The following is a 72,089-nucleotide window of genomic DNA, read 5'->3' as shown; positions in this document are numbered from 1 at the left end:
TAACAATCAGAGAGTTTATCTAGGACACCTCCTGGAATCTTGTTGACAGCCTGAACCATTTGCTAGTTACTGTGCATGAACTCCATAATTTCAAGATGATGTGGTAGGGTTGTTCTGTGGCTTACTTTCCTATATTTGGGAAGTTAAATACATCATTTAACCATGGTGTCAACTCAAACACCAATTCAGGTTTACTACATGCATTTATTTGGAACATACAGTGGGTCTAACAGTGTCTAACAATAAGACCCTAGAGCTTGATGGGATTCATAATTCTCATAAACCAATTTCCTTAGTCTCTCACAGACAGTATTGTCCAGTAACGTGAACCTATTCTTGTCCTTTGAACAAGTCATTTTGCTGTTTAGTGACATAATTTGTGTGTGTAAAAAGGAGGCATCTCCACTTGCCACCAACCTCACAGTATTATTAGAATTTATGAATAATTTCCCAGACAATTCCTATCAAGAGAATTCCATCCAAGAATAACATGCTGTGAGCTATGTTAACAACCCTCTTGTGAGAGGCTCAAAACTAATGGGGAGAATGATGGTCAGTGTCTGAATAGTTGCTCAGTGACTTACTAGTGAGTGAACTTGGAAGAGTCCTTTAACCTTTCTGATCTCTTTTTCCTGGCGATCACCCTACCTGCTTCTTAGAAGTGCAGTGAGGTTCAGAAGATAGACTATATGTGAATGAACTTGAAATATGTGAACTGATTCACTAAGGTGTGCTGTGTATCACTATGAAATGATAAATTTCTACATTCTGTACATATACCACTAGCACCTGACTTCCCACAGCATTGACCCCAGTGCTCTGTATGGGTGTGAGAAAAGGTATTCAGGGCTCTAGATATTGGTGTCGGAATGATAAATTCCATACTAGCACCTTTTACTAGTCTGCTCCAAAAGCTGAAAAAAAGAGAGAGAGAGAGAATTCTGGTGCATATATAATTGGACCTATGGTTCATATTTGTCTCTTCTGGAATAAAAGACTGAAGTAATTTCACAGTTATTAAGTGAATGTTATGAAAAAGTCCCTCAGCTAACAGCTAATAGTCTTGTTTTCCCCCAAAGCCACTCATTTATGCTTATTTTCTACTCTGATCCCTCAACCAAATCATTGTTTCAGAGAAGAGATCAAAAGGACAATGAGAAATGCTAATTAAAATTTAATGTAAAGCCAGTAGGATCTAGGAGCTGTTTTAAAAATACTGTCTTGGACAAAATAAGGATGCAAGTATCAAAAAACATAAAGGAATAAGAATAACAAGAAAAATGATGAGCAATTTCTAAAACAAATGTAAAAGAGGCACAAAAAGAGCTGTGTTGAATGAAATAAGGGATGGGCAAGAATTCGGGGATGAAACTTGACAGTATTCCTGTGGTACATCATGAAAAAACAAGGACAGATTGTAATTTTATTAAATTATGCTTTGGTTAGATTGAATATCTTTGATCACAGCATCACTTGAATATTCCCCTAGCAAATCACATTCCTTGAAACAAAATGATACCACCGTTAAAAACCTGGTGGCTCAATTCTATCATGAAGTGGAAAATTCTTGATATTTTATCTCTTTCCTTATATTAGTGTGGTAAACACGTGTCAGAGTTTGAATTAAGTTTAAAGGGATAGGATGATGGGATTCTTACATTCTGATTCTCAGCTTTATTACTGATGTTCACAAAAGTGAACTCAATCTTTTCTAAAAAACAGAAAAAAATAGTGCACTTTCAAGTGATCATCTTTCACATTAACTAAAAATCAGCAGGCAACTCAGGATTTTAAAATATGAACATGCATATATCTCAGAAAGCTTATGGAACTCATGTTATTAGTTTTTCAGGATTGTGGCAGAAAATCCAGGGGTTATAACAAGCCACACACTGACTATGAATTTCAATGTGTTACTTTAAAATAAAAGAAGTAAGAAAGATATACAATTTGTTCATTTAAATATTCTTTAAGACTTAGGGTACTACGTGTTTTGTCTATTGAGAGTCTTACAACTTAGACATACATGTAGAAAATTGATTAAAAGCCCAAGGGAAAAATACAATGAAAACAATCAAAGGATTAGAAGACAGGCCCTTTAAATAAATATTTAAGGAGTTGTGGTTATTTAACTTGGATACAAAAAGACTGTTTTCATTTATTTTAATGAAGAAGAATGACAGTGGGTTCCATTTCCTCCAGGCCTGCGAAAGAGGAAATAAGGAAGAAAGAAGGTTGGTTATGAAGAACTATCTGCATATAAATGTTTTAAACACCACTAAGATTGCCACAGGAAGGTGTGGGCTAGCTTTACCAAGGACCTTTACTTTCAGGAAGGAAACCATCTATCAGGGAGTTTATCATATAAAGCCAGGCCATGGTTTTCCTGAAATCTTTTTCCAACTGTATCTAGCCTTGAGAGAAATACTTCTCTTTCATAGGAAAATGTTATGTACCTTGCTTCTCCCACTCTTTAACAGCACTCCCAATGAGCTACTTTATGTCCAAGTAATTTGTGTAACACAGTATGATTAAAGTTTCATTAGTCACTAAATAGTCTTAATATTCTCCTCACTCAGGGATGAATAGTCAAAGAAACATAAGTACTTAGGAATGAATCAGAGTTAAACTGTTCTTGGAAGGATACTCAATACATGCAATCATTCATTCCTAATGCATAGAGTGAGGCTTCAATTTCCATTTCTAAAATTGAGTTGTTACTAGGAAACTGTCTTGTCTCTTCAATAAACTTTACCAAGGTAGACTTTTCAAAGGATACAGGAGTAAGTTCAAGAGAAGAAAGGTTGGTAGCATAACTCTAGCTGTCTTCAAGGCCACAACCTGTTATTTAGGATTCTGAATGCCAGCTTGGTATGACAGTGTGCTCCACCCACTCTTGCCATATCAGCCTCCATGTCAATGCTGAACATATGGTCTTTCAGAGGAAGCTGCCTGCTCCAGCCTCAAAGCTTCCTATGTCTCCAAAGAACATTATGTTCTTAGGGAAAAAAGAAAATCATGTTAAAGTTGTAGTACCCAAAACCATTTGGGCTTTGTTTACAAGCTTAACACCAGAACCATTTAAAAACTAATCCAGAACCAATTTTTGGTCAGCTGCGGTCTACTTCTGTGGCGTAATAACTAGCAGCTACACAGAATATCATTCTCTCCAAATATGTCACTGGTTCCAAGGATGATGTATAATTGGGTTGCCCAAGAATCAAGAATATTATTCAGAATGATTTTAGAATTAATATATTTCTCTCTGTGTGCGTGTAGATACTAAGAATTCAGGTAATTAAAAATGAATTGTAGGGGCTAGCACAGCATGAGGCCAATAGGAAGTTTGTTTGAATAAGAGCTTACATACTGAGTGAGAGATGAGAATTTGTCTTTAAGCAGTTGGAGAACAAATGTCAACTCTTAATCTCCCAGAGAGAATATTGGAGGAAACGGATGTACACTCTAGTTATAGAGAATCAAGAACCAGAAATTTGCCCAACACTCATTGCTGGTAGACTAGAGAAACCAGGAGGTAGGGATGGTTAGGAGAATTAGCAAGGAGAAATTACTTTGAGTGCAGTAATATGGGTTGTCAGTCAACTGATAATTTGATCCTAGCCCCCAGTAGGGAACTGATTGATATGAACTAAAAAAGTCTAATATACAGAGGGCTGGACTTCTAAGGGTGAGGTTAAAAACTAAGGGTAGGTGAGAAGCTGTCGTGAAAGATCTATTACTAGTAATAGATTATGACTTCAGTGAAGTATTTGCTAGAAAGAGGCTAAAGAGCCTTGCCTCTGTATGACAGGAATAAGTGTCATGGGGACAAGGACAAAAATCGTAAATGTGGTAAGCTTTGATGGCCTGGATGAGTTAGCTATGGCCTTTTGGAGCACACATGTCATATTCCTGAAGTCTCTTTCTCTGGAAAAGGGAAAATTATTTGACTTGTAAACATTTCAAATGTATACAAGATATGAAAAAATTATATATGTATGAACTTCCATGTACCAATGGTGAAGCTTCAAAAATCCTCCACTCATGACCAAACTTGTGGTATCTGTAATTCCCATCTACCAACTCATCCTGAATTTTGACACAAATCCCATATATCTTACCATTTAATCTATAAATACTTCAGTATCTCCAAAAATAGGGTATCTTCTTTAAAACTTAAAAATATTAACACAATATCACACTTAAAAATGTTAGCAAAAAATCAAATAAAAAAATTTTGAGGTAAGTAAAACTGAGGTTCCAGCAAATTCCCTAGAAAGTACTGAGCCAGACTACTGAATGTAACCAGTAATATAATCTTCTGGTATCCTTGGTTGATGGATCCTGGAAGTGGGAATATGGGGAGACTTAGGAAGAGGACTCAAGTGTTTGCTTTAAAACCCTATTCTGAGAATGTTTTAGCAGTAATGGAATGAATTTATCTTAAGTGAAGAAGAGATAACATCCTTTGGTTTTCTATATTTAAAGGGAAACCAATTTCAGTTTTGCTTTAGTAAGAAACTTTTCCTTGGGCCCAGTGAGAAATAGAAACTGAAATATAAGCAAAGAATAAGCAAAGATTGTATTATTGTTAATTAAAAAATAATAGGTGAATCCTCTCTAATAAGCTGAGTATAAAGTCTTTGAGAAAGTGCCTCACCAAGAACACTTAGCTGTGTACATGTACATGGTACAGAATCTGTCATATTTAGTAAGCCTGCAACCCACTTCAGGCAGAATGCAATAAACACCAGACCAGCAAGAGGTCAACCAAGATGAATTCATCTGCTCAGGCTGCTACACAAAGTGCCAGATTGGTGGTCTCAAACAACATAAATTTATTTTCTTAAAACTCTGGAGACTGGAAGTTAAAGATTATGATGCTGGTAGGATGAGTTTCTGGTGAGGCCTCTCTTCTTTGCCTGCAGACAGCCACCTTCTTGATGTGCCTTCACATGGCCTTTTCTCTGTGTGTGTGTACTCCTGGTGTCTCTTCCGCTTCTATAAGGCCATCGATCCTGTTGGATTAGAGCTCCACTTTTATGACTTCATTTAAGCTTGATCACCTCCTTAAAAAAAAGTCTAATCTCCAAATACAGCCACACTGGGAGCTGGGGCTTCAACGTATGAATTTTGCAGGGACACAGTTCAGTCCATAATACCATCTCAATCTAAAGCCCTAGAGTCAACCTGCAAAGAAAGCTGGTATAAGAACATGGTTTGTCAGCTTCCCTGTCTTTAAAATGTGTATTAGAAAATGTTGCAAGAATGAAGTAATTAGTAGAGAAGCTCAAGCTATAAGGGCATGCAGGGAGTAGAGACACAAGTTTTTGAGAAATCCCATTTTTACTAACTTATTGAAACTTTTAAAACTCTTCTAGAATTTAGTGGGGAAATGATATTATTTTATAGATGATACAAAACAAGGCTCAAAGAATTTATTAGTTACCCAAAAGCTATATCTAATATGCAATACTGTATATAAACAGTCATGTCTCCAAGCATGTGTCAAAGCATGCACCATTGGAAGGGCTTCAGAACATCAGCAGATGGGCCTGCTCTAAATAGGACCCTGATTTAAGCAGTGAGGTAATCTTAGACAAACTCTTTCCTTTCCTCTGGTTCTGTTTTGGAGTCAGTCGGCAACATGCAACACATCAGTGTGATGGCCACTTATCTTCTCCAGGGTTACCATCCCCATTTTTCCTGCTTATTAACCACTTTTGAAAATATTTTAATTAGTTCCACTCTCCTGTTTCCAATCGCAGATGTGCTGCCCTAGAGACAGACTGATTAAAAGGCTACTAGGTTCTCAATGTTCCAACTAAAGGACTAACCTAATTCAAACAATTCTAAACAGTTCTTTTTTTTCATGCAATCCTATTTCTAACCCATAATAGAAGCAAACCAATTTTAAACCAATTGACTCATGAATGTCTCTTATTCCTATTTCCCAAATAATTTAAAATAGTTTCTGCTATGTCTGTTTTTCAAATCATTTAAAAGTTTTGTTGTTTTTATTCCCATTATAAAAGGGAATATTTTCTCTGTAATAAATTATCACTAGGGTTATTATTCTATATTTTTTAAAAGTTGAACTAAATATCTTTGGTCCATTAATCCAAGTTAAGTGAATCAAACTTTTACCAGAACTTAAAAATTAATACCTGTCCTTTTCAACCATTTATTGCTATAACTGCTCTGATATAGTATGCATACCCTGGCTTCCTAAGAAAATATTTCAGGATTGCAGTGGTAATTGTACCTTTAAAATTTATTATAATTTTTCCATTTGACCTCAGAATAATTTCACAAGTGTATAGGTTGGTATTAATTTACATAGCTCTATGAACTTCTTTTAAGTGTTTATGCTGGAAAATTAGGAATAATTAAAAGCATTATCCCCAAGAAAGAGAGTTTCCACTTCATTTGTTTAAAATATGTTTACAGTTCCCGGGAATTGCAGAAATGCAATATATTTCACACTTGAGTTTGTAAATTTGACTAAGCTATTCATCTCATCAGTGTGACACTTGTCACCGAAACGCCAATTCAAACACCACCACCCTGGGCAATTTTTTGGAACTTGGTGCAGATCAATATGAAAATTTAATTAATTGGCTGCCAGTACGACCTGCACTGTTGAATCAAACGTGTTTCTGGGATAATCAACTTCTATACGATGAATTAATGCCAAATCCAGTATCAACTCTAGCCAACATGTTTGCCTTGGGCATTTCTTTCTCATTAAGGCTTAGAAAAATGACATAATTTTTTTTTTGAGACGGAGTTTCGCTCTTGTTACCCAGGCTGAAGTGCAATGGCGCGATCTCGGCTCACCGCAACCTCCGCCTCCTGGGTTCAGGCAATTCTCCTGCCTCAGCCTCCTGAGTTGCTGGGATTACAGGCACGCGCCACTATGCCCAGCTAATTTTCTGTATTTTTAGTAGAGACGGGGTTTCACCGTGTTGACCAGGATGGTCTCGATTTCTTGACCTCGTGATCCACCCGCCTCGGCCTCCCAAAGGGCTGGGATTACAGGCGTGAGCCGCCGCTCCCAGCCCCGACATAATTTTTTAAAATGCAAATTAATTAGGAAGCTAAAAGACCGATATTGAAATATCTGAATACAACTTTACAGAAGTGTCAGAAACCACATAACAAATATAATCTTACTTAGAGTGAAATGGAAAATCATATTTTCAGAATGCTAAGAGAGAACTGAATCATTTTGTAAACATGACCATCTACCTAAGAGTCTCTCTTTAAAAATGCTGCAAACAGCAAGCTGTTTAATTATTAACATGAACTATCAGCAAGTAGAAACACTTTATTTCCAAGGGTATTATTACTTTGATGAAGCAGAACCAACTCCCAAGCTGAAATAATTTATTTAGAAAATATGTTCTTTGGCTCATACTTCACAATCCTATTTGCTGGAAGAACTTAGCAAAGTAATTGACAGAAAATTGGCTTCTTCCTTAATCAGTACCTGACAACAAGGATCTTCAAACCTGAGACTACATCTTATCTATGTGCTAATAGTTCCTTTGGTGCGCTCTTAAAACCCAGAAGTTAGGTTAATCATGAAAATGCTCAGGGACACATTTGCCATTTTCACTAACGATGGAAGCAGTTACTTTTTGAGGAGAAACCATGAAGAGATGCAAACGGTTTTACATTTCTATACCTGGGCTTATATTTATTTGTCCTTCACTGAGCCTTTTGATAATTGTGCTTGAGCTTAAGGGTCCAATCTAACATATGAGATAACTACATTTAAATTAAAATGGAAGACTCCTGGCCTAGTGGAATATGTGACAGCCTTCACGTAGCCCCCTTTCTCCTCTGCAACAACTCTGTCCTTGGCACCAAGGGACTAACAGCTAGAGTATGTCATGCACTTGACATACCTTGATAACATTGTCACAAGTTCAAGGTTAAAGGAGAAATTGAAGGTGATATAGTAAGTTTTCATTGAAGGTAAGCAACCTCTTTACTCCTCACTAAATCTTTGTATGCAAAATATTTCTTCTCTTTTTGAAATGATACATTATTTGTATTACAGCATCTTTGCTTTGCAAAAGTAGAATGCAGAAGCCCTCACAGGAAGCTCTGGAATGAATATTGTCCAGTAAAATTATCTCACATTGGACTAAAATGCCTGGATCTTTATGTCTGCTTCCCTTAGACACCAGATGTGGGGTTGTCATTTGATAGATGTTACCTGCAGTGCAGATTTCTGTAGGTGAAACAGACCCTGAAGGAGCTGACAGCTAGATGCTGTCTGCTGACTGCATCCCCATAGCTGGGCACTGAGTCCTTCCCTGAACAGGGATCAAAGCAGTCCTAATCTGTTGCTATCACAGTTCACTCTTTATGCCACACAAGTTCCTTTCTTCATATGTATTCAGGCAACAGCTCCTCCAGGATTCCTGGGGGTCTTCCTTCTCAAGGAAAAACAAGTGAGGGGTTAATAGGATGAATTTCAGCCACTGCAGCTGGCATTGAGCTACAGTTGTTACTCATTGTTTCTTTCTGCCGCAATTGCATCCAAATTTCTTTTATTCTCAGCTACCAGGTCTGCTGTAGCATGACCCAGATCCTCATCACCAGGGGGTCCCTGCTTCTGGTTACCATGCTTTTGCAGGCCAGAGTTGCTGTATTTTCCATTTACAGTCACAGTTGAGCAAGGAAGTATGTAGAGAGACCAAGTACATCCCTTGTATGACAAACATATTCTTCCCTGACCCCATTTTGTAATTAATTACAGCCTGCAGCTTCCTGATGATCAAGGTCAATCATCCCTAGCAAGGGATGATTTGCTGGTTCCTGGAAACAAGAAGCCCACAGTTTTCAGGGAGATACTGTAGCTTATAGCATAAAGAAGGTCTTTCTGTGTCCCCTGGTGAAAGTATACCCCTTTTGAAAACCAGGACCTCCAGCCCAGAGTTGCATGGGGAAAAGCCAAAGTCCCTCAGTGGGCCATGGGAAGAGATGCAAGTGGAGCCATTCCTGCTTCCACCCTTTTATAGTTTCCTTTTGAGGACAGACTCCCATACAAAGTCTTTGCCTCCATATTGATATGCATCTTTTGAAGGATGATGCTCCATCCTTGCAAAGCAAAGCTGGCCCTTCAGCCATGTCTTTGGCAGTCTATTCCAATTACCACCAGATCATACATTGCACCACCCCAAACCAGAAGCTGTGGTTGATCTAACCAGTGTATAATCTGACCAGTGAATGCCTTGGTGATGATTCCATTTCTGCATTTCTCTTGCTACAAAGTGGGTTCTTTGGTCCAACATGATATTATATGGAATCCTGGACTGATGGGCCAAATGTTCTATAAGCCCTATCTTGTAAGTCTCTTTCTGTAAAAACAAACTGTTGGACTTTCTAAAGCAGAAGGGGCCCAATGTATTCACCTTGCCATCAGGAGACCAGCTGGCCTCCTTGAGAAATGGTGTGATTATATGTTTTCAGCATTGGTTTCTGTTGCCAGCAAGTTGAACAGTCAATGGTGGCACCAGCTAGGTTAGTCTAGGTGAGTGGGAATATCCAGCCTCCATCTCCACCATCATGGCCACATTGTTGATATGCCCATCATACCAGCACTGAGTTGGCCAATGAGAGACTGACTTATGCCAACTGGACAAGGTATTTTGTCTACTTGTTCATTCAATGTCTCTTCCATTGTCTGTACTCTTTAGTGAATGTTAAGATCTTCACACTTTGTGCCCCCTGCCAAATGTCCAAGCACATGCCTCACCCCAGAATTTCTTGTCCCTAATCTTCCAATCCTCTTTTTTTCCAGGCCTTTTACCAGCTAGTCAGGCCATCTACCACCGCCCATGAATTGGTATATATCCTAATACCAGGCTACTTTTTCTTAACACAAAGGGGATGACCTGCCCTTTCAGGGGATTTTCCCTCACTGCTGTTTTTCAAGGCTATCCCTAGGTGAAGCTTGATATAGATGGCATCAACTTACAGCTAACCTGTGTCTAGGCCACCTCAAATGTATCCTTCTTGTTCAGTGTACCCACTGAAGAGATACTACTTTTGTACCACTGCTGTTGTGCAGTGAGTCCACTGGGCCCACCCAAATTTGTAACTGGGTGGGGCTCACAGAACAGCATGATGAGCAGTTTTGGACTCATAGTCATTCAGGGTCTCATGTTTAGGAGTTTTATCTCAACCAGGGGCTGATCAAAATTGTTTTTTAAAAGCTCTATACTTATTTTTCTGGAGGTGAACTCCAGGAGTCTACATCGTGGTTCATATTGAAGATAACTCTGGGAAACACCAGCAGATATATAGAGGGGTGAAACAAGGAAGAAAAAAAATGAGTGAGAAAACATTTTTAAAAATAAAGCAAGTTACACTGTGAGTAGCCAGCAGTTAGTCTTTCTAGAGAAGGCCATGATCCAATGTAAAATGCATGTCTCAGGTTTATCCCACCTGATGGATGCTGAAGCTGGATTATTTGTACAATAGCCCTTGTTAGTCATTAGTTAAAGGCTGTTTCTAGACATGGCAATAATTTCTGCCTCTTCCAGCTTGCCTTATGGGCAGCAAAATGAGCTGCAGAATGTGGAGAGAACCCTCCAGCAGAGAAATGCAGTTGGAATGTGGTCAGAGAACATGGAACAGATAAAAGTTAGAGGAGATAGACAGAGGGCTGACAGTATCTAACATATTCCCTCTTTCATCACACTTTTGAGACACCTGTTTAGATTTTTTTTCAGAAAGTTGTTGAATACTGCTCTTAGAATCACAGTTATTTTTCTAGTTTATTGGAATTACCTCATTTAGAGGAGAGTTTATTTGCTTTAAAGTTTGTCGCAAACTAAGAGATACTCTAAAGAGAAAAGAGAGACTTTTCATACTGGGATAGGAGGGAATTATAAGGAGCCCTGACTCAGAATTACATATGGGATTTTTTCAAACCACATATAATACTCAACAACCCTGTTTTAAAAGAAATTTTCTCCCTCTTTACCAAGGTAACTAAGGCTCTCTGTTAAATAATGAAAGTTTATTGCATACTTCAAGCAAGTTTAGACAGGAAGACAATATAAATTATTAAATGTAAACAGCTCAAACATAAACAGCCCAATTGTCACAGTTATAACCTTAGCACTCAGCAGGGAAAATAAGAATTTGGAGCAACTTCAATTTTATTGTAGTAAATCAGACACCATAATAAGTTTCAACTAACGTAGCTCTTTTGCTCATAGGGATGACTTGGCTACCATTCTAAGCAAATAGTTTTATTTATCAATAGAAATAATTGCTTTATTAATGAAATGGAACAGTACTGGTAGCTTTATTAATTAAATGGAGCAGTATTGATTTATTTATATCTTTATTCCCAGAGAAGAAAAAAATAACTGTGATTCTAAGAGCAGTATTGAACAATAAAGGACATGAGCATCTCCACTTGGCATTTTGTTTCCAGAGTGTTGTTATGGTCTTGAAGACCCTATGGGCTAAGCATAAGATACAAAACGTTAGTAAACTTACAGAAAAATGTAATTCCTCATAGTATGCTAAAATTTTACTCACTTTCTCTTTTTATATTGAATTTAATAATACTATATTTTATGGCTCTCCGTTTATTCATCAGAGGTAGGGATTTTTTTAATGTTTTAAATTTTATTTTCTGGCAAGTCAAAGCATACTCAAACTGGCACACACAGGATTTATGTCCAGCCAAGCAAGATTGTCCTGCTACTAGCTGCAGAGCAAATGGCTTTAGGTGAAAGTTAAGGTGATTCTATGCCCACAAAATAAGAAAGGATGCAAAGAATGAAAAAAATCCATTTTATTTCTGTCAACTAAACCATTAAATACCAAGAAAAATGCAGAATTATGAAAAAGCTCTAAAATCTCAAATTTATTAGGGTAGATTGTGCTGGTAGTTCTTGTCTAAAAACCCCCTCCCTAGGAAAAACAAGCAAGCAGTCATTCTGGCAGAAAGTCATGGTGATGACAGATGGCACCCTCCAGCCCGGGTGGCCAGGCTCTTATTTTGTGTGAACTTTGAAGAACTTTGTTCTTTCCAGTTGCAAATTTAGTTGGTGGAGTAGTTGCTTCATCATGCCAGATATAGCAGCATTTTAGAAAATTCTTCTCTCAAGAGACTTCCTAGTGTACTATTTTTATCATTTGGTTACCATTAAAACAAAAAAGAAAAAATAATATTATGGTAAGGTAAGGAAAAAAATAATTATTGGGTTAAATTTAGATTCAATCTAGGCTTTTTAAAATCATGAAAAGTACCATAAATCAATATAATTAGATAATGATTAAAGGCCCATACACATAAACAAAGATGCCTTCCTGTACAAAATATGGGACATAAACATTTTGCTAGCTAAAATTCATTGTTTCATAGTGTATTGTGTATGACAAATCACCACAATAGTTATGGTTTAAAACAACACAGGTTACAGTTCTGGAGGTCAGAAGTTCAGAATGGGTCTTACTGGGCTAAAATTAAGGTCTTAGCAGGACTGGGTTTCTTCCGCAGGCTCTAGGAAAGAATTTGTTCCCTTTTCAGCTTCTAAAAGCCACTGCATTCCTTGGCTGGTGGCTCCTTCTGCCATGTTCAAAGCCAGCAGCATAGCATCTGCAGCATCTTCCAACCTTTTTCTCTAACTCTGACCCACCTGACTCCCTCTTATAATGACCCATGTGATTACATAGAGCCCACACAAATAATCCAGGATAATCTTCCTATTTCAAAACCTCTAATTACTTCTGTAAAGTCCTTTTGCCACATTATATAACTTGTTTAAAGGTTCCAAGAATTAGGATGTGGTCAGCTTGGTGGGGCAGGAGTAGGGGGATTTTTCTGTATATCGTACAAAGAAATGTTATAAAGAGAAAAAAAAGTTAAGCGAATGTTTAAATAGCAATATCTGTTCCAGTAGCCAAAGGACACAAAACATAAAATAGTAATAACAACAATAATCATGGTCATTTATATTCTGTCTAACAGATTGAAGGGATTTTGCAGTTGCGGTGTTCTATTAAGCCCTTGACATGCCCAGGGAGTCAGGATTATCACATTCTTCCTGCAGGTGGAAAACCTTAAGCTCAGTGAAATTAAGAGTGCCAGACCTAGTAATTTTAGTCCAGAATTTTGGACTATAAACTAGGCCAGGATTTTAATCTAAGTATTTTTAATTCCTAAACCAGGCTCTTTTTTCATAGTTTCTGGTGTATCTATATGCAAATTGTTACTCTACACTGACAATGAGGAGAGGACCACAGCCTGCCTCTTCATGGTATAGAGAGAAAAAAAAAAACTTTCCAAGGAACATTACTAACATGTACCCAGGAAATGCTGCCTGGACTTCATAGCTGCAGTCTTTTTTCTAGAACCCAGTACTACCATTATTTGTATAGCTTCTTTAACCACATCCCTGCATCTGACGTGGATGGGGAGCAGAGGGAAAACCATTTCAGGTCTTAGTGGATACATGTCTGAAATATAACATAGATCACCCTTAAGCTTAAGGGAAAATGACACTTCCAAATACTCTTTGAAACAAAGGCTCTGAGTCCTGAATCTGAGAGCTTGAATTTACGTTCTCCCTTTGTTTCTTTGTCACTCAACTTTTTTGACCTTGGGAAAATTTCTAATTTTTAAAGTGGGGTTAAATTGTTTTAACAAAGATATTCTTTTGAAACTACAAATTGGAACAGGCCACCTCTCTACTTAAATTATTTCAATGGCTTCTTCTTATATTAAGCATAAAGCCAATTGATAACTTGTTGTGTGGTCTATGAAGGGCCTGCCACAAAGTGACAGGTCCTCAACCAATCTCTCCCATGCTCCATTGACCATTGTTCTGTCTGTCTCCTGTTTCTCACCACTCCAGGTCCTTTCCACACACCGTCTCATCTGCCCGATATTGGCCTCCTCCCTCCATACACTGTTGTCTCCTATGTATCCTTCAGATCTCAGTACAAACATCACTTCTCTCCATTTTCCAACAAGCCATGTGTTCTACCTGCTCAAGTCTCAAAATGCCACTTGTCCTCTCCCTTTTGTTAATTACCATTCATCCTTCAGAATTCAGCTCAAAAGTCACCTGCAGAGGGAAGCCTTCCCTAAATACACTCCTGGATTGGTTAGATCTCCCTATTCTACCCACTGCTAGCACACTTAGCCTCTTTTTAACAGAACTTAGCACAATTCAACTAAATGATTATCTATTTGCTATCTTTTGTCTAATTCCCCCACAAAAATGAATTTTTCTGCGTGAGGAAACTTTAATTGCTTGTTTGCTTAGCATGGTTTTAGGCAAGTACCAGGATACTTCATGCTTGCTCAATGAATGTTGTATACCAAGTACTCACCATCATCCTAACCAGAGTAACTACTCAATTTATCACTTCCTTTAGATAATGGACCTTTCTATAAAAGTAGCAAAATCAACAGAAATCATAAATAAATATTCCAATTCTTCACTTTGAGCAATATCTCTCAAGCACCTACTATGGACAAGGCACCACACTAAGAATACCAGATGAAAAATAAAGGAGAAGTATTCCTGCCTCCTAAGAGCTTGCCCAGAGTGAGAAGATAATGAATAAATAAACGTCTTTAATTCAAGGTAAAGCATGAGAAAAATAATAACACAGAACCCCCTCCCCCAAAATATATTATGGAGGCTTACGTGAAAGTAAAAAAATATCTGGTTTGGGGATGAGAAAAGGCTTAATGGAAGAAATGGATTTTCATGGATAGATAAAAGTTTAAAATAGCAAAGCTAGCATGGATATGGGCAGGATATTTCAGGGAAAGAGATGAACATAAGCAAAGTAGAGAGGAATACATGATTTATAACACAGCTCAGGTAAACTGTACTGGTTATTTCTCCAAATAAAGGGTCCAGAAATCTTAGAATGAGTCAGCTATATAGACATAAAAATTAATCACAACTAGCTCTGTACTAAAATAAATATATCTTGATTCTGAGAATATACATGCAGTATTTTGAGACAAATCTATGCTTAACGTTTCATCTTTAATTCATACAGCACCCTGAACATCTCTATGTTTTCAAGACAGAAAAATCCAGAGAACAATATATCTCCTATCTATTTGAATATGTGTAGGTTTTGTGGTGGATTAAAGATAGCTACAAAATTCTTTGACGCTCCTTTCACTGGGTTCTGGGAGTTCATGTCTCTGCCTCTTGAATCTGAGCAGGCTTTGTTAATGATTTTACTGAAATAATATGGCAAATGAGATGCTGCATCAGTTTCCCGTCCAGGCCTTATGAGATTAGCAACATCTACTTCTTGCTTCTTAGAACTTTTGCTTTTTGGGGAAAGCCAGCCACTACTCAAGAAGCCCAGCTACTGAAACCACCATGCTGTGAGGAAGTTGAAGCCAGGCATTTTGGAAGGCTGCATGAGGAAAGGAGACCAGCCAGCCCCAGAGATTACACCCATCTCAGGCCAGGTTCTAGACACGTGAGTGAATGAAAACAAGACAACTTGGATGTGGAGAAAAACTAAGAAATTCAGACAAAAGCCAGAACTGAGGTGGCAGATAAGTGGTCCCATCTGAGCCATCTTCGGCCCATAGAGCCACACAGCAGAGGCCCCAGCTATTGTGATCTAAGATGAGCCATTCCTGTGATGTCCTGCCCAATTTTCTAACCCACAAAACTGTGTGCATAGTAAAATAATTGTGATTTTACACCACCATGTTTGTGGGAGGTTTTTACACAGTAATAGATAACCAGAGATGGTATTTTCACTAGAGTTGACTATAAGATAAAAGCGTATTTTTTAAATGAACACACTAGCACTTGGTTCTCAAAGTATTAGTATTTAAAGTTGTCACTTTGTAAGATATTTGCTTATTTCAATAATTTTCCACCCTGAAAACATTTTTGAAATTTCCTTCATAGAAGCACATTATGATTTATGGAGAAGGAAGAAAGGAAACAAAGAAAGGAAAAAGGAAAGGAGGAAGTAAGGGAGGGAAGGAGGGGGAAAGGAAGGGAAGAGAGGGAGGGAGGGAGGGGGAAAGGAAGGGAGGAAGTAAGGGAGGGAAGGAGGGGGAAAGGAAGGGAAGGAAGGAAGGGAGGGAGGGAGGGAGGGAGAGAGGGATCTGAATCTCATATATTCTTGAAAACAAATAAGCAGGCATTTAAGTATGTCATTATTGTGCTCTTCTTTTTTAGTTTTATCTTTAAGAAGGAGCAGTAACCACTTTCTAAATCGTCATATCTCTTTTACCAGGGCATATACAAATTGAGACCCCATTCAAACGGAAGGAAGGAAGGAAGGAAGGAAGGAAAGAAGGAAAAGCAGGAGGGAGGGAGAGAAGGAGGGAGGGAGGGAGGAAAGAAGGAAGGAAGTGGGGAAGGAAGGAAGGAAGCATCGTGGCTGTTATTTTATAATCACTTTTGAATTGGAGCTTAAATAAAGCAATTATCACCATATTCTCTAGACTTAGCTCTAGATAGCTTTCTCTTTTTCTTTTTTTCTTCACATTTTTTTAAAAAACCAGCCATCACATACTGAAGATTTGTCACCACTGAAAATGTTAAAAAGAAAGTGGCAGGCACTCCCAAGGCAACTGAAAGGGAAGAGCGGTGGAAACATTTGGCTCATTTTCTTGATGCTCAGCATCCCCAAGGTGTCCGTTTTAAAGGACACAGAACTCATGTAGAGAAATCTGATCCTGTGAGTTTAAAAAAATCGATTCCATTATAAAGGGCAACTAAGGCAGAATAGAACGTAACTGTTATGACAGCAAATTAGTTTGCTGCATTTGCTCCTCTACAATGTCAACAAGCCTATGTGCCACCATGTAGTTAATTTATCTACATAGATTTATCCTGAATCTTTCTGCCATTTATGCAAAGAGAGGATTTAGTTTTAAATAGAGAAGTTTCAAATAGTGAAGTATAAATAGCCCTGTGTCTTACTAGCTCAATGGATAAGCTATTAACCTTTCTGAAACTATTTTTTTAAATTTGTAAAAAAAGAAATTTGATAGTCACTGAATAAGGCTGATTTGTAGAAACAATAAATGCTTTCAAACCACTATGTTCATACCTGATACTTATTAGGCTCTGAATCTCATATATTCTTGCAAATGAATGAGCGGGCATTTAAGTATGTCATAATTGTACTCTTCTTTTTTTAGTTTTATTTTTAATAAGGAGCTGTAACCACTTCCTAAATAAGGTAATAAAGTTAATTACTGTTTAATTTTGTCCAAAGAAGTTAAAGGCAACTTAGTTTGCTTATTGTTTTGCTTGACAGTGGAAATAAACCAAGGTAAAATAAGAAAATGATGGGATTGGTATGATGAATAAGGCAATAATGTTTAGAAAACAGGAGAATAGTACTGTGATAAAATACAGTCATTCCTTGATATTATGAAAATGAGTTTTGAATAATTTTCTTTATAAACCAATATAACAATCATGTCCTAAGCAAAACTAAATAAACCATTATTAGATATTTCTGGTGCCAGCTTCTGTTAGGCATGATAAATCAAACTTCTCTCTGTTTTACATTATTTCACAGTACCTGGCTGAGAGCTCTGAATTTGACAAATGCTGTTCCTCTGGAATTTTAAGAAGTGCATAAGCACCTGAGATATCTTCACAAAAAGACATATGTGGGCTCTTCTTGTGTCATGGCATCTCCTAAGTAGCCATATAAAAATTCAGAAATTGAAAAAGAAAAGTTGTAAAAAGATTAGCACAACGTAATTGCCAAGCATTAAGCTTTGAGAATACCACCTAGAGAAGTTAGGAAGCTTCCCAATATACATTCAACTGCTTCTAGATCCTCTTTTACGAGAAGAGAGCTTAAAGTCTGTGTAACAGATGCTGCTCCATCTAGGATGCCAGCTCTAATTGACCACCAAGGGAACTGTCCAAATGATAGGCCAGTCTGTATTATTAATGTTGTTCCTCTTCTCTGGCAAGAAACTTCGAAAACATGGCAGTTTTTTCCAGAATAGAGATTTTACCAATAACCCTTGTTATTGTTATTTCAAATAACTCCAGGAAAGTGTTTGCATAGCACCACTGGCAATGTAAGTGAGGTATTCTGCCGTGTGGTGTGGTAGATCAAATGTGTACACCATGTGCTTTCTGTTAGCCAAAAGCTTCTGCTACGTATCGGCCGGGAATTTGATAGTGGCTGTTATAAATCATCATATTCTAAACCAAACAGAAGAGTGGCCTCCAACCAATTATCATTACAATCATTACAATTTGCAAATATGATAGAGAGGGGGGAAAAGAATAAACACAAATTAATTCTAAATCATCATATGTCATTCCAACACTTCCTGGAGGCTGGAATATGAGATGCATACTACATTCAACACTTCCAAGGGTGGTGAATCAATATCACAGCTTCTCATGTTGTCATCCCCCATTATAGTACTTTTACCATTTCATCATCTTTTAGGAAATATTATTACTACAGGTGTTACCATGTATTTTCATCTCCAGAACTAAGAAGTATAAGCTTTAATTTTGAAAAAGGAACTTTGGCAGCATCAAGCCTACTTTCCCACGTGGCACCCATTAGCTATACTGAATACCAGCTGTGGACTGTGAAAAATGCACTTCCCGTCTTCAGGGCCTGGACATTGACCTCAAGGTTTGCTCACTTATGGTGCCTATTAGGCCTCTGGAAGCATCTGATTCTGTGACTCACATACTCCCCAATACTGGTGATGCAAGGAAAGGGTTAACTTCCATATTCTTTGGAAACTTTTTTCTCATGATTTCTAATATAAACCACAAAATGCTATAAGCAGAATGTATTTGTAAACTTAAGAAAAAGAATTGAAAATAGTTAAGCAGCAGCAATTAAAGAAATAAGCAAATAGAAATAAATATAACCACTCGGTATGCTTAAATTAGCATACTGAGATAAACCCAAATCCTGATTTATCTTTAGTGAAGTTGGTACATTCATATACTGGTACAATTATATACTGTAGTATAATTTGGAATATTCCTTTGTTGAACAATTTGGCATCACAAGAAAAATCATTTATTTATTTACTTATTCATTCATTCATTCATTCATTCAAAAAATGACGAGTGCTGTTTTTAAACAATTATAACATGCCAGGCACTGTTCTAGGTGTAGGGGCACAAAAACAATTAGAAAATGATTGTCAGTCATTTCTAATTGTAGCAGACAAGGAGAATGAGATACAGTATAATGAAAAAATAAGCATATACAAAATTCTCTGGGGAATAGAAGAAGGTTGTGCAACAGAGATGAGACTTGGGGCTGGGTCATGTATTATTCATTTATGTATACTTTCTTTCATCAAGTATTTAATGAATGCCTTTTGTATGTCACAAGCTATCATAGGCACTGGAGATTCAGCAGGAAGCACAACAGACAAAATCTGTGCTCTCATGAAGGTTACATTCTAGTGAGTGAGACAGACAAGAAACAAGATAAATAAACGAGAGTGTAGTAGGTTGATAATAAATGTTAAGCAAAAGAAGTAAAGAGGGATGGATAAGTACGAGGAGAGACTGACATTTAGGCAGAGTACCAGGGAGGGCTTCATGGATTTGGCAAAACATCTAAAGGAGGTGAGAGAATGAACCACACAGGAACCTCTGGACAGACCATTCTGGGGCAAGATGACTGTGAGTGTCAGGACTCTGATGGGGAGCATGTCTGTGAGGAAGAGTGAGCAAACCTATATGGCTGGAGTGAAGTGAATGAGGAGGAAGGAGGATATGGAGGCTGGAGGCAATGGGGAGCCAGCTTATTCAGGTCACTGTAAACACTTTGCTTTCCCTTTGAATGTGATGTCTGGCCATTGGAGAGTTTGACAACAAGAGTGACAGGTGATGTTTATGTATTGATCAGTTCACTCCACTCTACTGCAGTAAAAGAGGACTGGAAACAAGGAGACCAGTTAGGAGGATGAGTGATTTAGGAGCTGACAATGGTATTGATAGAGGCAGAGCTGTGGAGGAGATAGATAGTCAGAGTCAAGATATATTTTAAGGCAATGTTGACAACAGTTTCCAACGGACAATGAATCATGGGTTCTTAAGAATCCATCAGTATTATGATGTGTTAGGAGAACTCATAGGACCCAATATACAGTTTACTTGCGACTATGATTTATTATAGCAAAAATATGCAAAACAAAATCAGCAAAAGGAAAACGTACATGAGGAGAAGCCCAGATGAAATAAGACACAAGCCCCCAGGACTTCCCGCCCCACGGAGACACTTAATTCCTCCAGCACTGAATTGTGACAACACATGTGAAATATTTTCTACAAGGAAACCCATTAGAGACTCAGTATCCAAGGTTTATGAGGGCTGACCATATAGACACCCTTTGCCTAACATGTACAAAAATTCCAGACTCCCAGAAGGAAGCAGGTAGGTGCTCAGCATGAACATTTTCAGTTTCAGCACCATGAGCCACTCTTATCAGTAAGGGAATGATGGAAATCCTCCAGAAGTTTAAGTTCCTGACACCAGCCAAGGGCTAACCACACAAGTAGACCGTCTAAGGATGGCAATCTCAGTCCTACCATGCTAAACTCTTTTTCTTTTACAGATGGAATATGAGAAATGAGATAAATAAGTATTCAGGAATAGAAATAGATGCTATGGACTCTATTATGAAGAACCAGAAGAACAGAAATACATGGTATCTCATCCTTTACTTATGTATTAGTCTGTTCTCACAGTGCTATAAAGAACTACCTGAGACTGGCTAATTTATTAAGACAAGAGGTTTTGATTCATGGTTCTACAGGCTGTTCAGGAAGCATGGCTGGGGAAGCCTCAGGAACTTAGAATCACAGCAGAAGGTGAAGGGGAAGCAGCACATCTTACGTGGCTGGTGTAGGGACCATGTAAGATGTGCTGCTTCCCCTTCACCTTCTGCTGTGATTCTAAGTTCCTGACACTTCCCCAGTCATGCTTCCTGAACAGCCTGTGGAACCATGAATTAAACTGAAAGGTGCTACACACTTTTAAACAACCAGATCTCATGAGAACAGCACGGAGAAATCAGCCTCCATGATCCAAATCCACCTCCATGATCCAATCACCTTCCACCAGGCCCCTCCTCCAACACTGGGGATTACAATTCCACATGAGATTTGGGTGGAGACACAAATTCACAACACATCCATTTAAACGTGTGCAATAAAATGCACTGGAGGTATGATGGTGATTTCAACAGACACAGTCCCCCTCCTTGTAGAGCTTATTTGCAATTTAATAGAAGAGCCAGATACTAAGAAAATTATCTCTATATCTATCCTTAAGTTACTAACACAGGAGTAGTCAGCCCAGGTAGAGCAAACAGTATCATGAGGAAAGAACCTGATGTGATGAGTAACACGGCCCCGTCTCACTCCTGAAGAAAGGTCAGTGTTATCGACTGTATTAAGTGAAAAGGATAATGATGAACAGGAGGATGAACTGGGATGGGCATTGTTCATACTTTCTGAGGCCTCAGTTCTGCCAACTACTGATGAACTATTTATTGACATCACTGACAAAGACTGGTCCTACTTTATTTATGCATCCAATAAATATGTATTGAGATTTACTAATGCCAATCATGTGCTAGGAAATGGGGACACCGTTTCTGATGCCGTGGTGTTTGCAGTTCAGGGGAGAGTGAAAGTCATTTGGTCTTGATGATTTCCTTTTTGTCTTCTCATAGTTTGCCTTTCCTTTTTATTTCTACTGCCACAATGAAATCTCTCTCAATTCTGGATCACCATGAGATCCTCTTCCTCAGTGACCTCAGTCTCTCCCAATTTATCTTCTAGTCTAAAACCAAATTATTCTTCTTAGCATCTGATTCCAAGATGATTTCTAACATAAAATTTTTAAATATTTTTCTACTTCTCACTTTGTTTTCCAAGATAATAAACTTTTACACACACACACACCACACCATAAACCTCTCACAATGAGCTTGTTCATTTCTATCACCATCTCTTCTGATCATATTTTTCCCATCAAGAAAACCTCTCTTGAATCCATTCTTAATTCTTCTGTGGGACACATTAGGTGCTACCTTCTCCATAAGTGGTTAACCATCTGGTCTACCTTACAATGTTCTCTGCTTTCTACAGCTTATAATATCTGCAGAACGTAAGCGTATCTTTCTACTTGCTCTTTTCCTTATCTGAAGATGGGGATTTTGTAGGGTTTTCTTATTCTACCTGCAATGTCTGAAATTATGCTGGGCCAAGGAAGGCCCCTAAGTCACAATTATTTAGTTATTTATTGGCTTTTCTAGCTAAATCTCCAGCCTGGATTCTTGTCTTACACATATGTATTCATTATCTATTGCTGTATAACAAACTGCACCAAGATCTACTAACTTCAAACAACAATGAACATTTATTATCTCTCATACCCTCTGGGAGTCAGGAATTTGGAAACAGCTTAGTTAGATGTTTCTGGCTCAGGGTCTCATGAGAATGCAATCAAAATGTCAGTGGGGCTGTGGTCATTTGAAGGCTGGCAGTGGCTAGAGGATCTGCTTTCAGGGTATTGTCAGCCATATGGCTGGGAAGTTGGAGCTTGTTGACAGAAGATCTTACTTCCTCTTCTCATGAACTTTCCATGGACTGCTTGAGTACTCATTACATGGCACCTGGCTTCCTCCAGAGCAAGTGATGCAAAAAAGTATGACAGAAGGATCAATGGGTTTGCAGCCTCACCTTGCAGAAAGTCACATACCGTCACTGTTATAATATCCATTTGTCACATGGTCAACAATATTCACTGTGGGGAAAGACTATACAAAGGCATGGATACAAAGAGACAAGAGTTACTGGGGGCCCATCTAGGAGGCTTGCACTACATCTGATTACGTACTTTTTACTGCCTAGGTTTTAATTTCTGTTCAAAAGTGTTTTACTTTAAACAAATCTATCATGAAAGAAGTGAAAAGACTAGCAAAATGAATAACATCATGAAGCTTTTACGTGAAGACTTAGCATTTTTCAAAAAGAACGTCTTTACGTAGCAAGCTGACTTTAACCCCTCACCATCACACAAATATTCTCCTTTCTTTTTCCCCTCCACTGATCCTCATAGATTTCCACTCCTCTCTCCCACCATTTCCCTTAAATCCTGGCTTTCCATCCCAGAAGTACAGCCTTTCTTATGTGTAGGCAGAGCAAGTAGCCTCTGAAGAGTAATGTTCATGAAACTTAAGATCTTCTTCCCCCATCAAAATATGTTCTCCACCTGCTCATTAATGCCTAATATTTTGAAATTCACAGACACTATTTTTTTCTTAATATGTAGGGTTTTTTTAATCTGAGGTTAAAATACCAATTTTCTGCTAAAAGGAACTTATTACTATTTTAACAGCTGTCTGCTCATTAGTATGGTTTTTCTTTTATGCATATCTCCTGAAACTAAGTTTTCTGAAGAGAGAAGAAGTAAAAAACACTGGAGAGAGACAAGGAGAAATTCATGGAATTGGAGAATGCACTTCCTCATAATTTTGCTCAGGACTAACTCTTTTCTGAGATTTTACCAGGGGTACAAAATCAAGGTCCTCTTACTTGATTATTGTATCAACCAAGCTCACTATAGCAAATCATATTTCCTTTGTTCATCAACTGTCAAAGCCCATAAAAATGAAAAAAATGAAGACAATTCCTTAAGGAAAATGAAGAAAGAAATGACTGGTGAACATAAGCCACAAAGATGACAATGAAGAACTGGGAATGCACTACTTGCAGAGTGGCTGGCTTGTTAAAGCTTGAGCTAGAGCTTGTTTATTTTAAAGATAACTTTGGTCTGTAAGCCCTTAGCCATGTTATTTATTCATAACCTTGCAGGGGTCTTGGATTCCTAATTTGCAAGCACAAAAATGAGAAGCAATTTGCACATGCCAGGTGTCTGGACAAATGCTCTCCATTATCTGAATAACCAGATGCTCAATGATTTGAATCAAGTTGAGCAGAATGCATACTTACTGTTCATTCACAAGCTGGCATCACACTCCTACAGCGACCCTGCGTTTTGCAAAGAATGTTCTAAAGCCATTGTCAAAAACAACAACGACAACAAACTCTTCTTGATGATGTGCTACTGACTGTAATGATTGCACTGTCCAGTAGAATTTAACAGGCTCAGACTCTTCTTATGCTGGTTAAAATATGCCTCTAGGAAAACAGATTTAGAATATAGACACTAAAGCCAGGTTTACCCACTGCATCAAAGGAGTATTTTTCTATTTTATTTGAACTGAATGCCAAGGGAAAAGAAAACTAGCATTTGTTAATACACATACTGTGGACCAGGAATCATGCTAGGAGCTTAAGGCATATTATTTCATTTAAGCAACTGATTGCATCATAAAATATCTAATTCAAGTGTTTCTATTAACCCAATTAGACTGTTTTGCCCATATTTTTATTTGGCAGAATAGGCTGTTGTAACAGCAAAAAAAAAAAAAAAAAGAAAAGAAAAGAAAGAAAGAAACTCAGCCCCCTATAATTGAATGTGTTCACAGCCTTACTTTGTTTGTAGTATCTTTGTGTCTTCATGCTCAGGCACAATAAAAGGTACCTACAGTGCCTCTTTCTATGTGCAGGGCAAGGGATTCTGATGGTTTGTGAACTGACATGAGGCAGAGCAAGGCTGAAGGGCAAAATCAGAAGCTGGGGCAGCCAAGAGTGTGTGAACAGCCCTATAGATATCATCCATGCAAATATGGTGAGCACTCAGAGTAGAGACCACTTTCAGGCACAGCTAGAGAATACAACTTTCAGAATCAGGGTGGTCATATGAGTATTAGGATGTTCAAGCAGGACAAAAAGACATAAGAAAAATTTGGCCAGACTATTCAGACCAGAACCCAGCCCACAGAAATCTGAGCCAGACAGGAGGAGTGGCTGTACATAGCTAGGAGTCAGATATCTGCTGGGCTGGAAGAAAAGAGACAAAGTGTAAACCAGGAGGGCAGAAAAGCACCAGGAATCTGAAACAGACAAGTCATAGAACAGTCTAAATCACCTGGATAACACAAATGAGCTTATATGCCCATTCATGAGCGGATCCACCAGTTATGCTCTGGAATGGATTACATGAGCTCCTCATGTAAGGTCTACAAGGCCTGGAAATGGAACTTGGAAATGATGCTCTGGATGTCTGTATCGGCAGAAGAAACTTTGAAGAGGAACGTTTTGAATAGTAAACACCATTTACTAACACAGGTTTCTCCAGCTGATGAACAGTGCTATGCTGCATATGCACTCTAGGTATGCCAACGTATTTATCCCTTCTTTGGGATAAACAGTGCTTACACCTGTGTAAGATCATAGTTTTATGTTAGTATTTAAACATATACTATTCCAGACCAGCACTTCTCTAACTTTAATGTGCATGCAAATCATCTTGGCTCTTGGTAAAATCCAGATTCTGATTCAATATGTCGGAGTGGACCTGAGAATCCTCATTTCCAACAAACTCTCAGGTGAAGCATATGTTGTGAGTCTTGGAAATCACACTTTAAGGAGCAAGGCCCTAAATTAAAGATAAGAGCCTTATTTTTGTTTTCTACAAATAATTGAAATACATAAAAATTCAATAACAGGTCATACACAACTAGCATCTGAAAAAACATAGATGGTTATTTTCTTGGTGATTTATATGTTTGGATAATTGTTTACATTAAACAAAATCTGATGCAACCAGCATTAGTCAGCATTCTCCAGAGAAACAAAACCAATAGAATATGAATATATATACAGAGAGAATCGGCTTACACAGTTATGAAGACTAAGAAGTTGAGAAGTCCCGTGACCTGCTGTTTGTAAACTGAAGACCCAGGAAAGCTGATAGTGTAGTTCCAGCCCAAGTCTAAAGACCTGGGACCAAGAATCACCAATGTTATAAGCTCCAGTTAGAGGCCAGGAAAATTTTAAGCTTCTCAATCTGTCATGCAGAGAGTTAATCTTTCCTTCCTCTGCCTTTTGTTCTATTCAGGCCTTGGATAAATTGGATGATATCCACTCACATTGGGGAGGGCCACCTGCTTTACAGAGTTTACCAATTCAAATGCTAATCTTATCCAGAAATAATGTTTAAATATATATCTGGACATTCTATGACCTAGCCAAATTGAAACTTAAAATTAACCATCATACAAGTAAATATATATATATATATATATATATATATATATATATGTGTGTATATATATATATATTTAATTTACTTTGGTTGTTTCTGCAGGATAGCAAAATGTGTGACCTTGGGCAAATTGCTTAACCTCTCTGAGTCTCAGAGAGTAAATAAAATAGAAATAATTCTAGGACTTCAAAGGGATGGCATAAAGAAAAAATGTGTTATTATTTTTAAAGCATTTAAAATAGTGCATGAAATATGGTAATTACTGTTTTAGTGTTAGTTAAATTAAAATACATAAATAAATTTATGAAAAGTTAAATACTTAGAATTTATATTAAATCTATCATTTAAATAGTGTAGTATAGTATTAGGCATTACATTTGATTCTTAAAAACCTTATAAAGAACTTTTCATCTTCATTTATCATATTAGGAATTGAGAATGGAAAGACACAAAAAGCAGTTCTTGAGATGGACACACATTATTCAAAATCTTCAGAAGAAAATATAAAGAGAACTAAACGTGGTATAGCTGCAATGTTTTACACTGGACTCACATTTAAGGTGAAATAACTCAGTGTATTAGTCCATCCTTAAACTGCTATAAAGAAATGCCCAAGACTGTAATTTATAAAGGAAAGTGGTTTAATTGACTCATGGTTCTGCATGGCTGGGGAGGCCTCAGGAAAATTACAATCATGGTGGAAGGCAAAGGGGAAGCAAGAACCTTCTTCACATGGCAGCAAGAGAGAGAAATGCCAGTGCAGGGAAAGCTACCATTTATAAAACCATCAGATCTCTCAAGCATTTACTCACTATCATGAGAACAGCATGGGGGAAACTGCCTCCATAATCCAATCACTTCCTACCAGGTCCCTCCCTAAACACCCAGGAATTACAATTCAAGGTGAGATTTGGGTGAGGACACAAAGACCAACCATATCACTCAGACTCTGATTAATGTACGGATGTCTGGCTTTGACTAATATATTGTGTTGTGGGGTCTGTAGGAACATGCCACATCCCTCTGGGCAGAACTGAGGTTTCTCCTATAGTGAATGGATACTGCTATTGTTAATAATCCCAGAAAGAAATGAAACCTGGAGCATAAATTAAAGACTATGAAGATAGGACTTAAAATAAGATGAGGGGAAAAAAAAGCAAACAAAAACCATCTCCCCTTTCTGTGGCTGAGAATCAGTTATGCTTGGACTCTAATGTCTGGAGAGGCCTGGAACTCTTGCCAGTCCTTTCAGGTGAACTGCTGCTGAGAAGTGAAGACAGAGAGTAGTGACTCAGGGAGCCAGCCCAGAAGGGGACACCAGGGCCTCTTGAGTTGGTATGAATTTTTCTTGGTGTTGAACTTTTCATCTATTATTCATATTCACTATTTATTGATGTGTTAATAAAGACATAAACACAGTTTGGTCTCTGTCTTATAAGAGAACTTATAAACTGGGCTATGCGAGCTTGAAGCTAGGGAGAATATCAGGACTAGAAGTTGAGTTTCCTTGTCTCAAATTTACTACTATTTCCAGTGTATCACAAGACAATCATATCATTAGGCTAATCCTTATCATTGTCTTTATGAAAACTCCCTAAATGTCAATGACACCCTCATTTTTAAATCTCGATCTTTAGCATAGTCTGGAAATTCTGAAGGCTATCAGACCATTGTTTTGTTTTGTTTGTATGCTTCTTTGTTTTGATGCAAGTCACAGCTAAAGTTGACTAAATTGTTCTGATAAAAAAGAAAAACAATTTTGTATATGGCAAGGAACCACTTTCAATAAACAGAGCATTGCTAAACAACTTTGATGAAATGACATAGGCATCTCAAAGAATATGCAAGAACAATTTCCAGTGTTACAGAAAGAACACTGGATTAAGCCAAATGACTTTGGGCTGATCACTGTGAAACTTTTAAAGAAATACTGATCCACTCTGAGCTCTCAAGCTCTTCGTGTCTTAAATGGGGATGATAATCCTTGGTTTGCTTACTGCAGAGTTGCCACTAACACATGGCACACCTTTGTGAGCATTAGAAAATCTCCCTTCTGCGAAAATCCAGCCTAGGGTAGGCATACCCATTAACTAAGTGTGTGGATTGGGCTTGAGTCCCACATGTTCCCTCAACCAGGTGCTCATGTGCAGAAAGTCAACTTATATACATCCATGTTCATTGGCCATGGTCTGTCTCACAGGATGGCTTATTGTGAGGATGAAATAAGACACTCTGCAAAATTTAAAATGCAAGACAAACCTAAGAGAATGTACAGGCATGAACATCATCAAATTTCAGCTTTGAAATGAGAGTTTTGGAAAGACCCCATGGCATGTGAATTTCTAAAAAATTTTAAATCAAGAGACAGAAATCAAAAACGCAAATACAAAATGTATGATATAGGTTTGTAGTTCTTATCCAGTGTGAAAGGCCAGAGGCATCTGAAATCTATTTGAAAAAAACATATTCAAGGCCTTTTCTCTGGAGGTTCTGAAACAGGATATCTGAGATGACTGTAACATTCTTGTTTTACAGAGTTCCTCAAGTTTTCTTTGATATACACTCTTGTTTGAGCATCATTAGCTTAGAGTAGTCAAGCCTAGCAACCAATTTAGTTATTTTTAAACCATACTCACCTCTCTCTCTTTTTTTTATTGTGCTTGAATCATCCAGAGAGCCATCAAATGAAAAAAATAAAAAAGCATATTACATAAAGAATAAAAATAAACTAAAAAAGATGTTACTTTCTCCACTTAAAAATCAGCTAGGATATTGCTCAATAAATTGATAGTTCATAAAATATTTATTAGAATGCACATTTCTGAGCACATCACACATGGCACAAGGCATCTCTGTGCAGTCCCATTCACTGAGCTACAAGGGAAAAATCCTAATTCTATTCCCTATGTGGTATGAGCCCACTGAAATGCAATGAAATTACTAGACCAGTATGTCTGTCATCATTCTGATATCCAGTGAGGCCATTATGAATCACGTTAAAGTAAGCAATTGGTAACCATTCTGCTTCTATGTAAAGCCAGTATTATCACTCACATGTAAGTAATAATTTAAACCCAACATTTATACAGTAAACAGAAACATTATACAGTAAATCCTTCTTGAAAGTACACTTTTCACTTTTAACTTAGATATTAAAGCAATTAGTTATATTCATCTCTCCCTTCTGCTGTTTTGCGTTTCAGGAGTTGGATGAATAGATGGTATGTAGCACCTGTCTTAAGGTATTATTAATACCATTGGTAGGAGAAGCTATAAGATTTTGAACAAAATTAAAAGGACCCATTTCAATCTACAAAGAATAAGCCAGTGGATTTCTCCACAGTGACACCTTAAAGTACTAAATGTAGAATATGAGTACTCTGCTTTTATAAATTTCTATAATTGCATTTAATTATCTCAGAAAAGTAAAAAGTGGAAGAGATAATGGACAAATGGAAGGGACTCTGGGTTTTGGATGGACATTATTAGTGCCTCCACACTCATTAAACAGGCATTGTCATTTTCTTCAGGCTGTTGCCACACTAATTAATGAAGAAACCAGTTTGGAATTTGATGTCTAATTTATTCTAAAATAGTCTAGAAAAAAGTTTTTTATGTGTGGTTGATTAGATGTGACAATGGAGCCTTTTTATATAATAGAGTCATAAAGTAACAATTGATAGACAACAATAACATTAGAAAAATGAATTTCTGGTTACCATGACAAGAACGCTTACACTACCTACTCCAACAGCAAGACTTAAATAACAGAGATAGGTAATGGAGCCCACAGAGAAGTACATATCAAAAGCTAAGAAGTCAAATGCTAACAGAATAACGTAGGGAGAGCCCACTGAGTAATGAGGAAATTCTCTTCAAGTAGAGCTTAGTCTGCTAAAATACAAGATGGTTCACAAATATCTAAACTCCGCCATGTGGCAGTGGCACTAAGTTGTCATTCCTACGTCAGTAGGCAATTGCAGCTCACAATTTTGCAGAGTGCTTATCAAACAGAGGAGAAAACAAGTTCTAGGCCCCTACTTATCTTGTAAATGAATGCTAAGTAGCAGGTATGAGTGCATAGTTAAAGCTATGAAAAGAAAGACTAGCGAAAATGTTCTATTTTAAACTGAATTATGAGAAATGAAAATATCATCTCTTAATGCAATGAAGGGATGGGACTACCTAGTAGGAATACACAATGCACAGGTAAAGGGGCAGTATGAACTGCCTTTCACTGAGCATACCCAATTGAGTATATACTGAATTTATAAAAGTAGTACTGGCACGGTGGCTCACACCTGTAATCCCAGCACTTTGGGAGGCCAAGGCGGATGGATCATCTGAAGTCAGGAGTTCAAGACCAGCCTGGCCAAAATGGTGAAACTCCATCTCTACTTAAAAATATATACAAAAGGCCTGGCACGGTGGCTCACACCTGTAATCCCAGCACTTTGGGAGGCCGAGGCGGGCGGATCACGAGGTCAAGAGTTCGAGACCATCCTGGTCAACATGATGAAACCCTGTCTCTACTAAAAATACAAAAAATTAGCTGGACACGGTGGTGCGTGCCTGTAATCCCAGGTACTCAGGAGGCTGAGGCAGGAGAATTGCCTGAACCCGGGAGGCAGAGGTTGCAGTGAGCCGAGATCGTGCCATTGCACTCCAGCCTGGGTAATAAGAGTGAAACTCCGTCTCAAAAAAAAAAAAAAAATACAAAAATTACCTATATGTGGTAGCTGTGCACCTGTAGTCCCAGTACTCTGGAGGCTGAGGCAGGAGAATCACCTGAACCCAGGAGATGGAGGTTGCAGTGAGCCAAGAGATTGCAACACTGCATTCAGCCTGGGCAACAGAGCAAGACTACATCTCAAAAAAGAAAAAGAAAGAAAAAGAAAAAAGAAATGAAAAGGAAAGACAAAGTATCATTAATTTTAAGTGAAAGAAAAATTTCACAAACATCATTAATTTGAGGCACATCTTAATTTCAGAGATAATAAGATGTAAAAAAATGTATCTTAGAAGCAACGAAATGTGATATGTTTGTGTAGACGTATAAAAATGTAATCATCTTTGTAGTTTGGATTCATTCATTTATTTAGTGATGTTTTCAGAACCTGAAATGTGCCAGGTACCTCTGCAAAGTGTTAGTGTTATGTTACCCGTCAATAGATGTTGTTGTTTTCATGATCCTGGGAGAAGATCACATGGAGTAACCCTACTGACAACTGTGAACAAGATTCTGTGGTTAAGAATGGACATATTTTGAAAGTAACTCAGTAAAGGGTGGTCCTTACTGGTGTGTCATGATATACCTGCATGCAATAGTAATAATTTATTTTTAAAGTACAAGTGTTATATTTAAAGCCTAAGGATCATAGGTATTTATCATGTATCTCGAATTTATAGTACATTGTGAATTAAAAGTTTACCATAAATTAGTATGATTTCTATAAAACAATATAACTTTGGGGTAGGGATAAAGCCAGACCATAAATTCTGTTTAATTAACAACTGATGAAATATCATATTCTAGTTTTATTTCAGACCACAACAGGCCTCCTGACGAGGGGCAGTTTCTTGTCCTTCACACCCCAAACTGTCATATTCCCTTTACATCCGCCTCTTTCTGGTGATAGCAAAAGCAAAACTACCTCCTAGTTTCCCATGAAGATCTTGGAGAAGCTCTAGGGATCTAGATGCTTGCCAGAATAACAGCAGTGTTTCTGATACAGATAAATCTGATGGTGTCAGATAAAGCAGATGCAGGGATGTCCCAAAGGAGCAGCGATTCCCAAGTTCAGAACGTTCCTAAGTTGGGTGCTTATATTTTCAGTAAGAGACAATACAAATTAAACTGGGCTATGGCCTGATGCTATGCTCAGCCCCATTCCAGGTTTAAACACTCTTTGCCTCATTGAAGAAAGGTGAAATGAATATAATTCTTCCGTGAGCTTGTGAAATGAACATGTACCCTTTCACTAAATGCCTTAAATGTGAAGTAAGAGGAGGAAGCAGTGGAGATGTTTCCTAGCAAAAGGACTTTAGGAAAGTTCTTTAACTTTTTGAAGCCTCAATATCCTGATTTCTAAGAATGAGGCCCAAATATAGCCCTGTGCATGCAAAATACAGATGTCAGTTATGAGCATAAGAAAAAACTCAAAATGTTATTAGTTATCTCCATTTTTAAAAGTTGTACAATATAGTAAAATGTTACTTATATAATCTAGATGGTGTGTATATGGGTGTTCACCTTGCTGCGTGCTTGAAAATTTTCATATTATACTGTTGGGATAGAAAGAAGATACGCCTATGGTGAACCTCTGAATGGGGCAAGATCTCTTCCTCAGAGTCTCTTTAGTATCAAAAACTCTGAAAGGTCTAAGGTTTGACTCATTTTGAAAGCTAACAAATTAGCTTCCCACAGTTGTATGGATGCTGTAAGAAGACATAAGATTCCTAATTCAAAGACAAAGGAATTTATTACTCACAGCTATAGCAGTAGCCACAGTACCAGCATGTGCAGCAGTTTCCCAAGCCCCAGTTATCACAGGGTGACACAAAGTGGGCTGTGTTACAGGAGAAGCAGTCCAAGCCCAGGAAACCCAAATCTCTTATAAGAAAAGTAAACCTGCCTGACTTTTGCCCAGGAGGGAGATATTATCTTTATTTAAAAAAAAAAAAAAAACAGTAACTAAACTTGTACATTGCCCCAGATGGAGACTCTAAGTGCTGTCTTCCAAGGCTGCTTGCTAAACAACACTTTTGAAACATAGTCTGGAACAAAAAGAGCCAGTGCCTCTGCTTGCAAGACCTGCAGAAATAAATTGTCCCTGAACACATAATATTTTTAAAAGAATTTTGAAAACTATCCAACAGCAAAAAACAATCTGAGAAAAAAAATGGACAAATGATCTGAACAGACATTTCTCAAAAGACATACAAATGGCCAACAAATATATGAAAACATACTCAACATCACTAATTGCCAGAGAAATGCAAATCAAAACCACAATGAAGTATCATCTCTCCCCAGTTAAGATGGATATTATCAAAAAGACAAAAAATAACTAATGCTGAGGATGTAGAGAAAATGAAACTCTTATACACTGTTGATGAGAATGTATATTAATATAATTACTATGAAGAACAGTATGGAGGTTTCTCACAAAATGGCAAATAGAACTACCGTATGCTCCAGCAATCCCACTGTCAGGCATATCCAACAAAAAGGGAATCGTATACTGAAGAGATATATGTACCCCCATGTTTTTTGCAGCGCTATTCACAATAACCAACATATGAAATCAACCTAGGTGTTTAATAACAAATGAATGGATAAAGAGTCGGCCAAGATGGGCAACTAGAAGCAGCTAGTGTGCGCCACTCACAGAGAGAAATGGAAGGGGACATAAATACAGCACCTTCAGCTGAAACATCCAGGTACATGAATTGGGACTCATCAAGGAAACAACCCATGGAGAAACTCAGAAAAGCAAGGCAGGATGACAACCCAACTGGAAGCAACAGAAAGTCAGGTGAGCCTCCCCTACCCAGGGAAGTAGTGAGTGAGTGAGTGATCCCAGGAACCCACAGTTCTCACTGATCTCTGCAACCCTCAGGTCGGAAGATTCCCTTGTGAACCCACTCCACCAGGGCCTTCATTCTGACATGCAGAGCTGCGTGGATTTTGGCAGAACAGGCACTTGGGTACATGTGGAGCCCCAGGAGCCTTAGACACCCAGGTTTCCTGGCAAAAGCAGCTGCAACTCTGTCAAAGTGGGAGGTAAGACCTCCATACATACCCTTAAGTATAGGACTGAATCCAGGACACTGTGTAGTGATGGGCTGCAGACCCTACTTCCACAGCACCCTGAAGGATAATATCCACTGGCCTGGGAATCCAGCCAGGCAATGGTAGCAGCATTACACCTCCCTGAGATGGAGCTCCCAGGGGAAGGGACAGGCCACCAGCTTTGCTGTTTCACAGCCTTAGTCATTGCTGCCTTTGGGTTCTAGATAGTCTGAGGCAACCAAGGAATGGAGCACTACCCTAGCACAGCTCAGCAGCTCTGTGGATAAGCAGTAAGATGGCTTATTTATGTGGAACCCAGATGTCATTTTTCTTCACTTGCCAGAATCTCCTGCCTGGGGTCTCCAGTCACCCCCACCAGTGCTTTCCCTCCCACAGTGTTATTTTTTTGTTTAAATCATCCTGAGATGGTGTTCCCAGAGGGAGGAGTGGGCTGCCATCTTTGCTTTGAGCTTTGGAGAGCCCCAGGCAGCTGGGATCCAGAGCAGACCACCAGCACAGCACAGCTTCTTCACTATGACAACGCAGCCAGACTGCATTTTTACGCTGGTCCCCAATCCCATTTTTCTTCACTGGGGTGGAACTCCCAATGGGGTCTCCAGCCACCTCCTGCAAGTGTGGTCAGGCTGGCCACAGGCCTATATCTCCCTAGAACAGAGTTCCCAGAGAGAAGAGCAGACCATCATCTTTGCTGTTTCACAGCCTTCACTGTTGACACCTTCCGGAACTGGAAAATCCAAGGTGACTCAGGCTGAAGCAGCCACCTGGACCAGTCTATTTTTTATGTGGGTCCTTGATCTTGTATCTCCTCACTGGTCACATCCCCCAGGCTGGGTCTCCAGCCACCCCACAATGGGCTATAAAGCCAATTGCATCTTTGAAATTCCAGGGACAGAGTTCCCAGTAAAAGGGGAAGGTCATCATCTAAGCTGTCTCACAGTCCTTACCTTTGCTGTCTCCAGGCTCTAGGAAGTCTGCAGGGACCAGGGGCTGGTCCAGACCCCCAGCACAAAGCAATCACCTCATGGGAAACCACCATGCAGGTCCTGGTCCTCACTTCTTCTCACTGGGCATAGCTACTCTGGGACTCCAGCACAATACCCTGCCCTGACCCGATCACCACAATCAGAGGCAGCACAGTATTTCTCCGAGAAGGAAATCCCAGTGTCAACCCACGACCCCTCCACCACTATAGTTCCAGTGGTACCACCCTAACAGCCCTTAGGCTGCAGAAGGGAGAAAGGGCTTAGTTATTATGCTGGCACCACCAGCACACCATAGCCACCATAAGGAGAGAAGTTCATCCCTTCTTCCCTGGGAACCCACAACTCCCATTCTTCATCAGGCAGGGCTCCTGACTCATGATCACAGAATAGTCGCTATAGCACAGCTGAGCATACTCATTGGTAACGGCCCAGAGTTCCCTGGGGAGAAGCCCCCAGAGGCTTTCAACAGCCCTTCTGCCACTGCCACAGCAGCCGTTCTATCCCTGCTGCCCTCGGTCTGGGGAAGAAACAAAGAGCCTGAGGGCTACACTCATGCTTACAGCATGCCACAGTCACCACACAAAGAAAAGACTCTCCTCCCAGTGAGCCTTCAGCACTCTGCTTCCCAGCAAGCAGATCCCAAGCTCATGCCAGCAGTGCAGCTGCCCCATTCCACCTCTGAGAAATGCAGAACTGCTGTTTTCTAGTGTTCACCACACGGCTGAATACTCCTGGTAATGGCAGGTCTGCATTTCTCAGAGGTGGAGCTTCCAGCGGCAACTGAAAGCCTCTTTGCCACTGCCTCTTCAGTAGTACTACCCCTGCTACCCTCAGACTAACAAAGGAGCAAAGACCCTAAGTGTCTTATCCTTACCTCCATCAAGTTGCAATTGACCAAAAGAAAGGAGGCCAGTCCATCTCCCATGGGCCCCACCCAACCCACTGGTGATCACCAGGCAGGAAACGCGACTTGGGCCCACAGCACAGATCCCCCAATCCTGAGCTGATTGCACAGAGCAATTGCTGACCTGTATCTCTCCAGGGTGGAGCCCTCAGGAGACAAGTAAAAGACCCCCAGCCACAACCACTCTTAAGGTCCCTTCCTCTGTTGCCTCAAAGTTAGGGAGGAAACATAAACCTTGAGATTACCCAAGAGCTGTGATGGGCAGCTTGGGAGTGCCAGGCTGCTATCTACAGCCAGGCAGTAGTCAGGTGGGAGAGAAGCTCATGCTTTCAGAGCACTGAAAGCAAGCATGGCTGCAACTGTGAGGAAATATAAGGGAGCCACTTGACTGAGCAAGAGCCTACCTACAGACCACTACACCTAAGCCCCACCTACTGAATCATACCCCGAAGCTTCAAAACCAAAATACCTCACTAATATACTCCCCTGTGGAACCAAAGACATTAAGTCACCCGCAAATAAAGACCCTGCACAAAGCCTCAGCCCTGTGAAAACATCTAGAAAAGATATCTATTGACTGGACTCAATCTACACTGCAGTTAAAGGAACATTCACATGAACAGAAATGAGAAAGAACCAATGAAAGAACTCCAGCAACTCAAATGGCCACAGTGTCTTATGTCCTCCAGACAACTGCATTAGTTCTCCAACACCAGGGCTTAACCAGGCTGAGTTGGCTGAAATGACAGAAATAGAATTCAGAATATGGATAGAAATGAAGATTATCAAGATTAAGGAGAACACCAAAACCCATTCTAAGGAAACTAAGAGTCACAATAAAAGGATACAGGAGCTGACAGATGAAATAGGCAAGATAAAAAGGAACATAATAAAAAAGAACCAGACCCACCTAACAAGAGCTGAAAAATACACTACAAGAAAGTAACAGAGCAATCACAAGTATTAACAGCAGAACAGACTAAGCTGAGGAAAGAATCACAAAACTTGAAGACTGGCTCTCTGAAGTGAGACATTCAGACAAAAATAAAGAAAAGGAATAAAAAGAAATTAATAAAAGCTCCAAGAAATCTGGGATTATGTAAAGAGGCCAAATCTATGAATCATTGGCATTCTTGAAAGGGACTAGGAGAAAGTAAACCACGTGGAAAAAATGTTTCAGGATATCATCCATGAAAACTTCCTCAACCTCACTAGAGAGGCCAACAGTCAAATTCCAGAAATATAGAGAACCCTTGAAGGATTCTACAGAAGAAGATCATCCCCAAGACACATAATCATCATATTTTCCAAGGTCAAAATGAAAGAAACAATGTTAAAGGCAGCTAGAGAGAAAGGGAAGTTCACCTGTAAAGTGAACTTCCCACCAGGCTAACAGTGGACCACTCAGTAAAAACCCTACAAGCCCGAAGATATTGGGGACCTATATTCAATATTATTCCTCTTTTGGGAGATAGAGTCACATTCTGTCATCAGGCTGGAGTGCAGTGGTGCATTCTTGGCTCACTGCAAACTTCTCCTCCTGGACTCAAGCTACCCTCCCACCTCAGCCTCTTGAGTGGCCGGGCCTGCAGACACACACCACCATAGTCGACTAGTTTTTGCATTTTTGTAGAGATGGGCTTTCACCATGTTGACCAGACTGGTCTCAAACTCCTGAGTTCAAGTGATCTATGTCTTGGCCTCCCAAAGTACTGAGATTACAGGCATGCATTACCATACCCAGCTTCAACTTTCTTTAAAAAAAAAATCACTTCAACTAAGAATTTCATATCCAGCCAAACTAAGCTTCCTCAATGCAGGAGAAATAAGATCCTTTTTAGATAACCAAATGCTGAGGGAGTTCATTACCACCAAACCCACCTTACAAGAGATCTTGAAAAGATAACTAAATATAGAAAGGAAAGATCACTATCAGCTAATAGAAAATCACACTTAAATACACAGACCAGTGACTATAAAGCAACTATGCAAACAAGCCAGCATAATAATGAGATAACAACACAATGACAAGATCAAATCCATACATATCAATATTAACTTTGAATGTAAATGGGCTAACTGCCCTGATTTAAAAGGCACAGTATGGCAAGCTGGATAAAAAAGCAAGACTCAATGGTATGCTGTTTTTAAGAGACTTGTCTCATAAATAATGACACCCATAGGCTCAAAATAAAGAGATGGAGGAGAATCTACCAAGCAAAAAATAAGAGAAAAGCAGGAGTTGAAACTTTAATTTCAGGCAAAACAAACTTTAAACAAAGAAGGATGAGAAAAGACAAAAAGGGCATTACATAATGATAAAGGGTTCAATTCAACAAGAAGACCCAACTGCATCTGTAAGGAACTTAAGTTTACGAGGAAAAAAAACTTCATTAAAAAGTGGGCAAAGGACATGAACAGACACTGCAAAAGAAGACATAAATGCAGCCAACAAGCATATGAAAAAAAAGCTCAGTATCACTGATTACTAGAGAAATGAAAATCGAAACCACAATAAGATACCATCTCACGTTTGTCAGAATGGCCATTATTAAAAATGTCAAAAGATAATATGTTGGTAAGGTTGTGGAGAAAAGGGAACACTTGTATACTGCTAGTGGGAATGTAAATTATTTCAACCACTGTGAAAAGAATGTTAAAGAACTAATCACAGGACTGCCATTTGAGTCAGCAAGCCCATTGCTGGGTATATACCCAAAGAAATAAAAATCATTTTACCATAAAGACACATGCACAACAATGTTCATTACAGCACTACTCACAATGCCCATCAACAATGTATTGGATAAAGAAAATGTGGTACATACACATCATGGAATATGCAGCCATAACAAAGAACAAGATCGTGTCTTTCATGGCAACATGGATGGAGCTGGAGGCTATTATCCTTAGCAAATTAATTCAGGAACAGGAAGCAAATACCACATATTCTCTCTTATAAGTTGGAATTAAATGATGAGAACTCTTGGACACAGCAAGGGAAACAACAGACACTGGGACCTACTTGAAGCTGGAGTCTGGCAAGAGAGAGAGGGTCAGGAAAAATAACCACTGGGTACTAGGCTTAGTATCTGAGTGATGAAATAATCTATACAACAAATCCCTATGAGACAAATTTATTTACATTACAAATGTGCACATATACCCCTGAACCAAAAATAAAAAATTTTTAAAAAAGAAAATACGACATATATACACAATAGAATTCTATTCTGCTATAAAAAAAGAATAAAATCGTGTCATTCATGGCAACATGGATGGAACTGGAAGACACTAAGTGAAATAAGTCAGGCACAGAAAGGTATTATCACATGTTCTCACTCATGTAAAAGCTAAAAAAAGTTAGGCCAGGCATGGTGGTTCACATCTGTAATCCCAGCACTTTGGAAGGTTGAGGCAGGTGGATTGCTAGAGCCCAGCAATTTGAGACCAGCCTGGGCAACATAGCAAGACCCTATCTCTGCAAAATATATAAAAGTTTAGCTGGAAACGGTGTCATGTGCCTGTAGTCCCAGCTACTCAGGAGGCTAAGATGGGAGGATCACTTGAGCCCAGGTGGTGGAGGTTGCAGTGAGCCACAATGATGCCACTGCACTCTGGCCTGAGAGACAAAGCAAGACCCTGTCTCAAATAATAATAATAATAATAAATAATAAAGTTAATCTGATAGAAGTAAAAAGTAGAACAAAGGATACTAGAAGCTTGGAAGAGTAGAGGGAAGGAAGGGCTAGGGAGTGATTTGTTAAAAGATACAAAACTACAGCTAGACAGGAGAAATAGCTTCTAGCATTGTATAGCACTAGAGAATGATTACAGCTAACAATAATAATAAGCTATATAATTTCAAACAGCTAGAAGGAGGATATTGAATGTTCCCAACACAAAGCAGTGATAAATGCTTGAGACAATGAATATGCTAATTACCCTGATCTGATCAGTATACATTATGCATCCCACATCACTCTGTGCCCCATAAATATGTACAATGATTATGCCTAAATTAAAAATATTTTTTATTTTATTTTTATTTTTTATTTTTTGGAAAGAAAGAAAGAAAGAAAGAAAAAGAATAAAGGAGGAAAAAGGAAGAGAAAGAGAGAGAGAGAATGGGAGTATTGCTTTCTTGCCCAGGCTAGAATGCAGTTTAGTAATGGGTATTGAAAACCTCTTTTATACCAGTAATTATACTTGATGTAAACAGGAAGGAATAAGGGAAGAAAATAACAAACGAGCAGCCAACCAATATTTCATTTAAACCTATGAAATGCTATGCGATTACTGAGGAGTGATTTACTTCCAATTATGTAGTCACTTATGGAATAGGTGTGAGGTAGTAATGTATGTTTTATGTATTTGAAGTGGAGAGTTCTATAAATGTTTATTAAGTTTACTTGTTCCGGGTCTGAGTTCAAGTCCTGGATGTCCTTGTTAATTTTCTGTCTCGTTGATCTATAAAATCGTTAGCTCTTCTTGTTACATTGATCCTTTTGCCATTATGTAATGTCCTTCTTTGCCTCTTTTGCTCTTTGTTGCTTTAAAGTCTACTTTATCAGAGGCGAGAATTGCATCTCCTGCTTTTTATTTATTTGTTTATTTTTACTCTCTGATTGTTTGATAAATCTTCCTCCTTCTCTTTGTTTTGAAAAAAATATTTAAAAAAAATTTTTTAAACTATCATTTAAGTGGTGCAATAATAGCTACCATTTAAATAGTAAATGCAGACATTTCACCCAATATTTAACATTGATTATAACATAACATTTAATTGACACAAAAAGTCCTATAAGGTGGCTTCTTTTCCTTTCATTTTAGAAATGAAGAAAATGAAGCCAACAATAGAGTAAGTCATAAAACTTAGCTATAAGCGATTATGAATAATGGAACTGAAATTTGAACACAGATCCTATGCTTTTGATGACCATATTTACTACCACTTTTTAATTATATATGTTTTTATTCACGTACATACCTCACTACTTTGCAATTAACTGTTCATATGTCTGTCTTTCCTGCTAGATTATATTCTTCAAGGCTGAGGGGGGTTTTGTTTTGGTTTTTGTTTCCACAGCCTAGTAGTAACTGGCTAGTAGATACCTGATATTAAAATGTTGATCAGAATTTTAAAAATATTAGCCTTCAGTAAATCACTCCCAGAATAAGAGAATGTTACTTCCTGCAGTTTTGGTGCTCTATTCTGAGAATAGAATCAATTTCCAGGTGAATATTCGTGATATATTACAAAATAAGCTAAACATCTTTTTCTTATTTTTTAGATAAACTGAAGATTGAGCATTTATGACATATTTATATTGGCCTTTCCTGACAATTCTTTTGTCTGACTTATTCAGGAAACATCTCAAGCTGAATTTCTAAAGTATTTAATATGTCAATTTAGTAAAGTTTTAATTATCAGTCAGAACAGAGTAGTGAAATATTAGTGCGGCAAGAATGTTGAAGATCATCTAGTCCACTGCTAAAAAAAGAGATTAACAAAGGAATCATCTCTTCAGATAAACTGTTCTAAGAAAGCCCACTATTCACAGAAGAAAAAAGTGGAGGCTCAGTTAAAGTGGATATAGAAACATGGAGCACCCCCTAAGGATTTTTTTCACTCTACGCTTCTTTTAGTGGCCTTTCAGAGGTCCTAGGAAGCCTTACGTTTTCTGAGGGACACAGATTAAAATTAGCTGACCTAGTCCATTCTTCTTGTTTTTGAGTTGACCTACTTAAGACCTATGACAGTTCATCCAGTATTTTTACACAGCAAATAAATCTTACCTAAGAATTCAGACTTTCACACTCTCAGTCCAGTGCTCACTGCACTCACTGCCCCAGAAGTATAATAACATGACAATTTCCATTTTATTCCAAATGAGATTATTATAAATGGAGATTACTAAAGCCTATTATAAATGCCAACATCATGCTGGGAACAACCTGGTGGTAGCTCAAACTTCAGAGGAAATTTGTCAAGAAGCCTACATCTAATTTTCCTTCTCCATTAACATGAATGACATAATGCCTAAATATCAGCACCTCTCAGAGACAGGTGTTTCCTTTTTTAGTACAGAAAGTGGGCTGGTTCACCTTTTCCTTCTCTAAGGTGACTGGAATTTTGGTGCCTTCATAGCAAAATTATGAGATTTGCTTTGATAATACTTAGAACATTAACTCTTGGGGGGAAATTCCTCACTAATGCACAACTTCAAAGTAAAGATTTTCATCAAATATAATCTAAACAAGAAAACAGTGCCTGCCAGAAGTCCCTGCCCAGGCTCTTTCCTCTTAAAGGATCTTATTTAAGCCTGTAACAGCATTGATCTGTCTGAAAGGGGCAAACCCTTGATCTAACATTATCTCAGAGGTGGTGTGCAAACGGCTTATTTTCATTCAAATTTCCATCCCACCCAATTGCCTTTTTCCTCCCCCAAATCATGACAAAGTTACAAGAGTTCTAAAAACACCCTTAAGACTAGGAAAAGCTGAGATATGCTCTACCATAGGGGTAGGAACCACCTCTAGGATGCCAACAGTGACATACATGACAGACGTAATAGTCACAGCCACACACACCCATGGACAGGTCCTAATTCCACTTCAATATTCATAGTCACAAGTATTCCACTCAAGAAAGTATGTCAGAATATAATGAATGAACCTAGTAATATTAGCAGGAAAATCTCAAAACTTCTCTATTTTTTACTTATTTTTTCAAAATTAGTTTTATGGTATATATATATATACCATCTGAAGCACTTTTATACTTTTTATAAGAATAAAATATACTATTGTGTGTGTGCATATATATAGTATACACACACACACACACGCATGTGAGTATATTTTATCTATATATAAAATAAAACTCTTGCCCCACTGGACTGAGTACTCAATACTATCCAAACATATCATGTACATTACTTATTTTATATGACATTTCCTCATATCTCAAATAAACAAAAGTTTTATCACTGTACCATGTGAATGGAGAAGAATAAATAAAGTTTCAATAGTGCCTGGAATAATACTCACACCCTACAATAAATACACATGCCTTGAATTACATATATTTGAATAAGACTCATCAGTGTGACCCCTACAAGAGCAGGCACATTACTTGGCCTCCGTCTATATCTATAGAGTTAAGTTGACAAATCAATAGGACTTTTTTCCCATTGATTTGTCAACTTAGCTGACAAATTTCATTATGCCTCATAGGCACTGTGATATTATAGGGAACAAGTCAAACACCAAACCATCCTTCCAGAGCCCAGTGAGGAAGAGAGTTAAGAAGAAAGAACACAACACATTGTAAGACATGCTGAGAAAGGAAAACTGAAGATTCCTGAGGGAGCACTAAGAAAGGACACCTGACTTAAACACGGGAGACCCAGAAAGACTTCACAAAGAAAGTGATGCCTAAATTGAGACCAGAAAAACCTGATAATCTAGCCTTCATGCATATTTCTCCAACTTCCAGAACTATCATCTCTTCATACATCATTCAACCAGCTCTTAGCATTGTTCAGGTTTCAGTATAAATGTCACTTCCTCAGGGTATTGTCCTTCTCCTCTACTTCACTTTCTGAACACTAATGACACTTTCCATTATTACTTACTGCCACTTTCTGTAGTCACTCTGAAGGTCCATGAGAGTAAGAACTATGTCTGTTTTGTTGCAATTGATTTATGTTTGGGGTTGCTTGGGTAAGAGAATGGAAGGGCGATAGGACAAGAGAATTGAGAATACAGGCAAGGAAGTGGTTAAACTGAATATGAATCGGTTATTAATATATCTGCAAGCAGATAACAATCATGAAGCACTTTTTATGAGCCAGACAATATTCTAGTAAAGAGAGGAGAGGACTTAAATACAGGGTAAACATGAGACAGGGAGAGGCTCTAGATCTCAATGACATTGAAGAACATATGTGGTGGGGGTAAATGAATAAGAGATCTAGAAGGAAGTCCTAGGTGTGTTGAATTTAAAGGCAAGAGATAAAGCAATTCAGGGTTATAACAAAACATGAGTATAGTCATAGAGCGGAATGGCTCAGACAGAGAGGAAGTGAAGGTAGTGATATCTAGGAAGAGACAGAAAATTTGGAAATTGACTGAGTTACCCATGAAGATGCAAATTTGGAAGAGGAAGAAAACTGCAAAATAAAGCAAAGAGGAGAGAGCATACCATGGCATAACAAGATAGTGTAAGTTTCAAATCAAAGTTTCAAATGAGCAGTTTTATAAAGAAATAAAGGAAAATAATGGCTTCAAAGTAGTGCTGGAGTGCAAGAAGCGTATCAAACCTACTCTAGTGGGTCGAATAGTGGCTCACAAAAAAATATGTCCATGCTCTAACCTCCAGAAACTATGAATATTACCTTATTTAGGAAAATAAAAAGATCTCTGCAGATACAATTAATTTAGGGGTTTTGTAATGAGAAGATTATCCTAAATTATGTAAAAATAAAAATAACAGGAAAATAGGCAAAGCTCATGAACAGAAGAGAAAATGGGGAATGTCAATATTTATATTGAAAGGTACTCACCTCAAGAGAAATCAAATAAATGCAATTAGAAAATAAATATACTTATTTTTATATCCACTATCTTGGCAAAACATAAAAGTTTGATAAGGTTGAATGTTAGTCAAATTTGGACCATAAGAAATCCTATGTATTTAGTGTATAAGTTGGTAGGGGTTTAAATTGTTTAACCAGTTAGAAAATAATTTGGCATTATCTTAAGTTAAAGGCTGCAGGTATACCCTATGACTCAGAAATTCTACTTCTAGAGAATTCCTTGTACATGTGGAGATAATATGATAATACTTATAATATCATAACTAAACAAAAGAGACAAAGTTGCTAGCTCAGAAACTGAAAATGGCAAAATGTGAGAAAGATTTATTAGCAACACTCAGAGGCTGATATTAGGTCATGGATTTTCACTGATAGAAAAATCATGAAATATCAGTTCTTCAGTCTTTCATGTATCCTAGACTTTTACTTGATAAATAAAATCAGAGGACAGAAGCTACTATATTTTGGCATATTTATGACTCCATTGGTTGTAAGATGTACTATAATATTACACATCAACAAGGAAAAACAACACTGTAATTAAATGTGAAACACCATGCATTCGGATTTTAGGAACGAAATAGGAATTGGTACAATACAGTAGAGAAAGGGCAAGCATAAACTTCCATCTGTCACTAATTTCTAACCTGTCAGCCACCTAGCATCTATTTTCACAGGTCATAAGGACAGATCTATGTTCTGGAATAGCCTCAGAAGAACTGAGGGTCCATTTTTAAGGTTTTTCTGATAACAGCCATGGCTAAATTACAGGTTTGCCAAACTCCATAGTGGAGTAAAGATGTAATAAACATTTCTTTATTATTATTTTAACGCAAAGGCAATCAGAGGCATGATTTGGGACTAGGTTCTGTTTACCAGAAAACAGTTAAAACTCTAGAGCCCTTTATTGCACATTTTGTCTCTGGTATCACAGTGAACAGGGTGTCATTTCACATATCCCTAAATCTTAGCGTATCAGTTGAAAGTACAATAAGGAAGGCTTTCATCAGTCAAATAGTTTCTGTTATCTACATCAACCTGTTTAATCAGTAATTAAGCTCTCTTATTTTTATGGCTATCAGTTATTGTCTCACGCAGCCAGATTCTAAATTACCTTGCCATCTTTCACTTCGAACTACTAACGGAATTCTATTTTGCATAAACAAAAAATGTCCGTGGGTTGGGTAGTAATTTAGTCAGCACCGTATACACATTTTTTAAATCAATGAATCAATTTGTATCTTTTCATTATGCTGCACAAATACAAAATGTTTGGGGTTCGTTAAGGAAAAAGTAATCCTTCTGAGTATACATATTTTGGTTTAAACTTTCCTGAGAGGAAATTAGTACGTGACTCACTTCAAAGGTAGAGATTACAATAGGGTGGCCCTTAAGTGAGTAGAGCCTTTTCTTCATATAATAGCTTAAAAGGTCAAAGCTATTAACTTTTTTTGGAAACGTAAGCTGGGCACATTTGGAAGGGCATCTCAGACTTGTCACATTGCTCAAGCAGAAGTTACACGCTCAAATGCACTAGAGCTTAAAACCATTTCTGATCTGTGATCTTTCACAAACCCAAGGTATGGAGGAGTCAGCAAAAGGCCACAATGCCTCCATCCCCCTTTCTCTCATTTCCCTGCTCCTGCCAAGACCAGAAGTATGTATGAGACACACATACAACAAGTACCCCCAAAGAAATACTAAACTGCCTTTACATTTCTAAATATTCATCTGGTAGGGTATAATAGATACCAGTCTTTCCTCAGTAAAATGCAATCCATTCATGTGGAGGCTCAATGAAGAGCAATAAACACATAAAGTGTTAAGAGGTCAAATTTCAATAGGCAAAGACAAATATGTCAACGTAGAATTAAGTTGACTGGGCAGCTTTGATCTTTTTTTCAAAGTCAGGTTGACTACTAAGTCAAATTCTCATGAGAAAAATGTATTATAATTTATTAGTGTGTCATCAAATAAGCAGCAAGAACTGAAATAAATATGAAGTGAGCTGGAAATACGTTTTTGTTAGAACTTAGTTAAAAAGAAAATAATAGTTTATTACTTTATTACTTAGGGTATTACTTTATTTTTGACTATGCAAATTGTATAAAGTATACAGTAGGTCGTCATGCAGGGCATTACTTTATTTTTAACTATGTATTTAATTTTAGAACAAAGACATATTTTAATGGATATGGTTGCTAAATAGCCATCAAGTTAAAATTTGTTGTACAAGTGACAACAAATTCGATCTTTTGATCACATGTTGTAATACTTTCCTTTTATATTTTCCCCAAATTGCTTTGATAGCCCTTGGATTTTTTTCTTCTTTTACTTCTTTCGTTCATACTGAGATCTAAATTGGAAGGAACTGTACAGAAATTTTCAGCTTCTTCTTTTTTTTTTTTTTTTTTGAAACAGACTCTTGCTCTATCACGGCTGGAGTGCAGCAGTGGCACCATCAAGGCTCACTGTAACATCCCCCTCCCAGATTCAAGCGATTCTCATGCCTCAGCCCCTTGAGTAGCTGGGACTACAGGCATGTGCCATCACACTCAGCTAATTTTTGGTTTTTTTTTTCAGTAGAGACAGGGTTTCCTCCTGTTGGACATACTGGTCTTGAACTGCTCGCCTGAAGTGATCTATCTCCCTCAGCCTCTGAAAGTACTGGGATTACAGGCCTCAGCCACCATGTCCAACCTCAGTTGTTTAAATAAGTAACTATAAATAACCAATTGACTTGAAATTCTTTAGTTCTGGATTGTTTATTTTAAAAACTATTGTGTACAGTTCTAATACATGTTGGTGGCCTAAGTGGAAAATTCAGCTGAATAAATTGATGCTGCAAATATTTTATTATGAATTATTAAAGTTTTATTCTCACTATTTTAATATCCATAAAATACAATATTTAATAAATGTTCAATGAAGGAATAGTAATTGTTGTGAGTGCACAAATTTATTAGCTCATCTAAATTTGACTGAATAAATACATGATAGATACCATATGTGCACTTATATTTTTAAATATTTCTTCAACTGAACAAACGTCCTTATTTAAAAATGGTTAAACCAGTGCAATCAGGCTGCTAGAAAATGACAATTCCCAAGAAGGCTGCAGGCACCCCCTTGTTTATGTTGCTAAATGAACATTTACTATGCTACTATTTCTTCCATAGAATTTTTTTTAGACCCTACCAAATATCACTCTATCTTGGCCATTTTAAATATTTTTCTTAAATAATTCAAAAATAATATTTTACTCATTACATGTGGCAAAGTAGTGCTTTTTACAAGATTTTACTCTTTGTAGAGTTGAATAGATAGAAAAATAAAAGAAATAAGGTGAAAAAGAAAGCAAATAAAAATTAAGAAATTAGGTTTTAAAAGAGCATAAGAGCACTTTTATTCTAATCTTCATATGTTTTTTCATGTGGTGTTATCTATTCCTATGGAGATGATACCTAGCAAAAAAACAAAAAAAGAGGAAAAAGCATATGAAGAAGGAGTGGGTCCCTCTGTGGTTTCCAGAAGGAGCAGGGAAAGAGGTGGAAGTGAATGTTATCAGATAGCCCTGGAGAGTTTTATAAAATTACAGAGATCAGCACACACACCCAATCACCAGAACATTCCAGCCATGATTGCTTTTCCCTTAGCAATAAATGACAACTTAACGTCTACTGAGGCAGGTGGGAAAAATGTTAGAAAGAAATCCAGATTAATAGTGGTCACCATATGATCTACCAACTGCAAAAATATGTTATCAAGTCATTAAATAATATATTTCATTATGATCATATTTTATTGTTTCTCTAATAAGTAGGAACTTTATTTTAGGTATTACCAAAGTTCCATTTGAACTGAAAGATCTATACAGTTGCATGAATGCTTATAAAGTTTGAAGAATCTGCATAAAAGCATAATAAAAGTACAGAGTAGAGCCTCAATGGATATTTTTTATTTAACAATTTACCTGGAATAAAGACAAATTACATCAGTCACACGTCAAACATGTCCACCCTGCAAACCATCACTTTACCCAAAAGAGAGTATTTGGTCAAGTAGGGCAAACTGTGTTAATGATCCCAGTGACCCATACTTGACAGCAAGCCAAAGGTGACTATGTTTCCCTCCCAAGCCACCTTTTCATTACAGAGATAATGTTATTTATAACATGTCATCACCAAATTGCCTTAGGACTTGGGCATGGTTAAGAATAATGCTAAAAAGGACAATGAGCAGTAGAAATGTCAGTTAGTTAAAATGAAATTTCATGCAGGCATCTTGACAAAAGTGCAATGGAGAGAGACAGCTACGTAAAAATGGAAGTTTATAAAAGTTGGTGTTTTTAAATGGTGACATGTCCAGTGTCAAAGACGGAGCAGGTACACAGTTTAAGTTTTATAAAAGACTTCATAGCCATGACTATAAATAAAATGATGGAGTTCTTCAAAATAGGTACTTTAAAGTACATATTTATTTGGTTTGGGATCATGCTAACAGGAGTTTAAAAATTAGAAAGGGGGCCGGGCGCAGTGGCTCAAGCCTGTAATCCCAGCACTTTGGGAGGCCGAGGCGGGTGGATCACGAGGTCAAGAGATCGAGACCATCCTGGTCAACATGGTGAAACCCCGTCTCTACTAATACAAAAAATTAGCTGAGCACAGTGGCGCGTGCCTGTAATCCCAGCTACTCAGGAGGCTGAGGCAGGAGAATTGCCTGAACCCAGGAAGCGGAGATTGCGGTGAGCCGAGATCGCGCCATTGCGCTCCAGCCTGGGTATCAAGAGCGAAACTCCGTCTCAAAAAAAAAAAAAAAAAAAAAAAATTAGAAAGGGGAGGCATCAGTGAGCGTTACAAATGTTGTGTACTGGTGCACGTAAAAAGCATGTCACAGTATAATAATACTGATAATAATAACAGTGTTCACAGCCAACATTTATTGAGTCTACCTATATGCAAGACATTTTAAGTGCCTGACATATATTATCTCAATTAACTCTTATAACAATATAATAAGATAATATTATCATTCTGCCTGTGCTATTGGTGAAGATACCTAGACCTAAGATATTATAGAACATGCCCATAATTAGTTAGTTCCCACCAAAGCTTGAACTCAAAAGCAGATCTGAGTTTCTTTTTTTAACGCTCATATCTACAAACTATGACACCAAAGATATCAGTAATTATCTTCTTTTATGTGGTCATCATTAAGCCATGAACGGCTCCACACCCCAGGTAAATGTTGACTTCCACTCTTATTCCTTCAAAATGTCTACTTTGGCATAAGGCCTTGGTGCTCCTTCCAAAGTCCTTAAATACAAAATTTTACCATCATGTAGTCACAAAGATATCCGATGAGACAAAGAAGGAAAATGATGAGAGTGTTTTACCAACATACCTATCTTCTGTCCCCTTTGGCCTCCACTCCCTTTTTGTTTAACAGCTCCTATCAGAGTTTAGTATTCATTTTGGCACTTAGCATTCTCTATGGTTAGTAATTCCAACATCATAGAATAGTCAAGGCATTATGCAAACAAAACTCTGCCCTTAATTTCACCATTTAAATGAAGAATATGAGTTTCTTCATGCTGTTTTTGTTGGATCTTATTATATCCATTGCAAGGAAAGAACCCATTTACTCCTCATACTTCATTTCACTCTACTCCTATGTAATCAGTAAAATTCTTAAGGCATGGTTTTTCACTTAAATATTACATATGAAATGATTGCCATGAAACTCACACCACTTTTACTACCTAATTTTCCACTGAAATTGGTTTTATTTATGCAGATAGGACTAAAAATCATTATACTAATGACTGAAAAGTTCCATACACATTTTTATAGAGAAAAGGCTAGACAAAGGTCATCCAAGAATCTGAAAACCGGTTATTAGAATAGCAATGAGTGAGGTCAAACATTTTTCAACTTAGGCTTTATATCTAGGAAGACTAATTGGACCCATAATTTCCAGAGTCTTTTATTTGTCTCGCTGCTCAGAATAAAAGAAGAAAGCATTATTACCTATCTATCTAAAACAACAAGAACAACAAAAATGCTGCTCTTTGATTAAAATTCACATTATGTATTATGCAATAGTTAAGATCAGGGTGTATCCACAAATATAACCATTTAAGAGTCCACCGTAAGAAATTTGTTTAAACTTCATGGCCAAGTCCTCATAATGCTTTGGTTTTTGCAAATTTGGCAAGGTCAAGGAGTTCATGGGAGTGCTGTAATGGCAATGTGATTTATTTAATAAAGATGAGACCTGTCATTACCCAGAGACGCGCTGTGCTGTGGGTATGGGGAGGAAAGAGCAGAGCTGCCTTGCCCTGGCAAGCAAAGTCAGCAGTGTCGTGTGTGTTTGTTGGACACCTTCATTGTGGACTTGGCAGAGCCCAGCCATCTAGTGACAAATACAGGACTCAGGCTGGATCCTGGCCCACATTTTGGGGACCATTTGGACCAGCTTGTTCAGACTGCTTTCCAACAATCTTACAGGCTTGGCCATCATCACTGAGTGACTCCCATTTGCTGATACTCAGCCCAGGAATGAAATCGAGCCCCTGGCCTCTAAGAGGCCCTTTAGAAATGCCAAAGTTTTGGCATGCTGCAAAATAAAGAGGCAACTGTTTCAGAAATCCCTGTATTCTCTGGAGTCAGAAACCAATAATGAAGTTTGAGGAAAATAAGGAAGAAGAAAAAAACATCTTTAACAGGAAAAGGAAAAAATATCATTTTGACTAAAAACATTCAAGGATAAATATGATAGATTAAAGATGGCCACAAATTTTGTATTGCCTATCCCCCATGGAAAGATGGAATTTATTTCCCTTCCCTTTGAATCTAGGCTAGTCTTATAATAAATCTGACCAAAGCTTTCCATTTTAGAGAAAGCCCAATCTACTCTCATTAAGGGAAGACATGGAGAAAAAGAGTACCCAGATGTCCCCTCCGATCATCAGATATCTGAGTAAACCATTTAGAAATTCTAGGCTCAGTTGCCATCCTACTACATGCATGAAAGACCCCTAACAAGACTAGCAGAACTTTTTATTAAAATAATTATTTTATACGCCACTACATATAGGCATGGCTTTTTATGGAACAATAGATAGCTGAAACAGCTATTAGTAGCATTCCTGACAAATATTTTTCTCCATCTTTGCATAGACACACTACTGAGATTATTACAATGAATTGAGTCAAGTTTATAAATGACAAGGCCTCAAAGAAAAAACATGAGTCTAATAATTCCCTAGACTTAAAGAACTTCAGTGTCTAGCCAATGACCCCTTTTTGGTTAGTAGTCAGCATGAGTATCTTGTTTATTGGACTAGGCATGAAACACAACTTGAATTTGCAAAAGAATAATTTTAGGTTAAAATTTTAAATAGGAAAAACAGTTCTAATGATGGCTTTTAATCTTGAACTATTGAAGGACAAAACGGCTATAAAGTGGAAAAAAAAAAGGACAAACATTTTGGCTGTGTCTCAAGGGCTACACTAACCTGAAGCAACATAACCTTTTCTTTCAAAATATGCTTTATTGCTTTTGTGTACTGTGGAAAGGCAAATGGATTCCAATTTTTTCCAGAGAGGAAAAGTGCCGTGTATACATGCAATTTTCCTCTTCAATGACCCCAAGTAAGATCATAGGCTGAGAGACTGGGCTAAGAACTCTTCTTCTTCTTCTTTTTTTTTTCTTTAAATTACTTTAGCTTTTTTTTGTTACATGGATAAACACGTGTCACAAGGGTTCGTTGTACATATTATTACAGCACCCAGGTATTTTAAGCTCAGTACCCAACAGTTATCATTTCTGCTCCTCTCCCTCCTCCCAACCTCCCACCTTAAGTAGTCTTCGGTGTCTATTTCCTTCTTTGTGTTCGTAAGTTCTTATCATTTAACGCCCATTTATTAGTGAGAACACGCAGCGTTTGGTTTTCTGTTCCTGTGTTAGTTTGCTAAGGAGGGTAACCTCCAGCTCCATCCATGTAAGAACTCTCCTTAGTAAATGATCTTACTCAGGAATCTTCTGCTCCTTTACTGCCTATACACTTGGACGTTTTCATTTTCCCTGCTTCAGGCTTTGACTTCCTAAATAAACTCTACATGTTTAATTTCCTTGATAGAGATCTGAATATGTGTCCCATGTCCATTGTATAATTTAATTCTTTTTTTTTTTTTTGAGATGGAGTCTCGCTCTATCGCCCAGGCTGCTGGAGTGCAGTGACCTGATCTCAGTTCACTGCAACCTTTGCCTCCCAGGTTGAAGCGATTCTTCTGCCTCAGCCTCCTGAGTAGCTGAGACTACAGGTGCATGCCACCACGCCCAGCTAATTCTTGTATTTTTAGTAGAGACAGGGTTTCACTATGTTGGCCAGGATGAACTCAATCTCCTGACCTTGTGATCCACCTGCCTCAGCCTCCCAAAGTGCTGGGATTACAGGCGTGAGCCACCGCACCCGGCCACATATGTCTATTTTATTTAACTTTAAGGTTAGCATCCCCTTTCATTATTTCACAAAAATTAAAAATTAAAAATACATCTCGAAATTTTTAAAACTAAGTACTTATTGATTAGTAGAGGGCTGAACACATCACAATGTCACTGAGTAGCATTGGTGTTAACCTCCATTTCAGTAGGAGAGAGAAGAAGTATGTTTGTTTATGTGCTTAGCTGCCATTTCTGCGATATCTACCTGGTGATATCTATTACATCCTGTTGTCTAAAAATCTCCCAACCCACAAAGCAGGTTGTTCTAGGGTATACCTGTGCTTTACCTGCTACATTCCTCAGCTGATTGCCCACACAAGCTCTTCTCTCTGACCTAGTCCTTTTCAGAGGTCCCTGAAAGAAAAGGCGGTTTAAAAGGTGACAAAATCTTGTCTCCTTTCTCCTTTTCTCATGGGATTTTCATGCTATGCCAATTTTACACACGAGCAATCAGAAGCTCAGAGTTTAGTCATGTCCCAAGATCACAAAGCTAATAAATGATAGAATTGAGATTTGAACTTATGTCTGCTAGACTGTAAACCCCATCCTACAACAGAAACATTTTTCAGTAACAAATTTATTATCCACCTTAGTCCATCCAGGAGTCCCAAAACAAATCAGCATTTTGAGCAACTGGAGCTGTTGCCTCTTCAATTATCGGTAAGTTAATTCCCTTTCTTGCTTAAGACAATCTGAGTTGGGTTGCTGCCTCCGGTAGCTATGAGGGTCCCGAATAATATATTCAAGGTAATGTCAAAGCCTCAGAAAAAATGAAAAGTTTATCCCTAATGTGTTGGTTGAGGAAGCCTGCCATAGTAGGTAATGTGTTTATAGCTGAATGGTGGATTGGATAGTAACTGGAGAATAGCCAAGACATTGGAGGAACTCTCATTTTCAGCATCTTGGCAATCTCAAAGCCTCATAATAACAGAGATATCATTATTGCAAAAATGATGTTTCCCACATGCTTCCCACCTTTTAAGAGCTATGTGCATATTTCTTAAGTAATTCTCTTTCTCTGTGAGCATGAAAAAAACTGCCTACTGTCAAATTTTGTTCACTCACAGATTTCACCTTCATTGCTGTTACTTGTGTAATATGTCTTACGTAAAAGGCATGATTTAAAATATTTTTCCTACTACTGTGCACACTATGTATATACCCTGTGGTTGGAAAAATAGAAAAAAGTTATATAATATAGGATGTCTGAGTTCCAGAGTCAGGGATCAAACATTTTGTTTCTAACCTAAGTAACACCTATTTAGTTCTTTCAGTATCATCATATGTATATATATATTTTTTTCTTGAAAGTTAAATCCTGTGGCCAGGTGCGACGGCTCATGCCTGTAATCCCAGCACTTTGGGAGGCTGAGGTGAATGGATCACGAAGTCAGGAGATCGAGACCATCCTGGACAACATGGTGAAACCCTGTCCCTACTAAAAATATAAAAATTAGCTGAGTGTGGTGGTGCGTGCCTGTAATCTCAGCTACATGGGAGGCTGAGGCAGAAGAATCACTTGAACCCAGGAAACGGAGGTTGCAGTGAGCCAAGATCATGCTACTGCACTCCAGTCTGACAACAGAGCACGACTCCATCTCAAAAAATAATAATAATATTTTAAAAAAAGTTAAATCTATTGGGTTTCCTAAGGTATTTGTTATTTCATACAGCTATCTATAAGTTAAAAAGTGAGGGAGGTCAGATTTCAAAGTCTGCTCATAAGATGATGATGTGTAAGAATGACGACTTGGACTCAATTCAGTGTTGCTTTTACTCTTCTTTATTCCAAAATCAGCTAATAAGAAATATAAAGAATTTATAGAGGGTAAAGATGTAAGTGGATGGACATGAGCCCCATCGTCTCATTTGTGTTTTCCTGTGTTGGTGGTCTTGGAACCCCGGGTGGAAGGGGAAGTCCACAAAGGCAGATAACCACAGCACTACTGTCTCCTATACTTAGGGCACATTGACATCCAGAAATAACTTATCAGGCAACAGAACTACTGCTTAGCATGCTACCCGGGCTGTATGTTCAGGCTCCAGAACTTGAAATGTTTGTTCTGCCATCACTGAGCAACTTCCCCTAACCTGCACCCAACAAGGCTCTAAGCATGTCCACTGAGGGGCTTTTCATGGGCAAGCCTGGCCAAGGCCTTTTGCCACGAGTAACTGATTTTTTCACTTTTCTCAGATATTGATTTTTTAGAAATAGTAACAAAAATGAGTTACTGCAGAGTATGGCATTCTCATTGTACATTCTGCACTTTGCGTCACACCTAATCTCTATAACTTGGTGAGTATAAAGGCAAATATAAGTTTGATTTCAAGATTTTTCAAATAAAGCAATAGATATTATTCTGTCTTCTCTTTCATATGTTTGTAACATTTGCTGTTTTTTTAATACTAGATGAAATTTCCTTTCATCCACAGAAGGATGGAAGAGTCCATTCTTGTGCCTGCTTCTCAAGGAGTTGGTTTAATGACAGGACTTTTAGTAGCAACCACAAAGTTCTGGATGATAGCCCAAAAAGATGAAAATGTTTAAGAAACATTGCTTTAGAGATATGTTATATCCCAAACAGAAGGCTCATTTGTCTGGCTTATGGGTGAGGCTCTGTATTAAGTTCCCATCCCAGGGAATTTTGCCAAAGACTAGGATTTGGGACTCATAAATCAAGTGGAGCTAACCTACTTAGACTGAAATTCTATCGCTCAGTGTTGAGAGGTTTTGAATAGGCTAATGCAAGAATGCAATTTTCATAAATACCAGTGGTTTCACCTCAGTATTTATCTTTATGTGCGTTTGAAGCACTGTCAAATTACATAAAAATGAAACTGGATATTAAAATCCAAAATATAAAAATTTTTAACAAATATGACCTAAAGAGTTCATGGAATAAAGAGAAATTGGACACTGAGTTAGATCTTTAAGGTGTCCTGAAAAATGTGTAATTATCACTTGGCCACCAAACATGAAGCTTACTCTAAGAAGAATATAATAGAATATAAACAAATTTCAAAAATTGTTCATTTGTATACTTGTAATCTAACAGATATTATGAATGATAATAAACATAAATTCTGTTTTGCAAACGAGATCAGTGTAAGTAGGTCTAGTTTGAATAAGGGAAGTGCATGATCTCCTAGGATTATGGCAAAGATGGTGGTGAGTTAGCATGCTTTTATTATGGTAGGTGATAGAAATAGCTCCCAGCTTACTCCTAGAACCTGAAGTAAATCATAAAATTGACCTAATGGAAATAAATTAATTGGCTTGTTGAGAAACTTATTACACCTATAAAAATAAATATCTATGTGGGAATAGGGAATGCAATATATTAGTTACTACCAAATGTTTCTGTTCTTAGATTTGGCTTTAGAGTAAAGAGATCTAGGTTTAAATCTCAGTTCTATGACATAGTTATGTGAACTTCAGAAATTACTATTATTACTATTATTATTATTATTATTTTGGAGATGGAGTCTTGCTCTGTTGCCCCCAGGCTGGAGTGCAGTGGTGCAATCTCGGCTCACTGCAACCTCCACTTCCCAGATTCAAGTGATTCTCCTGCCTCAGCCTCCTGGAAACCTGGGATTACAGGTTTCTGACACCACATCAGGCTAATTTTTGTATTTTTAGTAGAGACGGGATTTCCCCATGTTGGCCAGGCTGGTCTTGAACTCCTGATCTCAGGTAATACACCCATCTCAGCCTCCCAAAGTTCTGGGATTACAGGCATAAGCCACCACGCCAGGCCCAGAAATTATTTTTTAAGTCTATGCTTCTTCTTAGATACATAAAATAGGCACACAAATCTGTGGGATTCTATGAGGGATTAATTCGATGACATATTAAAGACCTAATCCATCCTAGGTCTTCAATACATAGAAGCTATTTTTTTCTAATTATTTTATTTTTAATCTTCTAGCATACAAGGTAATACATGGAAAATTGGTAGGCAGTGTTTAGGTCAACATATTTGATATTATCTCATTCCAGTCTTGAAAAAATGATTTTTAGACATTCTACGTGGAACCCTCAGGAGCCTGTAAATGAAAGTTCTGACAGTCACTCCCAGCAGGCATCCAGCCACATAGTTCATGCTCCCTGATGCCTTGCATACATATTCCAAAATGCTGTCACTCCACGTTCCTATAGTTACCGGGACCTTGGAAAATGTCCTATTTCTCTCCTCTGTATTCAAGAATTCCTCACAGATCAGTTGCTCTCACCAAAACAAAAGTAGTTTCATTGGGCTTTCTGCCAAATGCCTGAGCAGGGAGGACTTCCTCTTCTAGTGAGAGAACTGCAAGCAAGTGGGTCAGGCTATAACCCACAGGCCTGCACGATAGGCCTGGATGTTCTACTGCAAATATCCCTTTCCCTACGATTACCACTGAAGACATCGCCAAGCCCCATCTCAGTTTCAGGGCTTAAAATAAAATATTCAGCTGCCTCAATCATGCTAGCAAGAGCTGGGTAAAAATTATAATGAAAATGCAGTGCAAATGCAGCATTTTAAAATTACACAGACTTTAAAAATATTGCACAGTTCGGGCTTGACATTAGAAGCTTTTAAGGTAAAATTGTTGAATATAATGAATTATTAGATGAATAATCAAATAAACAGTATCTTAGTATCTGAAATATGCACTACAGTGTCCAAAGTGTCACTATATATTTAGCCAAGTTGAATTGAACACTGTAGAGCTGCATAAATAGAAAATGTCCCCTACTACAGTAGTTTCTGAAAGGTACTATGGCTGTGGTACAACCACACAGATTAGCCACAAACCGTACTGTGGTTAGCTAAGGCTGCTGTAATAGAATACCATAGGTTGGGTGGCTGAAATAACAGATATTCATTTCTCACAGTTCTGGAGACTGGAAGTCCAGGATCAAGATGGCAGCAGATTCCGTTGCTGGTGATAGTTATCTGCCTTGTTTCTGGAGAACTAACTTCTGGAGCTATCCTTATATGGGGGAGAGAGGGAAAGCGGGAGGGAAAGGGGGAGGGGGAGGGGGAGGGGGAGGGGGAGAGGGAGAACTCTGATCTCTCTTCTTCTTTTCATAAGGGTATTAATTCCATCATAGGGGCCACTGACCTCATCTAAACCCAAAATCTAATTTACCTCCCAAAGGACTCACTTCCAAATACCATCCCAAGGCGGGTAGGAGTTCACATATGAATTTGGGGGGACACAGACATTCAGTCCATAACACACACGCACTGAAAAGTAAGTTTGTATTGAACTATTTTCTAGCAACTATTCGGAAGCAGAGAGTGAGATGGGCAAGACAGGAAGCCATTCCTTATTTCCTGGAAAGGATAAGCATGAGGGATTTATGCAAGTACAACAAGGGCAGTATAGAGTCAAAAAGCAACACTGGGAAAGGGAGAGAAAAGAGCAAAGCAAAGTTAGGTGGGACTGTTTTGCTGCTGTTGTATGGGTTTTTTTTTTTGTTTGTTTTTTGGTTTTTTTACACATTAAGAAGCACAGCAGGCTTTAATATGACTTGCTGGCTAAAAGTTCTAACGTGAAGAGTCTTTTCAAGCAGATACCCCACAGAATTCCTCTTATACATCAAATGAAGTATCAGAATCCTTTGGTTATAACCTTACTATCAGACAATTATATGTGGATATTTGTAAAGATACATTTTCAACAATTCAACTAAATATAATGGACCAAAATCTGATAGATTCCAGAAAGTTTCACCTTTCCTTTTCATCAAATCTTACTTACCTGAAATTCTCTTGCATAGGACTGTTCACTTACACTCAGAATTCAAGCCCTTTTAAAGGCACCTGCACCCTAAGAGAAAAGATTTCAATGAAAGGCATGCCAAGATTTGGGCTCTGACACTTATGTAGGCCAGTGACTAGAGGCAATGCACTGACCTGTTTATGGTCTGATTAGCTCATCTTTATAATGAAGTTACTAATACCTACCACAGGAAATTATAAGAATTTCTAAAATTCAATGAATTTGAATTATTTTGTAAATGCCGAAGTTGCACTGGAGCCAGGCACAGACGTTCACACCTGTAATCCCAGCACTTTGAGAGGCCGAGGCAGGAGGATAGCTTCAGGGCAGGAGTTCAAGACCAGCCTGGGCAACATAATGAGATCCTGTCTCTAAAAAGAAAAAATTTGAAGAAATTAGATCGGCATGATGGCACACACCTCTAGTCCCCACCACTCAGGAGGCTTGAGGTGGGAGGATTGCTTGATTCCAGAAGTTCAAGGCTGCAGTGACCTATGAATCACAACACTGCACTCTGGCCTGGGCAACAGAGTAACACCCTGTCTCTAAAAAATTTGAAATTAAATTTAAAGAACATATAGCACTGTGTTATTCAGTGCAAATGCCCCTGGATTAGGTGATCTTTTAAACCAGGGGTCCCCAAATCCCAGGGCGCAGACTGGTATGTGTCTGTGGCCTGTTAAGAACTGTGCCACACAGCAGGAGGTAAGCAGCAGGCAAGGGAGCATTACCACTGAGCTCCGCCTCCTGTCAGATCAGCTGTGGCATTAGAGTCTCATGGGAGCACAAACCCTATTGTGAACTGCACATGTGAGAGATCTAAGTTGTATGCTTCTTATGAGAACCTAACTAATACCTGATGATCTGAGGTGAAAGAGTTTCATCCTGAAACCTTCCCCCAACCTCCATCCGTGGAAATATTATCTTCTACAAAACCGGTCCTTGGTGCCAAAAAGATTGCTGCTTTAAACTCTTTCCATTCTCTTATGCAGAGGTGATATACATAGCCAATTCTCCCATCAGAGCAAGTTTTGATTAAATTTGACAGCTTGAAGAGAATGCAGGAAGCATTAAGAAGGAGGATGTTTAAAGCAAGAGATGGGGGAAAATGGTCCATTGTGAAATCAGACAATTACATAACACTTAGGATATATATCACAGAAGAGAGAACAGGCAGAACATGAAGAAGTAATGAAGAAAGACTGAAACTCAGGAATTTCAGGAGTTTTTCAGATTAATTACCCATGCTATTGGATAAGTGATATGAAGTACCATTTCTATCCACCAAAGGAAGCTGATATAATAGCAATTATATAATATACGATAGCTACACATATTAGCATCCTAATTTCTCTAGCTCATAACTATGTGTTGGTAAAGTTGGTAAATTTCTCTAGCTCATGACTATGTATTGGTAAAGTATGTTTTGCTTTCACTTGTAAAACCGAAGGAAAAAGTTAGTGTATGGAGATAATTTAATACGTGTTCTCTACACTATGACTATATGTTTTACCGCAGTTTTTAAGATGAGATCTCAGTGGGAAGGATTAGACTTGACATTTTTCTCTGGGGCTGAGCTCTTGTAATAGGTAGAGAAGAAGAAAGGGAGTAGTGAAAATCCAGCCTTGGTTGAAGCGGAGAGGGGTCAAGATGCCGCAGGTGTAGAAGAGGATACAGCTCCCATTAAAGGAACATTTTTAAAGTGTGTGGCTATCCATCTTTTAAATCAGAACTGACCATATCAGGGGAAATTTTTAGGTTGTTTTTATTTCTACTTACCATGAACTCAATCGAGGCCTAATTTTGGCTCTATCTTTTGGAAATCCTAAAACATAAAGTTGTTCAGTGTATGTTTGTATTCTCTCCTCCCAAAAAACATACATGACTAATTTTTTTTTTTCTTTTGAAATGCAGTTTGCTCTTGTTGCTCAGTCTGGAATGCAATGGCACGATCTTGGCTCACTGCAACCTCCGCCTCCCATATTCAAGCAATTCTCCCGTCTCAGCCTCCCATCTTGCTTCTATTATAATTTGTATTCAGTTAATCATACTCGGATTTACTTGAAGTCACTTGTTTACTTATTATTATTTTTAAATGCATTAACTTAATTTTTTATTTTTAAACATACTCATTGAATTAGTAATGAGTAGAAGACTTCTCTGGCCTAGGACACAATTACTCAAGTTACTTTAGGTCATGAACAAAATTGTGCAAATCTCACTACTCATGGAGTTGCTCATTTTCTGTTGGTTTTGAAGAATTTAAGCTACAGAGTTAGGTTCTTCTTACATACCATCCAGGGCCAGAGGGCATTCATCTACTACTTACCTTTCTTTCAGTTTGGACATTTGGAATTGTGGAGGTTGAAATTACATAAAGTATCTATAACACATATGACATATATCACGGGAGAGAGAAGCAGCAGAACATGAAGAAGTAATAAAGAAAGAATAAATTTCAGGAATTTTAGGAGTTTTCAGAATAATTACATATGCTGTTGGATAGGTGATAAGAAGTACCACTTTTATCCACCAAAGGAAACTGATATAATAGCAATTGCTACACATATTAGCATCCTAATTAAGACTTCAATTTATTATCACAAGCATTTACTAGGAATCCTTGTGGCACAATCCAAGGCACTTCAAGAGAGTGGAACACAGCTCCTCAAAATAGGCATGTTGGTAGTTGAAAATGTATGCCAATGGAAAACATTCATGATCAATTACATCATAGATAGATAGGTAGTGGAGAATTAAGTTAAAGGAAATAATTTTTTAATTAGCCTAAACTTTCTTTGAATAAACTTGCACCAAGATTTAATGGTAAGAAAGACCTGAAATTTCTATCCTTATTAGAAAGCAGCAGGTTGCTGCATGCCCAGGGGAATTCCTAGCCACAAAGTGTTGTGGAATGCTGTTTTTTGGAAGTATCAACAGTTTATTTCAAGCGGAGTGAAGATATAGTATTAGGGTAGAATGAGCAGTTGTCTCCCTTCTGATGCTAAGTATTTAAGACTGTAACAAGAAATTGAAAATAGGAATTTAAGAAGGAGAAAAGTTATCATTTGAAACTTGAAACGAAGAAATTTAATACTAGTGATGACCAACTTATGCATAGAAGGGATTTTTAAAGCCTGGCAAGGTAAGCACAGAGAAACATTGCATTTCATTGCACAGATACAAAGAACAGAAGACAAGGGAGCCAGTAAAGGCCAAGGTAAAGGTGGTCATGGCCTCTGCGTGAAAGCACATCAGCTCTTCAGTGGTGGGGTAGGAAGGAGGCAGGGATTTGGTAGAGCAATGCTGTGTGGAAAAGGCTGATTCAACCTGGTAAGTGAAGAGTTATCTAACTATGTGTTATCTTCTAGGATGTGGAAATAGACTCTAATGTATGGACTAGGAAATGTGTCAAATTAATATCATTGATTTAATACCTTTACTTAAAAATTACATGTTGAGAAAGACTTACAAAAACGGGGTCCCTTATTGTACTTGATTTTATGCTATAAACCCTGCTAATCTCTTTGATTTTTAAGATTCTCCATGAGATACATAACCACAAAAATACAATGAGAATGTCTTCTGCAGGATGATACAATTGTAATGTCTCTATTGAATTGGAACAAATATACAACAATCAGCTTCAATTACCTTGGGAAACAGAAGTCAAAGCTGGCGTGAGAGAACTCTTATCTTTAATCCTTTGGTATTAATTAGATTTTTTATTATAAATATAATTAAAAAGTAGTTAATTAGGAAACAAAATTATTTCATGTTGTTATTTCAATTTTTATGCAATGTGTAATCATGTACAATTTCCCAAGACATATATTTATAGTATATTAAAATACTGAGAATTATTTCTGAGTAATATACTAATAATATTTTTTTAATTTTTTTTTAAAGAGACAAGGTCTTGCTATATTGGTTAGGCTGGACTTGAAACCCTGGGCTCAAGCAATCCTCCCGCCTCAGCCACCTGAGTAGCTGGGACTACGGGTACATGCCACTACACTCAAGTAAAATTATTTTCTAAGTAAATTGCTGTATTTTCCAAATTCTTTAAAGTAATTGCTTAATATTTTTATAATCAGAAAAAAGAAATTTACAATTAAGTTATAAAAGAAAGTTCTTTTATTTGTTCTAATTAACAACTATTTTTAAAATCCCCATTATTAAGAGAATTTACCACTTCTTTGAATTTATTTTGATCCATACCAATGGAAAGAATATTTTGATTTTAGATCAATGATGAAATATTTTATGAAATAAAAGATGGATTTAAATAATCTTTCTTAAAGTTTTTATACAGCTGAAAGTTATTGTAAATAGAGAAGGCTTTGATTCTGGGCTTTAAATATTCCACACCCACTTTCTTTTTAGACCTTAAATCTCATTCAAGTTATTCTGCATAAACACAGTCAGAATCTATATGCCAGATTTCATTACAGCTTCAAAGAAAGAAATGTGAACATAGTGTAAATTCAAGGACATCAGAGAGATTTTTTTTTCCACTGCTTGTATAAATATTAAGAGACACGATTTGGTTTCATTTTGTAACAGATTTAGTATCCATACATTCATTTTTCTTATAAATAAATAAAGCTTGCATAATCAAATAATTTTAACAGTATCATACACAAAAAGCCAAACAAATATTTGACATTATATTAATAAAACAAGTTGATCCTCACTGATTTTAACCAAGCCCCTTGCCTTCTTTCCTAACTTTATCCAGTGTTGCTGAGAAGTAATCCTTGGAATTAAGAACTTTTCCCAAATGTGTCCCCTGTTGATCTGATTGCAAAGAAAAGAGGAAGACTGACTGAAGTCTTTGAGAATGTTTCCAAGAACCTAAATTCACATCATCAAAGATGTGGTGGAATTCTTCTTTGCTTCATCATTGAATACTTAGGGAGGATTTAATCCCCAGATCATGACATAATAACAACTTCCTGAACACGTTTTCGATGTACCCTGTTGGGTCAGTAAACTCTCCCAAGACTTTGCTCCACGGGTCAGCATTTGGGCCCTGTTTGCGATCATGTCTGCACATTGTCCTAAAGGGTGGGACAGCTCACACCCTTCTGAGAAAAACAAAACTTCACATGTGAACAGCAATGCATCCGTTCCACTGCTCTTAGAAGCAATTGCTCAAGTCTATCCTGCCTTCCATCTCCAATGTGAATTTGGGTCTGTTATTGACCCAAGTTTTTGCTGAAGAACTTGGGATGAAGAAAGGATGAGCAGATCTTTTCACTGATTTATTTTTTTAAAGGAAAGCCTTTAAAAATAAAGGAAAGGAATTCTTTCTGGTTCACTGTGCTCTAGTACTATCAGCCTTCTCCACCCACACAATGTACACACTCCTATCTTTGACCATGTACTGATTCTCTCAGCTGCTGGAATGTTCTTCCTCCAAGTATCTGTGGGCCTATATCCCTCCCTTTCCTTCTGTCTTTGATCAAAGATTAGCCTAAGCTAACCTTCCTATGTAAAGTGGCAACTGTCCTCACTCCTGATCTCCTTAACCTTCACCAATTTCTTTCTCCATCTCATTTATCACATTCTTAATTTTTAGACTTGTTGTCTATCATCTCTTTCCTTCCACTGGAATTTAACTTCATCAGAGCTGGGCTTTTGGCCCATTTGGTTCTTTGGTGAATGTTAAGTGCCCGGGCCATAGTAGGTACCCAACAAATATTTGTTAAATTAATGAGAAAATTAGTGAATGAATAAACAAATTCAGTAGCCCATCAGAAAACAGAATAATTCAGTTTTTGCACAGAAACAAAATGTATTTTCATGGACATGAAAAATGTAAATCACATGCTTTTCTTTTGCATCCCTTAAAATTATTCAGCAGTATCTAATGATAGAAGAAGTGTTGGGATATCTCAGCAAAATAATTGAAAGAATATATCTATCTATATCTACCTGTGTTGGCTTAGTAAAGCATAGCAGATAAGGGAGTTTTGGTTCTAGGTGTGAATCCATCTCTACCACTCACCAGTCATTACTTTCGGGTGGAAGTTACTTAGTTTCTCATAGGCTCCACCTCATCATTTCTAAGAGAGACTTTAATAAACTGCTATCTAAAGTACTTGGTACCTGTCACATAGTAAGTTTTTGGTAGACGATAGTTATATTGTTATTAATTTTTTTTTTTTTTTTGCAAGATGGAGTCTTAATCTGTCATCCAGGCTGGTGTGCAGTGTTGTGATCTCAGCTCACTGCAACCTCCGCCTCCCGCGTTCAAGCGATTCTCTTGCCTCAGCCTCCTGCATAACTTGGATTACAAGCATGTGTCACCACACTCAGCTAATTTTTGTATTTTTAGTAGATATGGGGTTTCACCATGTTGGCCAGACTGGTCTCAACCTCCTGACCTCAGGTGATCCACCCGCCTTGACCTCCCAAAGTGCTGGGATTACAGGTAAGAGCCACCATGCCGGCCAATATAATATTATTTTAACTTCTGTAGTGTATTTGTTTCCATAACCTCTAATCACCTTTCAAAGGTGAAATATAGAAAAAAATATTAAATTAATGATATCAAGGATTTATCATGGGAGGACAATGAAATAGTAAAGGAAGCATGTTGACATTGCAAGCCCAAGCTGTTTCTGTAATAAGAAACTCAAAAGAATCACAAATTTATAACTACAACATTCCAAAATGGCATAATGTCACTATTTTCCACCAGTACAAAGAAGTTATATATCACATTTTATAAATTCCTTGTTATGATACTGTGTGAGTGTCCAAAAGGTTATACCTCTGTGTTTAGCAATATTATTGAGGAACTACAGGAAAACAAAAACTGTCACAAATTCACAAATGAGAAATAAATATCCAGACTGCACATAGGTAACATTAGATAACTATATATTTCTGCATGTCAACACGTGGTGTATGCTGTGATGTCACCCAGAGTCCCCTTTGGGACTGAAGTACTTGTTCCTTTAGTGACTGGGAGCATTGCTGAGGGACAACCTCCCCTGTCAGCTGCTTCCAGGATTATCTCTGCTGAAGACAGCCACCTCGCCCAAGGTCAAGTGGCCTTTCCAGGTAACCCACATCCAATGACTAATCTGCACGGGAGTTTAATATCCCAGCCATTCTGCCTCAACTCAGATCAGCTCTGAAGGGTCATTTATCTTCCAAGTTTCCGTATGGTAGGCAAGGGTGCTCATAGTGACTGTATCACATTTCCTCTTCCTCCTCTCTCCAGCTCTGCTGCCTTCCTTTCCCTTCCACAGGGGCTGTTCCCAGGGACACTCCACAGTCAAATTCCTGCATGGCAGACTTCATCTCAGAGCTGGCTTCCTGGGAACCTGAGACACAGCTCTTTCTTTTGAAATTGAAATTTTAAATTACCGATTCAGATAACTTGAGTACAGAATGCCAGGCAACTGTGTTTTGAACTGAGTGACTGGGTGATTTTTTACTTTTTAACTAAATAATTGGGGTAGCAGAGTTATAGCCACCTACTTGCTTTTCGTTTTGCTGAAAGTTAGAGAGACATGCAAATCTCAAGAAAGAAAAATATCTTGTCGACTGCCTTGTCTTAAAGCATAGTGCCTGACAATATCATCGGGGACTTTTGGGGTCTGCCATTTTCAAATTAAATGAATTACTATTGAAGTCAGTCTTACTCAATAGCAGGTCAATTCACTGCACTACATCACAATATCCAAAAATCATAATTGGATTTAGATAACCAATATTCTTGTTAGAAAGATATTTCTATAACATGCTATAATGGATGCATAAACTGTTCAAGTTTAAATATACAGGTTAGGAAATACAGCAGCTAGAAGTACCTTTTAATACGGCTACAGTGTATTTTTAATATGGGATAAATATAATGATCAGAAATTGTTAGTGTTTATGAAATTCTGAAAATGATTGCTCAGTTTAAAGGTTTTTATGGATTCTACATATAGAAATCCCTTCTTCATTTGAAATAACTCAAGTTGCTAAAGATGTTATCAAAGATTGCATTTTTGACTGTTCATTTCTTAGGTTATGGCACTTGCTGCAGAGATAATTAAAATATAATGGATATGCAAATTTTAAATATTAAGTATTGCACTCAATGATATGCTAGATATGTTTTAAAATGAGAACATATTTTAAAATGCTAATGTAAGAATTGAAAGTTTTTTGTAAATGCAAAGCCAGAGTTTTAGGTTATACAAAAAAAAAAAATGTGTTGCTGCTTTTATCATCTCTAGCTGGCCATGGAATAAGACAATATTTATCAATAAAGCTGATCAAGTGTTTTTCCTTAAAAAACAAACAAACCCCCAGCTTATAATTTATTGTGTTATGGTCAAACGGTATATTTTATACATGGATTCTGATAAACTAATAATTCTCAGATTAAAATCCAGACTTGTTTTTGCAATTTAGAACACTTTGAGAAGACTTGTTGCTATTTACTTCAAATTCTCATACCTTTTAGGTAGAATCAGATCCCAGTGATAAGATTCACATGAATGAGAAGACAGTTTAATATTAACCTGTATCCTGTAAGTTTCAAATTAAACTATTATTACCATCAAAACGTGGCACACCTGTAGACAAACTCAGATTTATAACTTCCCAGATACGCAATAAATGCCCAGTGCAGTATTCTGGCTCTGCAGCACTGTGTTAAATTACACTGACCTCTCTTGTTTCACTGATAAATCAATAGCCTTAAGATGGTGACATTTAAAACCCAGTTGAATTATCAAGATGGAGGTAGCGACTGTGGTTCTCATGGTATCACCACATTTTAGCAGCATGACTACTCTGGCATTATTTTAATTTTCTGAGTACATTTTCCCTATTTGGAAAATGAAAATTACTTTGCAGGGTGTCAGGAGAATAAAATGAAACTAGGCAGGTAATTCACCCAGCACAGTAGCTGGGATACAGAGGCTCTCGATAAATGTAACTGATAAACGCAGAAGAGGAAGTGGAGGCTGGTGGAATTAAATGAGGAGGAAGCTGGTCAGCTGCAGAATCAAGGTCTGCTTTCTGGACCTGGTGCAGGACTCTGAATACTGTAGCTAAACTTCCTCTCCAGTGCAGTTTGGAGAGTGAGAGCAGCAAGACAGTGCTGAGGCTAGGCCTTCTGCAACTCTGGTACAGCACCAAGCATTTGGATCCTTTTGATTTTTCCACATCAACCTTTGGACATTCTGTATTCACATGTGCTCTCAGCCATTTGTGGTCAGCTAGGGCATGCCTGTGGAATTCCTTTTCCTGTAACAGTTGACTAATGGCAAAGTGTGCCCCATTTGTCAGATTGCAGGAGAGAAAATTCCAAGCATGCTCTAGCTTGCACGGTGGCCTCAGACCCTGGAGGTGAACTGCCCCTCAGAGCACACTGACTTCCATCTACCCTCCCTTCAAGTCATCTCACCACTTTCTACTCATCCTTCACATATAACACAAATGTTACCTTCTCTGTAGCCTTCCCTGACCTCTGTCATCAGTGACAATTGAGAAAATGCCACCCGTGACCTCATGTGACACTGTACATACTGTATTTTTACCATATGACAATTCTAATGCAGTCTTCCGATTACTTGCTCATGTAACTGTTAGCCTCTACAATGGTTTTTACATCAACTCCTTTAAGGACTGTTCTAAATCTTAGACTTTTCTCATTAGTTAAAGCACACACACACATCTTAGGAGGATTACAAACATCTTGTAATAGTCATTCATTTTTAGGGATCTGTGGAGCCAATGTTAGGAGCTCCCACTCAAGCCCTGTATGTCATCATTTGTGTTTTCCTTGCAAATCACAGCGACTGGAGCAGCATAGGCATTTGATAAACGAATGAATAAATGAATGAACAAATGACAATCTACCTAAAAGAATGACAAGATTTTTCCTAAAAATGAATGCAAAAAAAAAAAATCCTCAATTGCCCCAGAGAAAACTGGATATTAGAGGGTCCCTGAAGAAACTGATCAACTCAATGGCTGGCAATACATTACAAAATAAGCTTTATAGACTTGTTGACCTGATCCTATTTTGATTCTTTTTCTACTGCTGCTGTGTAGTGAAGACCATGGATAGAGGACAAAATTAGTTACACTCAGTTTCTGAAATACAAGCTATCACAATTTTTCACAGGGGCACAGGTTAAATGAGGGGAGATTATTTTCCCTTTTGGCCCTCTGTTTCTATTACAGACTATTCAAAGGCAAATGGAGATTAATGTGTTTTGCATTTTTGGGAAAATGGTGAAACTTCATCTACCAGTCTCTCCTTACAGATGTATCCCATCTGCTTCTGTTGCAGGGGATTACAGCTATAGGCCTGGCAATGAAGGTGGTAAGCACCTGGGGGACTACCATCCTTCACATATAGGGGGCTGCAGTAAAAGGCTGGGGCATGGTAGGGCACAGGGAGCACTTTGTATAGCTTCACAATAATGCCCAGAAGCTCTTAGACCGTGAGTAAACTCATCCTCCCTCATACCTGGCAGAAGAGGCTCTCAAACAAACACTGAGAATTGAGGCTGGCCTCCAAACATCAGTATGAACAGCCCCTTAGAGAAGGGGGCCTTTCAATCTATAAAAGTCTCTATTTTGTTTTTTGTATGCCATAGCTTTAAGACACAGAAATTATTTCCTCTTCAGTCTTTCACAATATACCTACTTGAGTAAGCCTCAATTTTCTTAAGAAAAAAAAAATAAGAGGGAAAGATAATACAGGATTATTTTCCTTTGATGGTAAAGTCCACCTTCTCCCAGGGGCAATTGGCAAACTCTTATCCTCTGCTGCTTCTACAGAAGTCCCCAATAAAGGGAACTGCTTCCCAAGCTCCTGTGATCAGCTAGAGGTCTCTAGTGGAAATCTAGGGCAATCACAGTTTTCATCAGGTGTGGCTGCCTGGAAGGGCCCTGATGATAGTGCACATGGTTAAGAAGAACTGATAACAACAGCCACTTTCCAAACACATGAATATGTGGATTGACTAGAATTCCATTAGCTACATGTCTCCAACTTTAAGGATTCTTGGGACTTTCGAGAGCTGATCGGGATTCAACTTTGAAAAGGGAACAAGAGATACAATCGGTTTTTGCCTCCTTTTCCTTCTTGCCTGCTCAGAAACTGTCTCTAGTTAAGAGAGGTTAGAATTCTGAGGAGCTCTGAGAATATTACAAATGTGAGACACATTCTGCCATAAATTAGGGGTGGTGTGAGACTATGTAAATTACCACAAGCTTGTCAAGAGCAGTAGGTTTGTAAATATCCAAGCTCCATGACAGTAGCATAAGGATAAGAATCTTTTCTGATACACAAGATGCCCAAGTGTTGCAAATTCTCCTTTTCAGGCATTGCAGCATTTCAAGGTCTTTTTCTTTTTTTCAAAGATGACCACATGATTCTTTGAAGAAGAAAAAGACAAGCAAGAATAGAGAAACCCATTATTGTGTTTCACTTGTTTGTAGAGCCAACAATGTCATTTCAGCTAAATAATAATAAAAAAAATTTTTTTTTGAAAGGTGCTTCCAATACATAGCCTATAGGAGCCTTTAAACTTGCATGGATGTTTGGAAAGAAATTCTATTCTAATGAATAATTTAAGAATCTTCCTGTTTATCATCCTTGAGGATAGAACATGATTTACTGCAGTACCAAAAAGTATGTTGAAAATATTTGCCCCACAGAGGGCAAGTGAAATTACAGTAGAGGGTGTGGTGGCTTAAGCCTGTAATCCCAGCACTTTGTGAGGCTGAGGTGGGCAGATCGTGAGGTCAGGAGTTTAAGACCATCCTGGCCAGCATGGTGAAACCCCATTTCTACTAAAATAAAAAAAAATAAAAAAAATAAAAAATTAGCTGGGCATGGTGGTGCATGCCTGTAGTCCCAGCTACTGGGGAGGCTGAAGCAGGGGAATCGCTTAAACCTGGGCATCGGAGGTTGCAGTGAGCTGAGATCACATCACTGCACTTCAGCCTGGTGACAGAGTAAGACTCTGTCTCAAAAAAAAAAAAAAAAAAATTACAGGCCTGGCGCGGTGGCTCACGCCTGTAATCCCAGTACTTTGGGAGGCCGAGGTGGGTGGATCACAAGGTCGAGAGATCGAGACCATCCTGGTCAACATGGTGAAACCCCATCTCTACATCCTCCAACTCTGTATTTCATAACCTCCTACGTTGTTTATTGTTTTCTCCTTAGCAATTATCAGCATCTAACATAATATTTTACTTATCTTTATCATGTGTCTCTCCCTTACTTGAATGTAAGCTCCATAAGGGCAGACATATGTAACTATTTCATTAGGCACATGCTTCAAGCCGAGCCTAGCACATAATAGTGTTCAGAAATGCCGGTTGAATGGGTGGGTAGAGCACAAGAGAGTTTGTCATCTTTTCTCTCCAAAGTCAAGAAAAGCAGGCGCAAAGGCTGACTTCTATCTGTGCCTCTGATGATTGCAGCAGGCAAGGAGCAATCTTCCCAGGGGTTAGACTGAAGTTTCTGACACAGTTCAAATGAGGCAGGAGCTTGATTTGCAGAAACTTATCCAGGACAATTTGTTTCTTCCTTGCTTTCTAAGATTTCAGGCTTTCTAAGGGAATTACCCTTTATACCATTGCACAATTTGACTAGATCCATCACGTAGACTCCATGTTTGCCCATAAACATAGTAAGAAGAGCCACACTGCTTTTGAATCAATCCACATCTGCTTTTCAGGAATGGCAACTTCTAGCCCCAGGATATGGCCAGGGTATTCATGTGATAGCTCAGGCTCCTCAGAAGAGGAAAAACGTCTGGTAATGTTGCCACAGTCATGAGGGCACCTCTCCTGAGAAGGACATAGAAAGGCTACATCCCAGACTGCTGAGTGTTAGAAAAGCTCTAAGTGCTTTTCTTTTCCAGGGATGACTCTTCTTCCAGACAAGTCTCAAAAAATATAAAATTACACTCATCTTTTGAAAGCATACAACATATATCAATCTTTGAAGCTCTATAAAAATAGGGTTTAATGAATTTTTCAAATGACTTTAACACATCAGGTTTCCCTGTTGAGAAACAAAGACAATAAGAATAAGTACAGAGGGAGAGACTTGCCAAAAACATCAATACTGTAACTATCATTAGAAATTAGGTTTCAGCTGGCTCCTAGTTGTGAACTCGTGCCTCTCTCTTAAAATAACTTTGAAATCTCTCAGTGGCCTTAGCACTGTGCCACGATAGATCAAAGATCTACTTAGAATGATCAAAGTGTCTAATCAAAGACATGAGAAAATCACCTTAAATCCAGGTTTTCATTTCTATAGTTTTGGTGACTGAAAT

The sequence above is a fragment of the Aotus nancymaae genome, unplaced genomic scaffold (assembly GCF_030222135.1).
Source record: "Aotus nancymaae isolate 86718 unplaced genomic scaffold, 86718_ANA_hifiasm-v0.15.2.pri h1tg000014l, whole genome shotgun sequence".
Taxonomy (NCBI): domain Eukaryota; kingdom Metazoa; phylum Chordata; class Mammalia; order Primates; family Aotidae; genus Aotus; species Aotus nancymaae.
The sequence above is the reverse complement of the archived record's forward strand: the minus strand, read 5'-3'. Positions refer to the sequence as shown.